Source organism: Mobula hypostoma, chromosome 22, assembly GCF_963921235.1.
Source record: "Mobula hypostoma chromosome 22, sMobHyp1.1, whole genome shotgun sequence".
Taxonomy (NCBI): Eukaryota; Metazoa; Chordata; class Chondrichthyes; order Myliobatiformes; family Myliobatidae; genus Mobula; species Mobula hypostoma.
Window position 1 is genome coordinate 24,224,477 of NC_086118.1, and position 72,089 is coordinate 24,296,565.

Genomic DNA, 72,089 nt, shown 5'->3' on the forward strand with positions numbered 1-72,089 from the left:
TGTTTGAAAGCCAAGTAAAACCCACACCATGATGTATCTCATTGCCTCCTGGAATAAAGAAGAACATAGAACATTTCAGGCCCTTCTGCCCACAATGTTGTGCTGACCAAGATCAATATGACCCTTTCTTCCCACATGGCCCACATTTTTCTTTCATTCAAGTGATTCATGATGCATGATTATTTAATATAATTTCCAGTACACAAGTATAAAGGAGAACAAATTACTGTTACTCTGGATTTAACGCAGAACAAAAAAGAACATAGTAAGATAAAGAACAATATTTAAAAAATACAATAAATATGTAATGCCCTGATTAAGAATATGTTTTATTGTATTTCTATTGCTATGCTGTGAAGTATTTTTATTTCATCAGTTTTTCTGCAAATGCAGTGTGTCCTGTCAGTTAAACTTTATTAACGTGTGTTTTGGCTTCGGCTAAATGTAACATGCAACTTACCCAATTTAGAAGTTTTGTGTCAGCCAGTCGGGTTTGTTCTGGTAACATGTTGCAACACTCTGCCCATTGGGGTGTGATGGAAGATTTGGGAGGGCTGGGTAGGATTAGATTTCTACAGGACAGTAGTCTGGCTTGGGGTCTTTTGTGAGGAGGTACGGAGAAGAGCACAAGGGAAGATGCTTGGATGATCCCACCTGAAGGGGACACCCTCTTTGAAACCATTCATCTGTTTGGTGCAGATGAATAGTTTCAAAGAGTACGTGCCAAAACTTCTGAGTTAGCCAGTTTGTTTGTGACGTTCTTTGAGGGAAGTTCAATCTGTGGCAGTGATTGGAGTTCAGCACTGTGAGTAAAGTGAAACACCTAACTACTACAGAAAGGAGCTCCAACGTTTACGTGCACACTTAGACTGATTTAACTGCAATGGGACCTTTTTTTCATTTTCTGTTAATTGTTTGTTAAAGTTGAAGTATTGGAAAATATACTTCCACTGTAATTGTATGTCAGTGTACGATCTGTTATTTCCTGGTGAATGATAACTTTGCATGGGGCAGTAGTTACACAGAATTCACCACAATTTTTGTTCTCTCATCGGAAATTTTCAATGTTCCTGTTTGGTTGAACCTGAATCATACCGACCCTAGACGTGTGTTGCTTATTAAGGGTGGCCTTCTCACTGCTGAGTCACGTGGCTATTAGCAGAGTTGGCCAATGAGCCAAGTTTGTTATGAGTTATGCTGAGAGGGTTATATTTGTGGGGGCCCGTCCAGGATCGAATGCTGTATAACGATTGATTAAGCAGTTTATTTGTGTGTTTAAGCTTTTGTTTTGTGGAAAATGAAGTGTGTCATAATTAAGATATTTTATTATGGATGCCACAGAGATTAAGGTCTGGTGGGTATGGAGAGGGTATCCTCACGTAATACTTGTGTTCCAAGTGGGGTTGCCATCCAAATTCCTGATGAACTTCTACTTAGAGTTCTGAGTTCTATATTGAGGAAAGCTATACTGATTGATTGGCTTTTTGATGAATGACATTCTGTTAGCCCAGACTGCCAGTGACATGACTGAAGACACACTACTGGATAGGATAGGGGCACCTGGAGAGGTGAGGCCATGGCCAGTCCGTATCTTTAGAGAAGGGGGAAATGTAGCTGAGTGAGAAGATTTTAAAGACAAGATGTTCTCTTTTCTGCAAAGTGAGTGAAAGGAGGTGTCTGATGTAAAAGGTCTAATGGGTCCTTCAGCGGATGATTTAAATTCTGAGCTGGTTTCAGCTAGCACATCACAGGTTGGTAAATGCCAAAGTGTACCCATGGAGAGCTAAAGTTATCACAGGCTGAGAATGTTCTCTCGAGTCAACCCCACACCGGATGGGGAAGAAGAAAAGGAGGCTTCGGCCAAACAGACATCTCAGTTGCTGGCTGAATGACAGTGTTCAGATAATATGAAAAAATAGAGACTGGTAGAGCATTTAAAGGGTCTAGCTGCTGATAGAGTGAGGGCTTTAAGGCAGAAAACCTGTTGGTATTGTCAGTTAACAACATGCAAACTCCAGAAAATGCTTTTGGTACGATGGACAGCCCAACCAATCTTATAATGAAGTTTAAGCACACATTCCAGGAGGAAGGAGAGAAGCTTTCTGCCTACCTTTTCAGGTTAGATAAACAGCTGCATTGCTTGTGCTGTAAAAGAACCGGTCAGCTGGCTGAGATAAATCGGCTAGGGGTGGGGCGAGTTATAAGGGCCACACTGTCACATGATGTGATTGCTCTATGCTCAAATGACCACAAGATGTGCCTCCCTCCCTCTTTTACTGAGCAGCTTAGAAAAGTAAGAGAGGAGGAGAATATGATGGAGGAGTGGTAGGTTTCTAACAGTCGGGTAATGCCCCGTTGCTGAAGTGACCCCTGATGCCTCACAAGTAGGGGTTTTGCAAAATAAAGTGAAAAACCTACAAGCTGAGGTTTCTCAGTTGACATCGGCTCGTGCTGCAACAAAATATGACTCGTCCGCTAGGAAACCCAACCCACCTGTAGGACTTACTAAGGAGAGGAATGCTTCTGAAAAGGGTCTTTTGACTGGGGAAGCGACCTGTATCTTCTCTTACTCTGTGGAGCGGATAGACATTTCAAGCGGGAGTGTGAAGGACAGGAAAACCTTTGGAAAGTATCCCAGCGGTTGCTTAAACAAAAAAGGAAACTTTGGAGAAAACCAGTAAGGGAACAACCTGGTGTCTCAGAGAGAACATGTTCCAAACAGTGTATCAAGGGAAATACTTGTGCAAAACACAATTCCTGAAGGTTTAGAGGGACCAAGCTCTGATGTATCCATATTGATTGATGGCATTTATGCTGGAGCCATACTTTTCACAGGTTCTCAAGTTACTTTACTCTAAAGATCCTCTTACAACTGGTATTTGATGCATTTACCATCGACGCAACTCATTGCCCTTGAGATTTGGGAGCTTTATGCTTATGATTACCTGTAAGGTGGTTACTTGCTATTGAAACTGGAGTTTTTGGAAGAAGGTGGAGTAGCTGAGATTATTGATTGGGGCACAACTGAGAGCTGCCTGACTGGCTGCATCACTGCCTGGTATGGGAACTGTACTTCCCTCAATCGCAGGACTCTGCAGAGAGTGGTGCAGACAGCCCATTGCATCTGTAGATGTGAACTTCCCATTATTCAGGATGGCGGGAGGAGAAGATGGTGGCGTGACGCAGCTCTCAGTGACACTCCAGTGGTGATGACTGTTATTTGTCAAGTAGGGTGCCATGCACAATCCTGATTTGATGGAGACGGACGTGAGAGCACGGAGGAACATCTGGTGAAAGTTCTGAAATGCTTGCTTCACTGTTGCTGCTACTGTGTGGTCCAGAATCTCCGGAGGAGAAAGCCCCGAGTCCTCAGCTTTGCTTGTTGCTTGGTGGCCGGGGCGGGGTCGAAGCGCTCAGCAGAGGATGGTGCTCAGAGAGGCTGTGTCGGAGGGGCTGGTTGGAGGCTCGAAGTTTTCGGATGGACTCAAGAGTCCGCTATGGTCAGGTGCTTCCAATAGTGTTGCATTGACAAGTTGGCGGTGCATGGAAGTTCATGACAGGGAGAGTTTCTCCCTTCTGCTGCCTGTGTGAGATGATGAGTCTATCAGGACTTTGAGACTTTTTTTACCGTGCCCATGGTCTGCTCTTTATCCTTATGGTATTGCTTTGCACTGTTGTAACTATATGTTATAATTATGTGGTTTTGTCAGTTTTAGTCTTGGTTTGTCCTGTGTTTCCTTGTGATATCATTCTGGAGGAACGTTGTATCATTTTTTAATGCATGCATTTCTAAATGACAATAAACGAGGACAGAGTGTCTTCATAATCTAATCTAACCTAATTTATAAAGACAGGTGTGTAAAAAGGGCCCAAAGGATCATTAAGGATCTGAGTCACCCCAACCACAAACTGTTCCAGCTGCTACTATCTGGAAAATGGTACTGCACCGTAAAAGCCAGAACCAACAGGCTCCGGGACAGCTTTTTCCACCAGGCCATCAGACTGATTAATTCATGCCGATACAATTGTATTTCTATGTTATATTGACTATGCTGTTGTACATGCTATTTATTAGAAATCACTTATAAATTGCACATTGCAGATTTAGACGGAGATGTAACATAAAGATTTTTACTCCTCATGTATATGAAGAATGTAAGTAATGTAGTCAATTCAACTAGTGTTGGTCTGCCCAAATCTGGTCAAAAGGTGAAGCTTCCATTCTTATGGGAACTCTGGATGCTAACAAGAAGAGTAAGAGGAACCACCATTGTGGATATTTGGCACACTGCTAAAACTGTACACAGAATAAAGCCACTGGGTACTCACCATACTATTTGATGTTCAAATGCAAAGCAAGATACCGAAAGATCTTTGCTTTGGAATTGCCAGCGAAGACTTGCTGCAGAAGAAGTATTTCAAGTATGTGTTTGGCAATGAGGAAAGAACTGCAAAGAGCTTATGAGCTAGCAGTGGTTTCTTCTACCAAGCCAAACCAAGGAAACAAGGGGAGATATGATCAAAAGATCAGGATCTCTCAACTGATGTCTGGAGACAGAGCTTTAATATGAAATTTGGGGATACAAGGGAAGCCTAGGTTGACCAACCACTGGGTTTTGATGCCTTACGTAGCGGAGAGTCAGATTCCTAATGTGCCAGTTTTCCGAATGAAGCCAGAGAATGGAAATGGTCCTGTTAAAATTCTCTATTGGAGTCATCTTTTTCCCCTAAGGCAGGAAGTACATGTTGACCCAGAGTCTGACACAGAACCTACATCTAGTAGAAGAGCTCTTTGCAAAGAAGGAGAACAGAAAGGCAAATAGCTGACAATAGCGTGATTTCAGCGGAAAAGATCCAACCATTGAATACTGTACAGACTCTACTGTGCTGTAAAATGAGGAAATGGGAGTGTGGTGTGCTTTACCTTATGCAAAATCCTTAAGAACTGGTGAAGAGATATCTGAATCTCCCAGTCCCGCCCCAGATATAGTGGGGACGACCACCTGTGAACAGTCAGACGTGATGATAGACAGTAAAAGGAAACAGGGCTCCATCACAATTGGAGATTAAACTGAGTTCATTCGGGGGTAGGGGGATCTGAGTCACCAGAAGGTATGAGTGATAGATGGGGAAGGCATCTCCCAGTAGACATGAACTGTCACAGGAGTGGCTGAGGCCGAGGAAGCTGAAGATGAGATAAGGAGGTCTCAGAGATTCTGGAAACTTCCAGATAGCCTGGCATATGATGCACCTTGGAAACAGAGTGTTGCATCAATCCCAATAGTCAGATATATTACTTCCATTCTCAAATGGATTGGGGGTCCTCAAATCACAAAATTCACTTGATTACTGTGTTACTAACAATCGTTTGATAAGTTCCAAAGGTTACAAAGTACTAAGGGTGGGAGGGCTCTTTGTTGGGGGGGAGAATGCAATGCCCTGGTTTAGAATAGGTTTTACTATATTTCTATTGCTATGCCATGAAATATTTTTATTTTAGCAGTTTTTCTGCAAATACAGTGTGTTCTGTTAGTTAAGTGTCATAAATTAGTATTCTGGCTTCAGCTAAAGATAAGGAGACAATTGCCCAATTTAGGAATGCTGTGTTAGCCAATCGGGTTTATTTTGGCAACGTGTTGCAACATTCTGCCTGGTGGGATGCGATGGAAGATTCGAGAGGGCTGGGTGGGATCAGATTTCTGCAGGACAGTAGTCTGGTTTGGGGTCTTTTGTGAGGCAGTGTGGAGAAGAGCACAAGGGAAGATGCTCGGAGGATCCCACCTGAAGGGGAGACCCTATTGCATGGAGTGTTTCTTTCAGACAAATGATTTCAAAGAGGAAGTGCCAATACATCTGGACATTCTTCGAAGGAAGTTCAACCTGTGGCGGGGATGTGAGTTCAGCGCCTTAAGTAACACAATACACCAACTACTACAGAAAAGAGCTCCAACACTTAGGTCATATTTAGACTGTTTTAACTCCTTTTCTTTACTCTTTCTGTTAACTGTTTGTTAAAGCTGAAATATTGGAAAATATTCTTCCACTGTAATCGCATGCCAGTGCACGATCTGTTACTTCCTGGCGATTGATAGCTTTGCATGGGAGAGTATTTACACAGCATCCACCACAATTTTTGTTCTCTCATCGGAACATTCCAATGTTCCTGTTTATCGAAGGGGGCCTTCTCACCGCTGAGTCACGCGCCTATTAGCAGAGTTGGCTGACAAGCCAAGTTTGTCACTACCCATGGTGAGAGGATTACAAATATAAATACATATGATAGCTTATATACATAAATTTATTGTATGTCCATAAAGTGATGCTAGAGCATCTGTACACAAGATGGCTGACAGGAAGTGGTAAAGTAGTGGTGTTGTGGGGAGTGGAACAGTGCAATAGTGGGTAGAGGTGTTGATCAGCCCTAACTGCTTGGTGGTCCTGGCATAGACACTATGTAGCCTCCTCCCTGATGGGAGAGGGACAAACAGTCCATGAGCAAGTGGGTGGGATCCTTCGTGATGTCACTGGCCCTTTCCCATCACCTTTATGTATATACTGAATGTACTTAGCGGCGGGTAGGCTGGTGCCAATGATGTCATGGGCCCTGGCGGCCTTGCACCTGCACTTGTTAAATGCCGTCTTATCCAGGATCGTTAAGCACTTCTGCTTTCTGTTTAATCTTGTCAAGTTTATTTAGACTGGCACGGGTTTTCCGCGCGCTGTGATTATTTAAAGCGGACTCCGAGTTAGTGCTTCTCGCGGGTTCCTTGTGTTTCACGACTGATTCACCTACGCTGCCTCCAGCTTGATGGGAGTGGGACAAGCACTCCATGAGCAGGGTGGGTGGGATCCTTCATCAAGCCAGTACCTTTCGTTGATGGTATATAGCTTTTACTTCCCATTGCAGAGCCTTCCTGTCTGCCAGAGTGCAGTTTCCGTACCATGGAGTGCTGCAGCATGTTTGGATGCTCTTTACTGCGCGTCTGCAGAAGGTCATTAGTATGGACATGCATAGTACAGCTCTCTTCAGTCTCCGTGAAATGTGATTATGTAGGATGCGTTCTGGGACTGTGAGAGGATGTGCAAGATGTGTTCTCCCAGGAGCTTGCAACTGCTGCGCAGCTGATATAAAGAAGGGTACGAATGGCTGAGAGTTGTCCCAAAGTCAATAACCATCACCTTTGTCTTGCTGTCATTGAGTAAGAGAGTATCTGCCACCAGGCCTCAAGCTTTTCCACTTCCTCTCTCGAGGCAAACTATCATCCCATCGACCAAATTGACAATGTGATTACCCAGATATTTGGTCGCGCAGTCACGTGTGAGCAGCGTATACAGCAAATGGCTCGTCATTCAGTACTGGGGGGGGGGGGCACCCATGTTGAGGATGGTGGGGAGGTTCTGTTGGTTAGGAAGTCCAATACCCAGTGGCACAGTGGTGTACTTGGACAGAGGAGTCGTAATTTGTTCACCAAGGGCTGTGGGACAATAGTATTGAATGCCATACTGAAATCCAGAAACTACATTCTGGCATAAGTGCCTCGTTTTCTAGGTGTGTTGGGGCCAGGTGCATGAAAGATACGATGGCATCTGTCATAGAGTGGTTCTGCCGATAATCATATTGGTGAGTGTCCAGTGTGGCGGGAGTGCCTATCTTAAGATGCCTCTAATGTAAATACCTATAGCTGCACCCCAGCAGTGTAAACATACGGAATGCCTCTCCCTCCCTCCACTCCAGAAAACCTTTCTCCTATCACCTTAAAATCATGTCCTCTCCTATTGACCATTTCTGCTTTGGAGAAAAAAGAAGAAAGTAGAAAACAGCCAAAGAATATTGTTGATACTTTTCTTTTGAGTTCTCCCAGGGAAGCAAGAATGCATCCAGAGTGGCAACAAATAATAACAGTTCTTAGAGTAAGCTGAGTGTAGAATTAATTGTTTTCCTTAACATTCTGGGTCAATAACTGCAGTCATAAAGCACCAAAAGAAATGATAAACAAGAGAAAATCTGCAGAGGCTAGAAATCTAAGCAACACACACAAAATGCTGGAGGAACTCAGCAGGCCTGGTAGCATCTACGGAAAAGAGTAGAGTCAACGTTTCAGGCCGAGACCCTTCAGCAGGATGGGCTGTGCAATTGGAAGGTGGATTCGAGCAGAATAATGCAATTATACATACATTTCTGAACACCTTAGTGCCCATCAGAAAATTCACCTCATTCTTTGGTTATACTTTTATATTATATAGCATTTTTTCTGGTGTAATGCAACATTGTAGAAGTTGCTTACAGTGAGATTTTGATTCAATTCATCTGTGAGTGATCATTTTTATTTATTCAAAGAATAGTTGGAGCTTACCTACCTATTTTCTCTCAAGATCCATCCTACTGCATGTACCAATACTCAAACGGGATTCTTAGTTATTATTGAAATCTGCACCTTCCTATGACTTCAGATATAATCTCACTTGTAAACCTTGACTGCTTCGAATGTGGATCTCAGAGTTACAGTCATTACCAATTTCCTAGCCTCACAATCATGGATGTTTTTGCATCTCTGCTGTCATTTAGTGCTTATTATTACATTATGGAGTACATCCAGATTTCATAATCATAGACAAGAATACTTCATCCTACTTCTCCTACAGGCAGAACGAGTAGGACCCTTTGCCTCCACTGTAGGTTTCCCCAAAGTGGAAATCATATGCTGTAGTCAGGACCTTACAGAAGCCCCCATGGCAATTTCTTGCCTGGAAAAGTTAACTGTAGTCCAGCAGGATCTCAAGACCACCATGCCTGTTATATAAACTACCCTTCACCAATCTGCCCAGTTTCCTCTGGGTATTTCTTTTCCATTCTCCTCCCAATCTTTACAATATCAGTTTAAAGAGTATCAACTTCCTCTAGGAGTTGGTAGACCTCTGTTGGTTTATCGCATTAATCCACAAATACAGAAAGAATCTCAAGTCACTGCGATGCGGATCAAAGATGACCTGGAATTTACAGGATTCCCTGTGAATGCGGAGCAGCATATATCAGCCAGTCGGGACGCACGGTGGAAACCCGCATCAAGGAGGACAGGAGGCGTATAGGTTTGGGTTACCCAGAGAAATCAGTGGTAGCAGAACGTGGCATTCACAATGGCCATAGGATTGACTTTGACGGCACAAAACTACTGTGCCATGCCAATGGTTTTTGGGACCACCTGGTAAAAGAAGTCATTAAAATAAAACTAGATCAAAAGAGTTCTAACAAAGACAAAGGTCTCGCTCTCAGTAGGAACTGGAATTTGATTGTAAACAAGGTGGGAGAGTGGAAACTTGATTGGATGAGGACTAACCAATCAGGAGGGACAGATTATAGAGGTTTAAATACCACTGGTTGAGACATGCCAGGCGTCATTCCTGAAGAAGATGGCAGAGTTTGTCATCAAAATATCAGTTATATTCAATACCTGCACCCAGTTTGAAGCCCGAGAAGAGGTTATTAGTCATATATGCTGGAAAAGCATTAAATCCTTTTACAAATTATAACTTCTTATTGTATCAATTAATGTCACTCCTGTTTTTTTGTTCACAGATCTCAAGGTGCTGCTGTAGGTTATAACGGGCTAGGTAAATTCTAAACCCAGTGATAGGGATTCTGTGATTTATCAGCCACACATTGTGCCTTCAACTCTAGGCTATTGGGCTGAGGAATGGTATGATCATCGATTTGCTTAGAGTCCACTTTGATAAATAGATTACAGGACGCCATGAGGAAAGTGCTTCAATAGCTGCTTGTTCGTTGTGGCTTCTGAGGTTTTACATGAATGACAGCACAAGTACAGATCTGTACTCAATGGACACAACTAGAGCTACTTCTTACTAATCACACTACTCGCTATTTTTAAAGCACCAAGGAAGCAAATAATCGCTCTGAGAGAGTCTTCTGATGAGAAGGACCTGCACTATTGAGAAAAATAGTTTGTCAGAAACTATCTCAGCTGAGTCATAACTTAACTGAATGATTTGTTATTCCTAAACAACCGTCTTGATACTAGAGCTTGAGTTTTGTAAGTTTTGAGAAAACTAGAAGTAAACATTGATCTAATTTTTTATTTAGAGATACAGTAACAGGACTCCTTGGCAAATGAGCCATTGCTGCTTAATTACATCCATGTAACCAATTAACCTACTAATGCCTGTGCCTTTGGACAGTGGGTGAAAATGGGAGCCCCAAGGAGAAACCCACACAGTCAGGGGGAACAGAATTGACTCTTGTGAGATTATACATATTCTCAAGGAAAGAGATAGCTACATAAAATAGTGTGGTACATATTTATCAAAATAATTCTTCCCTCCTCCTACTGTTCAAAAACATTCCACATTCAGAGGAGTGGGTTCTAACCCTGTCCTGGGTTCAACTCCCATTTCAAAAATCTGAACACAAAACAACTTCGGTGGGCCCTCTTATGCAATATCGAAGTTACACTGAAGCCTCATCTGCTAACTGAATGTTCACACGGCATTATTTTGGAGGTGTTGTCCTCAGTGCACTACCCAATACTGTATTTACCCCTCAGGCAACATCCTGAAAGCAGATTATATATGGGTTATCTAGTCATGCTTATGTCGTTGATGTTGGAGGCTGCCCTGTTAAAATTGGTTGATGGATTTCTAACATTGCAATAATATCTACACTTCAATATTTGTTATTGAGGTTTAATATTTTATCCACATGATCAGAGATCCTTTTATCATCTGGAAAATTGAAGAGGTATAGTAGAGTTTTGCTCTGTACACAGTATGTTCCAAAACTGAGGAAGGACTTCCTTTGCTTGCTTCTCCGTCCTGTCTTTCAACCTTCAATTAGTCATCACCTTGTAATTAACAGGCTTTCCTTTGATCTCTTTTGTACATACTAATGTTTTGTTTGATTTGGTATCTCCCTTGCTTATCATTTAAAATGTTGCATTAATAGATTCTTAAAACATTGCAATTGTGTTCTCCAGTGACTCAATGCCCAAGCATTTCTAACTCAACACCCTTTGAAGTTAAAACAACCGGAATTCTGCAGATGCTGGAAATTCAGGCAACACACATCAAAGTTGCTGGTGAACACAGCAGGCCAGGCAGCATCTCTAGGAAGAGGTACAGTCGACGTTTCAGGCCGAGACCCTTCATCAGGACTAACTGAAGGAAGGGTTAGTAAGAGATTTGAAAATGGGAGGGGGAGGGGGAGATCCAAAATGATAGGAGAAGACAGGAGGGGGAGGGATGGAGCCGAGAGCTGGACAGGTGATTGGCAAAAGGGATACGAGAGGATCATGGGACAGGAGGTCCGGGGAGAAAGACAAGGGGAGGGGACCCAGAGGATGGGCAAGGGGTATATTAGAGGGACAGAGGGAGAAAAAGGAGAGTGAGAGAAAGAATGTGTGTATAAAAATAAATAACGGATGGGGTACGAGAGGGAGGTGGGGCATTAGCGGAAGTTAGAGAAGTCGATGTTCATGCCATCAGGTTGGAGGCTACCCAGACGGAATATAAGGTGTTCTTCCTCCAACCTGAGTGTGGCTTCATCTTTACAGTAGAGGAGGCCGTGGATAGACATGTCAGAATGGGAATGGGATGTGGAATTAAAATGTGTGGCCACTGGGAGATCCTGCTTTCTCTGGCGAACAGAGTGTAGGTGTTCAGCAAAGCGGTCTCCCAGTCTGCGTCAGGTCTCGCCAATATATAGAAGGTCACATCGGGAGCACCGGACGCAGTATATCACCCCAGCCGACTCACAGGTGAAGTGATGCCTCACCTGGAAGGACTGTCTGGGGCCCTGAATGGTGGTAAGGGAGGAACTGTAAGGGCATGTGTAGCACTTGTTCCGCTTACAAGGATAAGTGCCAGGAGGGAGATCAGCGGGGAGGGATGGGGGGGACGAATGGACGAGGGAGTCGCGTAGGGAGTGATCCTTGCGGAAAGCAGAGAGAGTGGGGGAGGGAAAGATGTGCTTAGTGGTGGGATCCCGTTGGAGGTGGAGGAAGTTATGGAGAATAATATGTTGGACCCGGAGGCTGGTAGGGTGGTAGGTGAGGACCAGGGGAACCCTATTCCTAGTTGGGTGACGGGAGGATGGAGTGAGAGCAGATGTACGTGAAATGGGGCAAGGAGTTTGTACATTTTTCCCATGCGCGCGTGGGTTTCCTCCAGGTGCTCCGGTTTCCTCCTACAGTCCAAAGGTGTATCGGGTGGAAGGTTAATTGGTCATTGTCTAATATAGCTCTGTGCTTGGTAAACAGTTTACTGCAATAAATATGACAGATCTTCACTGGAAACTCAGAATCAAAGACTCCTATAGTCTGAATCGCATTGGAAACAGATGATAGTATGTTGTTTCTTGGTTGAAAACATTTTTCCACTGGGTGGGCTAGAGAATCCTTATTACTTTATGGGCAGACAAAAGATTTCCTGCTTCTGATCTTTCCAAATGAAACCATAAGGCTTCAGAACAAGGAACTGTTCTAACTCTGTTTTTCAGTTGCAGACTCGTTCAAGCATTGGACTTTTCTCTTGAGATATTCCGTCCACCCTAGTTTTCTTATGCTCATGGTGCTGGAGTGCAGGTACGTGGTTGCCAGCCATTCACCAGTATCTTTCCTGGGTGGTTAGTGCATTAGTGTTCATCTAGATAGAGGGCTTTTATTTCCTAAGAATTTTTTTGGGGTGCATCTCAGAGCATGTGACATTGCTCTTGATTTTTGCCACTTGATTTAGTGTTGACTTCAAAATGTTTCTATTTCCTAATGTCCTTTACCTTCTTACAAACGTAAAGAATAACAAGTCACTTCAGCCTGCACTGAGTCAATTTCATAAATTTTAATACGCATTTCTCTATAAAAGAACAAACTGAAAAATTGCTGGAGTCTTTAACCATCAGCCACAGGAAATGGAATTTACGCAGATGAAGGTACATTTCATGGGTGTCGCAAGTGCTAATTGTAAGATCATAGGGACAGAACGAGAATATTCAGTCCATTGATTCAGCTCTGCCATTCCATTATAGCTTATTTATTATCACTTTTAAGCCCAGTCTCCTGGCTTCTCCATTGATGTTGTTACGAGAATACACATAAAATTAAGATGTTTGCTGGCCTGGGCTAGCATCAGTGGCATCAGCAGTTGGTCTGCCACCTGCCCTCAGGGGAAGGAGAGATAAGGAACAATGGAGCAGCGTCTGGAGATGTGTAATGAAGGGACGTGGGAGAGAGAGAGCTGTCTGGAGCGGCTCCCCCCCTTTGAACCCTGAACTGTTTGAAGTGATGGACAGGCGATACCCCAGCAGGGGGATAAAAAGGGACAGGTTCGCTAAGACAGACACACGCCACCCGAGGTAACGAGACCCTGGAAGCGGTGCGCCTCTCACGAGTGGGTGAGAAGTACCAGACAACGACCAGGGTGGAAAGGTACGATCAGCGGGAACCCGGTGTGTGTCCGCCCTTGCCTGGGTGCCGGGTTCACTGCAGAGGATCGACCGCATCTGGAGGAGGGGTCACAGTCGGTGACCTCAGGTGACATCACCAAGGACCCGCCCAAAAAGTTACTTGTGAGCAATCTCGCCGGTCTGTGAGTGAAGCAGTGTTCTGAATGATCAGTTATTCCTGTTCTATCTCTCTCTTCCCCCCACGTTGTCCATCGCCATGGCAACGATTACTGCAAACTGAACTTTGAGTCACTTTGAAATTTGGTCATTTACCCCTAGACAACGATAGAGCTTGATTGATGCTGTTATCTTAATTCTGTGCACATGTGTGTTTATCATCGCTGAACTGTTGCATTTATTATCCTTTCGATTACTGTGTTGCTTGTTTCTTTAATAAAACTTTCTTAGTTCTAGTACTCCAGACTCCAACTAAGTGATCCATTTCTGCTGATTTGGCAACCCAGTTACGGGGTACGTAACAATGTTCATTGATAGCAGGCGGCAGTATAGTGTGGTGGTTCGCACAATGCTTTACAGTTCCAGTGACCTGGGTTCGATTCCCGCTGCTTCTGGCAAGGAGTTTGTACATTTTTCCCATGAGCGCGTGGGTTTCCTCCAGGTGCTCCGGTTTCCTCCTACAGTCCAAAGGTGCATCGGGTGGAAGGTTAATTGGTCATTGTAAATTGTCTCGTGATTACGCTAGGACTAATTCTGGGGTTTGCTGGGCAGCACAGCTAGAAGGGCCGAAAGGGCCTTTTCCACATTGCATGCCAATAAATAAATAACCAATGATGGCCCCCACAGCCATCTGTGGCAGTGAGTTCCACAGATTCACTATCCTCTAGCTAAAGAACTTACACCTCATCTCTGTTCCAAAGAGAAGTCCTTTCACTCTGAGGTTGTGCCTTCTGGTCCTAGACACCCCTTCCTCCCTGTAGGAAACATCCTCTTCACATTCACTCTATCTACACCTTTCAATCTTTGACATGTTTCAATGAGATACCAATGCATTCTTTTAAACTCCAGTGAGTACAGGCCAGAGCCATCGAACACTCCTCAGATGTTAACCTTTGCATTCTTGGGATCATTCTTGTGAACATCCTCTGGACCCCTTCAATGCCAGCACATCCTTTCATAGATAAGGGGCGCCCAAAACTGCTCATAATACTCCACGTGCAGTCTGACAAATGCCTTATAAATCCTCAGCATCAAAGCCTTGCTTTTCTGTTCCCGTCTTCTCGAAATGAATGCCAACATTTCATTTGTCTTCCTGAGAGGACTGGAGATTGAATTCTTGGATATATTCAAGACTGGAATAAACAGTAGTTTATTGGGAATCAAACATTTCAGTGAACAGGCAAGGAAGTGGAACTGAGGCCAAGATTAACCTGGGTGTAGTTTTATTCAATGGCGAAGCAGGCTCAAGGGGCCATTTAGCCAAATCCGGTTCATATTTTTTTTAAAGTTCTTACAATCTCATGACAGAACTAATACAGTTTTGTATAAAACTTTCTGAGCTAACTTAAAACCCTAGAAGAAAAAGTTGACTGTCTTAACATGGTTCACAAGGACAGTACAGTGACACACCTGGTGAATCTCCTTCCTCATAGCTCCCGCATCAACGGTTTGGTCGCAACCTCTGCTGCTATCAGTGCCAGGAGATAACATGTCCCCCCTTATGGATTTCCTCCAGCTATTCCAGTTTCCTACAAGATCTCAAAAATGTGTGGGTTAGTAAGTTAAATGGCTACTGTAAATTGCCCTTTGTGTTTAGCTGAGTGATTGAATCTGGTGGAGTTAATCTTGGGAGGAATTGATTATAATGGTAGGAGTTCATGAGTTACATTAGGATAGGTGTAAAAGTGGGTGCTCGATGGCTAACTTTGACTTGATGGGCTAAAATCCCTGTTTCCATGCTATATATATATGTCCAAGACCGGACAAGCTACAGAAGGTTGTGAACACGGCGCAGTACATCACACAAACTAATCTTCCATCCTTGGACTCACTTTACACCGCACGCAGTCTAAGCAGTGCTGCCAGGATAATCAAGGACACCACCCACCCAGCCAACACACTTTTCGTCCCTCTTCCCTCCGGGAGAAGGCTCAGGAGCTTGAAGACTCATATGGCCAGATTTGGAAACAGCTTCTTTCTAGCTGTGATAAGACTGCTGAACGGATCCTGATCCAGATCTGGGCCGTACCCTCCAAATATCCGGACCTCCCTCTCGGTTTTTTTGCACTACCTTACTTTCCATTTTTCTACTTTCTATTTATGATTTATAATTTAAATTTTTAATATTTACTATCAATTTGTAATCCAGGGAGCGGGAAGCGCAGAATCAAACATCGCTGTGATGATTTACGTTCTAGTATCAATTGATTGGCAACAATAAAGTATAAAGTATATATGGTGAAAGTATATATCTCTTTATGATTTTATGATGCTCGGGATCAATTGAAACTCCGTGATATTACTCTTCAAAGCCTTTAATATCAGTATTCAGCTCTATGTACAGACAAAACGACATGACTGAAAAATGAAATTGTGTTTTTTTTTGAAACATGCCAAATTTACAATATTTTATTTCAGATTTTATTGCAGAAGCAAAGAAATCCTTCAGCCTCAAGCATTAGTTGCAGATGCCTGCTTCCGATCTTTTTGTTATTTCTTTGTGGAGGTCTGTCATTTTGGGCAGTTAACATGTTTGTCTGTGGCATACATGTACTATTCTGCACAGAAGAGTTACTGTCGTAGTCGCAGTCTCTGCTCAGAAGTTCCGGCCAATTTTTGGCCGGTTCATTGCGATGCAGTCTACTGAAGAGTGTATACTGCATGTGTTCTGATAGGGAAGGTGTGTCTCAGCTGTCTGTTACATTTATGTCGTTTGAGTAGACTTCCTTCCACATAATTGTCTACATATGAAGCATTACACCCCATTGATACTCCTACAATACAAAACCAAATAGTCTCACGTAATGTCTTTGGATTATAATACATTGATTTATATTTATTTCAGTAAATAAATGTCATGCAGTGGGATATCACAAAATATAGATGCCTTGCAAGAGAATGGACATTTTCTATTCTACAGTTACAGAACTTTTTTTTTCCAGGCATCTTGTGTGCTGCATGTATCAGGCATATCGTACAGCAATGTTTGTTTTCTAATTATTCAAGGTGGACCTCTCCCTATCACTCTTTGCAGTGTTTCCTTTACTGAGTGCCTTCAGGCTTCCACCATCTGTGGAATCATAGTCCAGTTTAAGGCACTGCTTTCAACTGAAAACTAAACCAAAAGGTGAGGAAGGAGTTTAGGGATTTTCCACATTTAAAGATAATTTGACTTCAGCGTTGAACAAAAGTTTAAATTGAGAGACAGAGGCTGAGAGAAACAAATTTTTGAGTGACGTTTTGCAAGCTTCTGGAACGACCAGCAGAAGGTAGATATTATGTCATTGGGAGTTAGAGAGTGGGAATATGGTTGCAGTGGTTGGAAATTCTGCAAATACACTTGATGTGGAGCTCCTATTTAATTTTAATGGCAGTACCTTGATTTTTCCCTCCATTCTTTGATTAGCTGCCATCCTGAATAGGAGTTGTGAGACTTGTGCTGTTGGACCACATCTGGGAAGCAGGGAAGCAGCAGGAGAAGATTATGGATGAACTAGAAAAAAGTCTATCATGAGACATGGTAAAATGGAAGTTCATGGATTACTCTAATGGTTGGGGGCACAGTTTGGATTGTAGAAAGGTTTGGGACTGAAGCCAATGCTAGGATGGAAACAGGTTTACTCAAGGGATTGAAAGAAAGCATTACCACACATCCTGACCTTCAAATTATGATGCAAAGGTACTTAACTGTTGCATTTAGCTCCGACCTCCACACTGAGTTTCCTGAGCTCATGAAGCTCCTCAAACTTGTCCTGGAGTCATTAGCTTCGGAGTTAAGTAAAATTCATATGTACAATGTACGATATGTAAAATTCATACCATGGCTCTCGACTGCGACTTCTTTGAGCTCATCTGCAGGAACAGCTTAATTTCTATCATTTTTCCTTTTCAAGGTGGATGGGGTTCTGTTGAAGATCCTGACCTAGACTTACATTCAAACTTTCGTTCATTGTGTTGATGGAACCCACATCTGGGGCTCACGGATCGGCTGCTTTTCGATATCGCAGGTACGCGGTCTAGAAGACGAGCGCGCCTTCAGGGTTCTGAAGCTCTGCGACCCTGTGCACAAGCTGATTCTATGCTGGTGCCAACAACTGAAGCATCGCGGGAGAAAATGGAACATGGGGAAAAGTGGATCAGCTGTCGGGGGCTCTGTACTCGGATCGCACTCTCTTTATCTCATTGGTGGGGGAGAGTTTGCTGAACTCGGAAAAAAAGCCAGCAATTTGTCTCTGTTGGTCTCCTCACTCGCTGTAAGAGGGTGACACCTCTCTGAGCCTTTATTAGGGAGAGAGAGAGAGCCTGTGGTATGTTGAATTGTCCGGAGATTGATTAGTTTCTGTTGCACTGCTGATCATGGTCTATCTTGGGGTCTTTGCTAATGCTTGTTTGGTGGGTGGATGGTGCTGATGCTTTATTTGCTGGGTTGATACTTGTGCATGGGAGGCAGGAGTGGGGGACTTTGAGGTTCTAAAGTTTTTACAGTCACTCATTCATTGAGGAACTCTCCTGTTTCTGTGGGTGTCTGTGAAGAACAAGATACATTCTCTGATTTTAAGTGGAACTATTGAACATTACTGTATAATACTTCACAGGTGCTGCACCACTGCAAAACAGTGAGGATTACATTTTGCTCATTTGTACTTTATGTGAGACAAAATTATTATTTTTTAAATTACTGTATCTGTGCTAAATATATGAAACTCTGTACTTACAGCAGTCAATGGACTGGGAGTTCTCACACAACACAATGACACACAGCTGATAGAGCTGCTGCCTCACACCTCCAGGAACCTGGGTTCAACCCTGACCTCTGGTGCTGTCCGCGTGAAGTTTGCATGTTCGCACTGTGACCGCCAGTGGTTTCGTCCAGTGGCTCAGGTTGCCCACCAGACCCAGCCTTCACATTCCAAATATGTGCATGCTATAGATTTATGGCCACCATCAGTGTAGGGCTGTGATAGAATCTGTGGGGAATTGTTAGAGATGTGAGGAACATAAAATCGGCTTTGGTATTGGATTAGTGGCAATAAGTGCTTGATGACTAACACAGACCTAATTGACTGAAGACTCTGTTACCTTGTAATGTGACTCTATTTATATATACATGTTGGGGGTTCATAGAGGGATTTAGATAGGGTCAATGTGTATAGTCCATTTTCCAGGATTGGCGAGAGGAGGATAGATTTAATAGGAGGTTCAGGGGCGACATTTTACCCCAGAGGGTGATCAGAATGAGCTGCCACAGGAAGTGGTTGAGAAAGGTATATGAGCTAATCACAGGTGAACAGCTTAGATGGGAACCTTGGTTGGCCTGGAGCAATTGGACTTGAAGGGCTTATTTCTGTGCTATATGATTCTACGAGCAACACACATCAAAGTTGCTGGTGAACGCAGCAGGCCAGGCAGCATCTCTAGGAAGAAGTACAGTCGACGTTTCAGGCCGAGACCCTTCGTCAGGACTAACTGAAGAAAGAGTGAGTAAGGGATTTGAAAGTTGGAGGGGGAGGGGGAGATCCAAAATGGTAGGAGAAGACAGGAGGGGGAGGGATGGAGCCAAGAGCTGGACAGGTGATTGGCAAAAGGGGTATGAGAGGATCATGGGACAGGAGGCCCAGGGAGAAGGAAAAGGGGGAGGGGGGGGAAAGTCCAGAGGATAGGCAAGGGGTATAGTCAGAGGGACAAAGGGAGAAAAAGGGGCTTCCCTTCCTCCACCATCAACTCTGCTCTCAAACGCATCTCCCCCATTTCACGCACATCTGATCTCACTCCATCCTCCCGCCACCCCACTAGGAATAGGGTTCCCCTGGTCCTCACCTACCACCCCACCAGCCTTCGGGTCCAACATATTATTCTCCATAACTTCCGCCACCTCCAACGGGATCCCACCACTAAGCACATCTTTCCCTCCCCCCCCCACTTTCCGCAAGGATCGCTCCCTACGTGAGTCCCTTGTCCATTCGTCCCCCCCATCCCTCTCCACTGATCTCCCTCCTGGCACTTATCCTTGTAAGCAGAACAAGTGCTACACATGCCCTTACACTTCCTCCCTTACCACCATTCAGGACACCAGACAGTCCTTCCAGGTGAGGCGACACTTCACCTGTGAGTCGGCTGGGATTATATACTGCGTCCGGTGCTCCCGATGTGGCCTTCTATATATTGGCAAGACCTGATGCAGACCGGGAGATCGCTTTGCTGAACACCTATGCTCTGTCCGCCAGAGAAAGCAGGATCTCCCAGTGGCCACACATTTTAATTCCACATCCCATTCCCATTCTGACATGTCTATCCACGGCCTCCTCTACTGTAAAGATGAAGCCACACTCAGGTTAGAGGAACAACACCTTATATTCTATCTGGGTAGCCTCCAACCTGATGGCATGAACATTGACTTCTCTAACTTCCGCTAATGGCCCACCTCCCCCTCGTACTCCATCCATTATTTATATACACACATTCTTTCTCTCTCTCTCCTTTTTCTCCCTCTGTCCCTCTGACTATACCCCTTGCCCATCCTCTGGGCTTCCCCCCCCCCTTTTCCTTCTCCCTGGGCATCCTGTCCCATGATCCTCTCATACCCCTTTTGCCAATCAACTGTCCAGCTGTTGGCTCCATCCCTCCCCCTCCTGTCTTCTCCTGTCATTTTGGATCTCCCCCTCCCTCTCCCACTTTTAAATCTCTTACTAGCTCTTTCTTCAGTTAGTCCTGACGAAGGGTCTCGGCCCGAAACGTCGACTGTACCTCTTCCTAGAGATGCTGCCTGGCCTGCTGCGTTCACCAGCAACTTTGATCTGTGTTGCCTGAATTTCCAGCATCTGCAGAATTCCTTGTGTTTGATTCTACGAGTCTGACTTTATGACATGCATTTAAATTACTGCAGACTGGACTCTTACTACCTTCTAAAGGATGTGGGGAAATGGAATGGCGTGCAAGGCATTGTGTGCCTAAATGCTGCAAATTCCAAATTCCATGCTTCACCACATTTTAGAAGCAAGTGATAAGCACAGACTTACTTGCATGCTCCTCCTTCATGGTGAGTGCTCTTAAAGTGATTGGGAATCATCACTTCATATTAGGCCTGAATTATAATCTCTAAACCAGGGACAGGAGTCACCAATGGGGCAAACTTCAAGCAATGCAGAAACAAGGTAGTGTTTGGGACCTCCCCTCCTCTTGAGCCCAGGGAAACCCAATCCATTGGTGAGGATTCAATGGATAGCTTCAGTTGTAGACCCCTGCCCATTTCTCTAATAAGAATGGCTTTAGCAGGTTCAAGAGGCTCTTTATTCTCTTGCAAAGCCCTGCTCGAAGAGACTTTCAGCTCTATGAATGCTCTAATGTTTCAGCAGTTGCGTTTTGTAAGTATTTTATCAGTTTCAGATAATCAGCAATTTAAACTTATATATCTCACATTCCCAGGATCTGAAGTTCTTTTACCCTCCAAATCCCTCTGTTGGAAATTAAAGAATAAAGAAAATTAACATTCATTCTCTTCTAACTGGATATTCCATTGATCTAATGTCTTTATAGAACATAGAATAGTACAGCACAGTACAGGCCCTTCAGCCCACAATGTTGTGCCAACCCTCAAACCCTGCCTCCCATATAAGCCCCACCTTAAATTCCTCCATATACCTGTCTAGTAGTCTCTTAAACTTCACTAGTGTATCTGCCTCCACCACTGACTCAGGCAGTGCATTCCACGCACCAACCACTCTCTGAGTAAAAAACCTTCCTATATTATCCCCCTTGAACTTCCCACCCCTTACCTTAAAGCCATGTCCTCTTGTATTGAGCAGTGGTGCCCTGGGGAAGAGGCGCTGGCTATCCACTCTATCTATTCCTCTTATCATCTTGTATACCTCTATCATGTCTCCTCTCATCCTCCTTCTCTCCAAAGAGTAAAGCCCTAGCTCCCTTAATCTCTGATCATAATGCATACTTTCTAAACCAGGCAGCATCCTGGTAAATCTCCTCTGTACCCTTTCCAATGCTTCCACATCCTTCCTATAGAGAGGTGACCAGAACTGGACACAATACTCCAAGTGTGGCCTAACCAGAGTTTTATAGAGCTGCATCATTACATCGCGACTCTTAAACTCTATCCCTTGACTTATGAAAGCTAACACCCCATAAGCTTTCTTAACTACCCTATCCACCTGTGAGGCAACTTTCAGGGATCTGTGGACATGTACCCCGAGATCCCTCTGCTCTTCCACACTACCAAGTATCCTGCCATTTACTTTGTACTCTGCCTTGGAGTTTGTCCTTCCAAAGTGTACCACCTCACACTTCTCCGGGTTGAACTCCATCTGCCACTTCTCAGCCCACTTCTGCATCCTATCAATGTCTCTTTAATAGTTTCTTTTACCCTGCTTAATAATCTCCTCAGTCATTTACTCTCCTCTGTCCTCCAAATTATAACAAACCTCTATTTGAGCACCCTCCAGACTTAAGCTTGTCTATCCCAACTTTCCTCATTTCTGGTCAGTTATTAAGCATTGCATTTTGGATTTAGGAATTTAAAAACGTTTAAATCCTGTAACAAGACCAGCAACAACAATATCTTCAAGATAATGAGCCAATGAGTGCTTATTTCCCTCTACAGATGCTGCCTGACCTGTTGAGTTCCTCCAGAATCTTGTACATGTTGCACTAGCTCTCCCATCTCCTTTGTATACTCTGCCTCATTGACTGAGATCCAGTCAACTACAGAGGTGCCATCTGAGAACTTGTAGATGGAGTTACAACAGATTTTGGCCACACAGTCATGAGTGTATAAGGAGTCAATTGTTGAGAATAATCATAGCCACAAATTTTGCCATCTATCCTTATTGATTGTGAAATAGATGCTAGGATATCGCTGTCATATGATAGCAGTCTTTTGCTTCATTCTCTAAAACATTCTCTAATTTGGTGTACTTACCATCCCAAAGCACTTCACAGAATGTATTCAGACAACAAAGAATGTTAAGCTACAGAAGGGAATCATTAGAGAACATATGGAAAGGTGATTATGAGGAAGATATTAAGGAAGAGAAGGAGATGGACCTTTGATGAAGGAACTCAGGAGTATAAACATAGACAGTTAAGAGATCTAATTGCCAATAATGACAGACTATACACACAATGGCCACTTTATTACGTATCTCCTTGACCTAATAAAAGTGTCACTGAGTATGTGTCCATGGTGTTCTGCTGCTGTAGCCCTTCCAGTTCAAGGTATGAAGTGTCGTGTATTCAGAAATGCTCTTCTGCACACTGTTGTTGTAAACCATGAGTTACTGTCACCTTCCTTTCTTTTTCAATCTTTTTATTAGTTTCATAAAATATAAACATAACATAATAGTAATACAAAGTTATTGGGAATACATTGTTATAATTAACATGAGTAATTATAAAACCTTAAAATACTTAATTGACGAAACTCCCAATCATATAGGATACCAATGAATAATACAGAACAAAGAGAAATATCTAGACAAAAATCGTGAAAAAGGAAAAAAAATATAATAACCCTCCCCCCAAAAAACTAATCTAAACAGAATTAATCAACTAAACTGAAAAAAAAAAGACCTGGGCTGTTTTAACATCGTAAAAAATGGGAGAAATGAAAAATCGTAGTGTCGACGACTCCGTTCCTCTCAACCAACATTACAGAGAAGTAAAATAAGTTTGGAAATGGTCAAATTACGTCATATGAAAATGCTGTCACCTTTCTGTCAGCTTGAACTAGTCTGGCCATTCTTCTCTGACCTCTCTCACTAACAAGGCATCTTTCCCCACAGACCTGCTGCTAACTAGATGTTTTTTTGTTTCTCAAACATTCTCTGCAAACTCCAGAGACTGGTGTGCATAAAAATCCCAGGAGATCAGCAGCTTCTGAGATACTCAAACTACCCATCTAGCACCAACAATCATTCCACAGTCAAAGTCACTTAGATCACATTTCTTCCCCATTCTGATGCTTGGTCTGAACAACAACTGAACCTCAAGACCACAGCCGCATGCTTTTATGCATTGAGTTGCTACCACATGATTGGCTGATTACATATTTCTATTAATGAGCAGGTGTACAGGTGAACCTAATAAAGTGGCCTCTGAGAGTTCACTAAAGGCCAGAAATGGAGAAAAGGAGGAGTGGAATAGATTTTAATACAACTTGATGTCACAAAGACAGCGGGGGTTAAAGCCCATTAATGAATTTAAACTACAAGAGGAACAGGCTGACTGGAATAGTACAGTCCTGATGAAGGGACTAGGCCCGAAAAGTTTATTCCCCCCAATATTTACTGTCTTACTTACTGAGTTCCTCCAGCATTTTTGTGTGTGTTGCTCAAGACTTCAAGCATCTGCAATGTTTCTTGTGTTTATTGTATTGGAATTATAGTCTGTAGCTGATCCAGCTAAGAATGGAAGTCGAGTAAATATGGAATTTAATCAGAGAAATGCCCATCAACAATTAACTTATACATAATTTTATAAGTGTCTGTGCCCTAAATGAATGAAAAAAACACTCAGATCAGAGAGTTGAACCAGTAAAGTTGGAAGTTAAGAATTTCTATCGTAATGAAACTAAATATGCTGGAAAAACTCAGCATTAGTGCAAAGAAAAATGGTCATCATTTCAGGCCTGGGATCCTTCATCAGACTTTGCCTGTGCTGCTGAGTTTTTCTAGCTTTTTCTGTCTTTGTCCAGCTATCTAGCACCTGTAGATTTTTTAAAAATTGATTAACATTGTAGATGCCTAATTACAATTTCACAGGATTTAATCAATTCTAACCCAACTCAGAAATGTCAAAATAAAATCTGGTGCAGTTTGTGATGTATAAATTTCATTTTTATATGAGGCGTCAACCATATAAATCATTGCCTGGTGCTATACAATAGAAGCTTTACTACTAGTGTTTACCTCAGCAACATCAGCTCAGTATAGTTAACACCGAAAATTACAGGCAATAGTGACGAATTGCTTTCAGAATCCATCATGAATGTTTTATTTTGTATTTGATACAAGTTGCAAGATAAACACTGTAACAACCTTAACATTGTTAATGTTTTTTCATCAAATCTATAATGAGAATGCAGTCACTTTAGGAAGCCAACTTGTTTTGAACACTAGCAAACAATTGACATCAGTCACAGTGTAAAACAGGGGAAGATGGTTTTCACAGCATAGTTTTTTGATTATTATAAGCTTCTGCAAGGACAGAGAATCAAAAGGAGGCCATTCAATTGTTAAAAAAGAGACCAATTTCAAAATTCTTCCTTTCAAGTATATATCCAACACTTCTGTGAAAACTACAACGGGTATCTATATTAAAGCAATGATTATTTGTTTAAGGGGTTGGTATGCTTTGCGTAAAAATCAAAGGTGATCAGCAACTTGTGTGAAATAATCCAGGTGAGCTGATTACATTGTACCAATATTCCTTTAAAAGATTTAATCTATGAGATATGGAGCACCCATAAAGAAAACAATTCAGTGTTGATGTTGAATTTTAGTTTCTATTTTGTCAAAAGATCATTACTCAGTGATATCTGCAATTGTGAGTTACACCGCTTTGAAACTCAGTAAGGACCTACTGCAAGTTCCCACACCAGGGCAGCAGTCTAAATATGATTATAAGCCATTGTACTCACGATGATGCATAGTAAATTTCATTCAGTGTAAAATAAAGTAAGTACTGATTCAATCTTCATGTGTATCCAACCAGTCTTGGAGTACTTGGAAAATTCTTACGCATTCCCATGCATTTTTCCTGATCAATAAAAAGTGAGTTTGCTTTTACAGAAAGATCATATTCTAAGGTCGATTTTGTTTGTACCAACATTTGTAGAGTATCTTCAGCATCTTTTAACCTCCGCTGCAAGGTCTGGATGGTCGTATCGAGCTCCCGAACTTCATTAACAAGACTATGATAAAAGATAAAGAAAATAATGATGACAAAATTGCCTCTAATATTAATTTGAAATTTCAAAAATTGGATATTGTAGTGAAAGTATTTCTTTCTTTCCAACATTTTCTATATTATTTGTCAGTTGCTTATCATTGCTATGACATCTGTTATTTACGTTTGTATTTCTTGTCCTGATTGAAGTGCACTGTGAATACTATTTCATTTTTATTCACAGTTTTGTCATCCTTCCAATTATTGTGCATGAATAGTACTCCCATTTCAATCATGAACTTCAGTTGTGACTATAAAACGCTGGAAAAATCTTCATAATTTTTGCAAGAAGAAATATTCCATAACCATATAGATGAAAATAAGTGAAGAAATCTTATACGAAATGAATCACATTTCAAGGTCAGCTCAGTTACTGCAAGCAAGAAGATCCATTCTATTTATCACCAACAATGTATTTCATTGAAACCTCTTTCAACTTTTATGGTCACAGAAATGTAAACTAATATGAACAGACAGAGCTAAAATCAATGCAGGCTTGTTGACCTGTAATATCAAAACCTGTTTTTCTCTCTCTAAAGATGCTGAATATTTATTACACTTTCTGTTATACTTCAGATTTCTTGCATTTGCGATTTCTCTAGTCCTTCAGCATTAACCTGGCTATAACTTTTATCACATACAGAGCACTTAAGATAAAAGACAGGTTGTCCTGAACAGGCAAGCAAAGAACAAAAGAAAGCAAGACTCTGGATAATAAATATTGAAATGGATTTTCAATGTTAGAAAAAGAAAAAGGTTAGAAAAAGAACTTTATCACAAGTGGTCAGTTTTCAGTTTATCATCACTGAAAGCTTTTCATAGAAAAAAAAAGTTCTTTTCTGTTGCACACTAAGTCAATGCTTTAACTTAATTCTATCAAAATTTATTTCAAGTAAAATAATAAAAGTTATGGGCTGTTCAGTATATTTAAGAGTTATCTTGTCGTAGTTCTGAGTGCATCGATATGTAAAATTTAGCATGTTTTTTGGATTCTGATAAACCTCATTTGCTCTCCATCCAGATGAAGCCAAATACCATGCATGTTCATTGCACGGTTTAAAGTTACAGAATATACTAACAACAGTAGAGATTTCATGGTCTGAGGAACTCATAAGGTATGCTCTCATATTTACTATCCTTTGTGTCCTTCATTTATTACTTGTCTGTTGGTCAAAGTGGAAAATAAAAGCACAAAGTAATTCTCAAATAATAATATCAGAGAGTATTTTAATGTTTACAACATTTTATGTCATAAAAAATATTTTCAGATATTAAAGGCGAAGCTGAAGATGCCTTACCCCAATGAATTTAATGAACTATTTGAAGGTATTCTTTTCCTTTCCTTATGTCCCATGCTGTATATTTTCACCTCCAGACAGTGTTTGGAAGATAGCTGTCTAAACAGGGAACTAGTTTCACTAAACAAGGGAGTCTCTCAGCGTTGTCATTAAGGATCATTTGCATGCCAAGTAGAAATATTTCTTTTAAAGTTCAGTCAGGCTTCAGTCTTTTGTGGACATGCCATGTATGAAATATTTTGAAAAACTGCCAGGTTGCTGTGTTCATAGCAACAGTTTCTATGTTTGTTACAGCTACATTGCAGTTGTATCACCTTCATACCATTTCCACGTTTTTACAATAAACACTTCACAATGGACTCAGTAACAAACCGATGTCTCAAGATTACACAATGGGGCCAAAGCCAGGCTGCTTAAAACCATGGGAGGAAGCTGCCAGGTGGCGCGGAAGCTCAGGATTTATGTAGTTATTAGGGAGCAATTTACCAATGATTAGACACCTATAAGTACATTTTAATAGATGAGTCAGAGAAGGAATTCTGATGTCACTAATGAAGGGTGAACAGCACTTTGACTCAAAGTAAATCCCTTTGTGGTGTACCACAAATGCCTTGTAACAATAATTCTGATAGGTGTTTTGAACAGATCAACAAAGCAACCCCAGCATCTTGCTGGAAAATGTACTATTCAGTATGGCATGAAACAATGAGAGGGAGAAAGGTCTAATATTTGATTCTCTGTCCATGGTCTAAGATTAGTTTTGCCAAATAAGCATTGAAACATACAGTGAAATGTGTTGCTTGCATCAAATTCAATCAGCAAGTATTGCACTGGGCAGCTTGCAATGGTTTCCACATTCCCTTTGCCAACATAGCATGCCGACAATTCACTAAACCTAACCATACATCTTTGGAATGTGGGGGGAAATGGGGCTGCCAGAGGAAACTATGCAGGAGAACATGAACGCTTGTCACAGATAGCAGCAGGATTTGAACCCCGATCTTACAGCTGCTGCTGTAAAGTGTTGTGCTAACCGTTCCACTAAGGTATCGCCTCACTAACAAGAGATCTCTACCAGGATGGCAGTATGGGTTCCATATTTGTCTAGACACTATGAAGGAAGAGGAAGCAATCAAATTAGAGCTCTTGCTTGATATTGCACTGCACTTAATACAAATCTTTAAAGTAAGAACTTTGAGAGGCAATCAAACTCGAAATCAAAGAGCTTGCTGATATTTATTGCATAAACTCACACAAGAACTACTATCACCTAGGTAAACAGCTAAGTAAGATAAGAAATAAAGAGAATGAGAGAGTGGATTTCAGGAAAGTTACTTTCTAGTTGCCGAGCTTTATAAGTCAGTTTATAAATGGCCACGTTGATTTTTACTTGAATGACCTGTTTAAGTAAACGTCAACAACAGGAATTCTGCAGATGCTGGAAATTCAAGCAACACACATCAAAGTTGCTGGTGAACGCAGCAGGCCAAGCAGCATCTATAGGAAGAGGCGCAGTCGACGTTTCAGGCTGAGACCCTTCGTCAGGACTAACTGAAGGAAGAGCGAGTAAGGGATTTGAAAGCTGGAGGGGGAGGGGGAGATGCAAAATGATAGGAGAAGACAGGAGGGGGAGGGATAGAGCCGAGAGCTGGACAGGTGATAGGCAGAAGGGGATACGAGAGGATCATGGGACAGGAGGTCCGGGAAGAAAGACGGGGGGGGGTGACCCAGAGGATGGGCAAGAGGTATATTCAGAGGGACAGAGGGAGAAAAAGGAGAGTGAGAGAAAGAATGTGTGCATAAAAATGAGTAACAGATGGGGTACGAGGGGGAGGTGGGGCCTAGCGGAAGTTAGAGAAGTCAATGTTCATGCCATCAGGTTGGAGGCTACCCAGACGGAATATAAGGTGTTGTTCCTCCAACCTGAGTGTGGCTTCATCTTTACAGTAGAGGAGGCCGTGGATAGACATGTCAGAATGGGAATGGGATGTGGAATTAAAATGTGTGGCCACTGGGAGATCCTGCTTTCTCTGGCGGACAGAGCGTAGATGTTCAGCAAAGCGGTCTCCCAGTCTGCGTCGGGTCTCACCAATATATAAAAGGCCACATCGGGAGCACCGGACGCAGTATATCACCCCAGTCGACTCACAGGTGAAGTGATGCCTCACCTGGAAGGACTGTTTGGGGCCCTGAATGGTGGTAAGGGAGGAAGTGTAAGGGCATGTGTAGCACTTGTTCCGCTTACACGGATAAGTGCCAGGAGGGAGATCAGTGGGGAGGGATGGGGGGGACGAATGGACAAGGGAGTTGTGTAGGGAGCGATCCCTGCGGAATGCAGAGAGAGGGGGGGAGGGAAAGATGTGCTTAGTGGTGGGATCCCGTTGGAGGTGGCGGAAGTTACGGAGAATAATATGTTGGACCCGGAGGCTGGTGGGGTGGTAGGTGAGGACCAGGGGAACCCTATTCCTAGTGGGGTGGTGGGAGGATGGAGTGAGAGCAGATGTACGTGAAATGGGGGAGATGCGTTTAAGAGCAGAGTTGATAGTGGAGGAAGGGAAGCCCCTTTCTTTAAAAAATGAAGACATCTCCCTCGTCCTAGAATGAAAAGCCTCATCCTGAGAGCAGATGCGGCGGAGACGGAGGAATTGCGAGAAGTGGATGGCGTTTTTGCAAGAGACAGGGTGAGAAGAGGAATAGTCCAGATAGCTGTGAGAGTCAGTAGGCTTATAGTAGACATCAGTGGATAAGCTGTCTCCAGAGACAGAGACAGAAAGATCTAGAAAGGGGAGGGAGGTGTCGGAAATGGACCAGGTAAACTTGAGGGCAGGGTGAAAGTTGGAGGCAAAGTTAATAAAGTCAACGAGTTCTGCATGCGTGCAGGAAGCAGCGCCAATGCAGTCGTCGATGTAGCGAAGGAAAAGTGGGGGACAGATACCAGAATAGGCACGGAACATAGATTGTTCCACAAAGCCAACAAAAAGGCAGGCATAGCTAGGACCCATACGGGTGCCCATAGCTACACCTTTAGTTTGGAGGAAATGGGAGGAGCAAAAGGAGAAATTATTAAGAGTAAGGACTAATTCCGCTAGACGGAGCAGAGTGGTGGTAGAGGGGAACTGATTAGGTCTGGAATCCAAAAAGAAGCGTAGAGCTTTGAGACCTTCCTGATGGGGGATGGAAGTATATAAGGACTGGACATCCATGGTGAAAATAAAGCGGTGGGGGCCAGGGAACTTAAAATCATCGAAAAGTTTAAGAGCGTGAGAAGTGTCACGAACATAGGTCGGAAGGGATTGAACAAGGGGTGATCAGCAGTTTTCAGCGGCTTAGACGACAACATCAGGAAGAATTTGGAATGCAACCCAATTGCATCTCATGGTGATATTCTCTCTCTGAGGGATTAATTTTAAAGGTACAAGGAAAGTCTAGAAAGATAAGAATTGCATTTTAAACCTCTGTTCAATGAATGAACAGAACTGCAAAATATCAGATTATGTAGTATGCTATTACTGATTGACTCTTCCTCTCCTTAAGTTAATTACACTTCACACCCACACCGAACCAGTTGAGCAATAATAACTCTGAGCTGCTACAAAAGCATGCATAATAGGGTATGATCTGACTCATCTCTGAAATGTGTCTTTTATAATCAATGCACCATTAAGTAGTTTGAAGAATATTTAACTTGCTTGGTTAAAAAATGATGGACATCCTTTCCTTTGTAAATATGACTAAATTTCTGGAAGTCTAATTAGAATATTTCTACATTATTGATTGTGGGTGATTGTGCCAACATACTCAGTATGAAATTTGTAGCCGAGTCTGACAGCCACTGCTGCACAACTTGTGCTACCATAGGGTCTTCGCTCACTCCTTGCTTCACTGCTCCTGCTAGGCTCCTCGCCCAGCAGCCCTGCATGACAACTGGTAATAAAAGTGATCACACCCATTAGAATATCAGGCCCTAATGAGTTTGCACTCTGGCCAAAGAGGTGGTGTCACTGCCTGAAGGCAGTGTTGTCCAACTGATGATGCAATTCATCTCTCCTGATTGTACTATTAACGAATGACATTCGAAATCCTATTGAGGGTTACTAAAGGGAGATTTCTTCATGTGATCTATGTAAAGCATGCAAAAGTACCTTCAAACATAGACCTGTATTGAAGAACTATTCTATTCTACCCTTTTGAACTACGTAAGCCATTTTATTGTAAGGTGGGAGGAGAAGACGGCGGCGCGACGCAGCTCGCAGCGGCCACTCTGGTGAATGATATCTGTTATCTGTCAAGTAGGGTGCCATGCACAACCCTGATTTGATGGAGAAAGACGTGAGGGCACGGAGGAACATCTGTAAAACTTCTGAAATGCCTGCTTTGCTGCCACTGCTACTGTGTGATCCAGAATCTCCGGAGGGGAAGGCCCCGAGTCCTCAGCTTTGCTTGTTGTTCGGCGGCCGGGTTGGGGTCGAAGCGCTCGGCAGAGATGGTGCTCGGTGCTCGGTGTCGGAGGGCTGGTTGGAGGTTTGAAGTTTTCGGATGGACTCAGGGTCGGCTGCGGTCAGGTGCTTCCAATGCATCGGCAAGTTTGCAGCGCTTGGAGTTCATGGCAGGGAGAGTTTCTCCCTTCTACCATCTGTGTGAGATGATGGGACTATCAGGACTTGAGACATTTTTTTACCGTGCCCATGACTGCTCTTTATCAAATTACAGTATTACTTTGCACTGTTGTAACTATATGTTATAATTATGTAGTTTTGTCAGCTTTTGTCTTGGTTTATCCTGTGTTTCTGTGATATCTTTCTGGAAGAACACTGTATCATATTTTAATGCATGCATTTCTAAATGACAATAAACAAGGACTGACTGTCCTCATAATCTGAGTGTCCTCATAAATTGTTTTCTATTTATACGGCATAATTGATGTAAGTAAATTAATAATGACATCACCTAGGTAATGATATGGAGGTTTTCCTTTAGTAAATTAATAATGTAAGTGGGGGGGGGGAGAACGAGACAATGAACAGATCGAAGTTGCTTTATGGTTCTTGTAACTCAATTGCCTGTCAGAATTTTTTTATTCCAGTTTTAAAGGCTTATGAATGCGGCCAATACTTTTTACGGTGATGCAGAAAATCGCATGTTCTGTATGGCTAGAAAAGGTAATCACTAATCAATAAGGTTAATTTTTTTGAGGAGGTCATGTGATTAGTTCATGATGGTGAACCTTGCAACATCATTGGGCAGTGCCTCTGAAAAGTGTTTGAAATTTGATAGAATTATATGAAATTAGTAGCCGACAGACATAGTGGATTGAAAGTTAGTGTTATGCTTGTACATATGATGTAATTAAAAGGGACAAAGGCTGGTTACTTGCGCCTTAAAACCAGTCGCTATGGGCAGATGGGCCTCTTCAGTTGTTGTCGGCAGCTCGTGTAGGAGAAGGAAAACTGACCTCAAACCTTCGCTGCCTTGCAGCTATACCCATTCATAGGGAAGGGTTCAGGAGTAAACGCCAAGGGAAAATTCCCAAGCTGAAGTCCCTAAGGCAGCCCTACATTGAGTTCACTGCTGACTGTCATTTCCTGCAATGCTGCTGGTATCAAACTTGTATCGGTCTCTGCCATTCCTTTGGGTTCATCAGATGAGTGGAGAGGGGGAGCTTGCTACACGGGCAACAGCTTACTCTCCATATCGTACTGCCCAGGCTTGTGTATCTAGACAGCTAGGATGCAATATCCATGGTCAACTCTGACTGACAGAGGCCTGAGAATTAGTTATTAAAGGACTTGGATTTCAACAGTGGCTGGTTACCAACATCTCTCCATCAGATTTAGTGTTTGGACATTTTAAATGATTTATCTATGGGATATGCTTAATCTTCTACTCCAATACTCCTTATGATGGTCATTGTGAACTGCCTTTCTGAAATCTGTTATCTATTAATTTAATTAAAAGCATGTGCACTAACTGGTGAAGTTATCTATATCATGAGGGAGCCAATCATGGAAAGTTGGTCATTACAAGCAGATCTTGATGTATTAGGATAGTTACCTCATGTTTGGCAAATTGTGTTTAACTTAGAAAGGTGCAGTGTTGTTGTACGCTTGAGCAGATTAAATCTTGAATTTTCATGGACTCTGTGCGTAGAAGTGGTTGTTATAGTGTAAGAACCCAGAATGACCCAGGGCCATTACATATAAAGTTTTAGGTTGTACTTAGAGAACAATACACCATGCAATAATCACATCAGAGCTTTGTTAGACCTACACTTCTCCAAAGGGTATGGGACTAGACTTTGGCTGAGGCTTACAAAGTAAGATTTGTGTAGAACAACTATTCTAACAGAATTGATTAGCTTACAATAGCCCATTCACTTTTGACATCAGCACCTAGGTCAAAGTTGGGTGCATCCATGACCATTTTGGTTGTAAACATTTCGTGGTGCACGAGGCTTGAAGCATAAATGTAATGTCTTTGTTTTGATGCTGCACCGGTGCACTGGGAAAGCACTGTATGCAAATGAAATCATTATGTGTGCATTTGTTCTCTACAAGCATGATTTGCAGCAAGAAGTTCCCGGTTAAATTTCCAGAGAAATTCAGACACTCTGTAATCATATTCTGGTCCAGGAGTTATCAATTTTCATAAACACCACATATTTTAGGCATTTTTCTCTCACCAATGAAAAACAGAAATGTAGAACGAGAAACACAAGAGACTACAGATGCTGGAATCTGCAGCAACAAACAATCTACAGGACTATCAGCATCTGCGGAAGGAAAGGAATTATCAACATCACAGGTCAAAACCCTTTATCAGGACTGAGAGTGGAGAGGAGGGATGGCCAGGTTAAGTGAGGGAGGGAGAGTGGTGAGGCAGGAGCCTGAGCTGATTGGTGATCTGTAAGTTGACATGAGGGTGAGGAAGGGAGGAGTGCAGTTAGAAATGGGTACTGCTTGCAAGATGAATTCCAAATAACTATTTCATCTTAGAAAACTTTGCCATGGTTGCTATTGGAAGGATAGTAGTCGAATTTGATACTGAGACTGGAAGTTCAATACCAAATTCTATAGCTTCTGGTAACCAACTTTTTCTGCCTATATCCAGACTGGTGATTTCTGTTATGTTTTCTGTCTGCAATATTAGCTCAATTTTCTCTCTCCACAGCCCTGCAACATACAACTTTTATATTCCTTCTTGCTGTTCTCATTCCCTCATGCTTTATCTGCTGGCTTTTGTCTATCCTCTCTGCCCCCAGTAAGCCGAGAAATGTAATAACCCCATCATCACTTTCCACTCCAGGTGATATACAAAAATTTAAGGTCACTGTCCCCATTGTCCAGATAATCATTATGACTTAACACCATGGCAATTCTATCAGAGATGTTCTTAAAAGTAACTTGATATATATCTTCCCCAGTTCCAGCGAAGGGTCCTTGACTTGAAACACCAACTCTGTTTCTCTTTCCACAGATGCTAACTTGATAAGCATTTCCAGCATCTGCAGATTTCCTCGTGCCCAGCATTTTCTGTTCACTTCAGATTTCCCATGTCTATGGTGCTGTAACAGTGTTACGCTAACTGCTACACCACTGTTCTACCCAGATTTTCACTGGACTTACAGTAATTCTGGCTGAGATTGAAATCAAGGGGAAGCAGTCCTGTATTGGAACATGGGGCTAATATGACCTTTTGGTATCTGAGATAAATGTTGGATTCCCTTCGGTCTGATCCTTATAAAACACTGGTTAGGTCTCAGAAGCAGTGTGATCAGTTCTCAGCGCCACTATTTAGAAGGGTTTACGAACCCTCATAACAGGTAGAAATTTATTGAAATGAACCTTGATTAGACAGCTATGCGTAGAGATGGGAACAGCTGTAATATGAGAACATGAAAGGTAAAGAGGAGGTATGATAGTGACGTTTAAATCATAAAAAATGTTAGCATTAAAAACATATTAAACAAGAAAAAAATTAATGCTAATATCTGAAAATTTATCCCAGGACAAAGATTCAAGGACATTTTCCAAAAAAAAAGTGACAAGAGGAGTTGGACTTGTGATATGATGTACAAGGTTTTCGGCAGTGGTGAGAAGTGATTGAAGAGCAACAGTCAAAGAAAATCGGACAATCCTTGAAGGCAGAGCAATTAACAGGGCCACAGGAGCAGAGCAAGGGTGCAGGACTAACTTAACAGCTCTAATAAGCCCCTCTTCAGTGTTGTAACATTTTTTCATTCCAATTGGTCCTCGTAAAATAAATGTCTGTGAAAATGTCCGTGTGAGAAGTGGCGCACCACACAGTCTCTCTTGCTCAGCGACTTGTAAAAAGCCATGAAAAAGACATCATCACGGACGTACGCACAGACACGCAGTCGCACATGCACCGACGCGTACGCACGCAGACGCACAGACTCGCACACACGCAGGCACACGCCAAAAAAAAACAATTCATCTTTTTACGAAATAAAAATTCCTCAAAAAGATTACACGGCTTTGTGCCGTGGTGTTTATATGGGTTATGTTGTGTAAGGCTTCCTGAGTACAGGTCAAGCTGAATGGATCTGTAGGCATCTGTCTGTGTTTAATATTTGTCAGTTTGTATCCTTGGTAGTTATATTGCCAATGAGAGGAAAAGAGACTTTGTGGGGTAACAGATTCCTTTCAAGAAAAAGCATTATTTTATTCACTGTGTTTGCTCTTCAGCTCACATGTATACTGCACGTTGAAACGTTCTTTCTTCACTTACTGAATTTGAACTGGATCTCGGCAGAGCTCCACATTTGGTCTCCGTGTACGTTCCTCGAGACGAGTTTGAGCTACCTTCAGAGGTCCTTCCTTACCTCTGATTGCTCGTTTGATGCTCTCAATGGTCAGTTCAGTTTGGAAGATCTCTTGAAGAGTCTATAAAGCCAGAGCAAACATACAGGAGAGAAATCGTTTATGTGATCCTTCATCATTTGCTGGGACTAGCTGCTTTTACATTGCATCAGGAGAACATGTATTCAGAAACCATAGCACCTGGCTTATTGATTTTATCAGCAGTAAAACACAACAAAATCACAACAGTAGTTTTTTCATCTCTAGGAAAAACTACCGTTTTTGTCTGCAATTTAGCTTTCACAATATTTTCGAGAAATAATCTCCAGCTAACCTTGGGGCTACATTGTTCTATATTTGCATCTGCTCATACTTTAGATAGGCAATCTACAGGTCAATATAATGGGTGATTACATTCTTTTTTCTCTACATATATACCATCTCCTTTCTAAATTTGTGAGGTTATCAAAGCGCAAAGTTGTTGCAGGGTTAATGTTAGAGTAATAGGTCAATACCCACGTATATACTGGTCACAGTGGGTAAATAATCTGTAGCTATTTTTAACAAATATGTAATACAGCCATCTCTACTGCAGTAAAATAACTTTCATTGGAAAAACATATGCAGGCCAGTTCCAAATGTCGTGTTTCCCATACTTTCAATGTTCAGTTAGTACTATTAAACATTATTGGGACAACTTCCACAGACTAAAAGATGATGAGAGAGACAAAATAATACTTCTCTTTAATGTTCCTTCATGCTTTATAATCTCAGGAATTTACTTTGCAATGCTTTAACTTTGTTTGCAGGAGTTGCTCCTCATTGCATTCCATTATTTTTTCTTAAAAACTTTCTGCGTCTGTACCAGCGTTGGTAATAATGTCTCCCAGTTCATCTTTGAGTTGAAACTTTTCAGGACCAAGCTATCTCATGTCAATTGATTTAATTTTATTTACAAACAATTTTTATAAATACTATCTTGAGAACTAGATTCTCAATATCTCCCCTAGATACTTGGAGATATAAATTGCCACATTGCACAGTGTGGTATTGAAAGGTTCCATTCCAAATATGATCTGAGAGCCAAGGCTGTTGTCAAGACTAACAAGACTCCTAGAAGCACAAACATGCTTAATAAAAAGGATGCAATGCTGTGACAAACTCTATAAGCAAAGTTAAAAGGTGAACAAACATGAGACTTCATGCAGAGATAAATAAGTTAAAATCATGAAGGTACAACATTTGAAACCTGTTAAAAATTAAACAAAATTGTTAACAAAAAATAGGTTTACCATTGTGAAATGTTTAATACTTGAGGAAGCGAATCTAAATACTGAGCGTAATTGAAATAAATAATAAATCTATTTTTCTCCCAGCAGCAGAATCAGTTTATCCTGTTACAGGTTCAGAGAGAAGACATCTCAGCTGAGAACTAGGATGTCTGTGGTAATACGTAGTGCCCTGTTTTACTGTACAAGTAATCTAGTACCTTAGCACAATGGCAGCTGGCAGCTGGCAGCCAGAGGGTGGAATTTGGCAACACCAGTTTATGACCTTCCTAGTTCTGGAAACTGTGACATCTACAGGGATGTCCAGGTAATTCCCTATACAGGACACAGGGCACATGATTGAGATGTTTTGCAATGTCAGACATCTGATACTAAAGTACATTGTCATTATCATGGAATCCCAATAAAACTAAAAGTCAGTAGAAATCCATTTATTGGAGTCTTAATTTGTTCAAATGAAAAATAACTGCAGTTTTCTTCTTACGATATAGACTGAAATAATTTTGGCATACTATATCTACATTGGCTCACAGATCAATCCTACTCCCCTAAGCTAATCATGTTAGCCACCAGACAGAATTCCACAAATACCTCAGGCCAACGTTCTAAGGTCAGCAACGTTTAGCTGCTACATCATTGACAATTCCTCCATCCAATGTCAGAAGTCGGTTGTTAGTTGAAAACTGGGCAGTATTCACAACTTCTCAAATGAGGAAGTAGCCCCTATCTGCATTCAGATTTAGACAGATAAGCAAAGTGATACTGTTGCCAGGGTGCAATCATCTACTGTGACAGAGAATCTAACCACGCTTACTCAAATTATTATTGTTGAATCCCTACAGCCCATAACTTGCGGGTCACCACTGACCATAAACGTAACTAAAACAGCCACATAAGTACTATGCTATAAAAGCTGTTCAGAGCCTACTAATTATGCATGACTCAACTCCAAAACCTTCACAGTTAAGTTCTCTGATATGCACCATTGCCTTCGATAATTGAGGCTCCTAAAAAATTTAAAGAAGGTCAGATCATCCCTCGATTGGCAGCTCATCTACCACAATTATCATTCATTCAAGACACTGCTGCACTCTGAGGATGCAAGGCCTACCATCTACAATATAGCAGATTCTAAGTACTTTCGAACATAACCTGCCAAAACTAAACTTTTCCTCTTAGATGCAATTACAACGAAACCACGGCAGTTCTGCTACTTTCTTAGGAGTTTGCGGAGATTTGTCATCACATCTAAAACTTTGACAAACTGCTACAAATCTGTGGTGGAGACTAAATTGACTGGCTGCATTACAGCCTGGTATGGAAACACCAATGTTCTTGAATGGAAAATCCGACAAAAAGTAGTGGGTACTTTATCAGTCCATTGCAGTAAAAGCATTCCCCACCACTGAGCACATCTGCATGAAATGCTGTCGCAGGAAAGTAGCATCCATCATCAGGGATTCTCACCACCCAAGGTATTCTCACTTCCTTCTGCTGCCATCAGGATGAAGTTACAGGAGCCTCAGATCTCACATCATCAGGTTCAGGAACAGTTATTACTCCTCAACCATCAGGCTCTTGAACCAAAGGGGATAACTTCACTTAAACTCACTTGCCCCATCAATGAAATGTTCCCACAACCAATGGACTCATTTTCAAGAACATTTTGTCTCATGTTCTCAATATTTATTACTTATTTACTTATTACTACTTTTCTCTTTTTTATATTTACATAGTTTGTTGTCTTCTGCACTCTGGTCGAACGCCCAAATTGGCCTGGTCTTTCATTGATTCTGTTATGGTTATTATTCTATAGATTTATTGAGCTTGTCCACAAGGAAATGAATCTCAGGGTTGTACATGATGACATATATGCCATCATGATCATTATGTGCCGTGTCCTATGATCATAATTATTCTTGACAAATTTTCCAGAAGTAGTAGTTTGCCATTGCCTTCTTCTGAGCAGGTCTTTACAAGACAGGTGACCCCAGCCATTTTCAATACTCTTCAGAGATTGTCTGGTGTCAGTGGTCGCATAACCAGGACATGATATGCACCAGCTGCTCATCCGACCTTCCTCCGCCTGCTCCCGTGGTCCATGAGACCCTGACTGGGGGACCAAGCAGGTGGTACATGTTGCCCAAGGGTGACCTTCAGTCTTGTAGAGCGAAGCAGCATCTTACACCTCCTTTGGTAGAAACGTATCCCCATCCTGCTCCCACATGTACTTCGATAATAAATTTACTTTGAACTTTTTGAACAATAGATACAGGCAGCAGAACTCATGTGAGTTACCCTCCCAATCAGATGACACCCTGATGTGTAAATACTACCATTCCTTGATTTATGAAAGGGATATGTTCTCAGAAAACAGAATCAGGTTTATTATCACTGGCACATGTGGTGAAATTTGTTGTTTTGCAGCAGTACATTGCAATACAATAAATATATACAGTGGATTCTGGTTAATTGGTCTATCAGTTAATCAGGGCAGCTGCTTATTTGGGACAGCTCTAAAAGAACGAAAACTAATCAAGAAAACAGCGGGATTCCCTTCGTTTATTTGGGACGCTATGCCGCTTTATTGGGACAGGAGACTGGTGCCAGCTTTTAACTATCGTCAATCTTGTGAACTTGGGTGGTCAGTAGGCACTACGTTATGCTTAGAAGGAATAGCTTTTAAATAGCATCAGTTGTGAATGTTTATGCTTAAATAGCAGTGCTTTTTGTCAATAATGGCATGAAAAAAGGAATAAGGCAATTCATACCTGTTTTGCTCAGCACAGTTTCAAGCATTCAGGCTTGAAGATGTCAGAAATGGTCGGGAGTGAAAATAAAATGACTTCACTACTTCAACAAGTTAAGAATTTTGAAGATATTCCAGGATGGACACAACAAGCCGCTCACCAGAGGAGCTACCCATCCCTGGACATGGCAGCGTACATTGTATGAATTCCTCCGTCAATAACTATTAGGAACTACACACAGTTTTCTAGTACTAAAGCAGCAATAGCAATATTCTAATTTATTTTGTATTTCATTTAAATACATAATGTGTTACTCAGTTAAACAGTAGTTTGTCTTTTTTATACCTTCCTAACTATTTCCATGAAACTTCGGCTAACTGGGGCAGCCGCTTAATTGGGCCAAAATGTACTGGTTCTGATGTGTCCTAATTAACCAATTAATCCACTGTGTTTAATTTTATTTTTATATATATATATAATTATATACGAGGTGCAAAAAGAGAGGGGAGTAGTGAATTGTCTATTCAGAAATTTGATGGTGGAGGTTGAGTGTGTATCCTCAGGCTCCTGTACCTTTCTCTTGATGAACAATGAAAAGAGGGTATATGCCCAGCGTGATAAGGGTCCTTAATGATGGATGCCACCTTTCTGAGGCATCGCCTTTCGTAGGTGTCCTCGGTGCTGGGGAGACTCATGCCTATGATGGAGCTGGCTGAGTTTGCAACCTTCAGCAGCTTTTTCTGATCCTGTGCAGTGGCCTCTCCATACCAGATGGTAATCTAACCAGTTAGAATGGTCTTCACAGTACCTCTGTAAAAAATTGTGAGTGTCATTGGTGACATACCAATTTTCCTCAAACTCCTATGGCTGCCGCCATGCCTTCTTTATAATTGCATCAATATTTTGAGCCCAGCATAGATCCTCGGAGATATTGGCACCCAGGAACACAAACTTTTCATGAAACTCAAATAAAAGCCACCCATTACACTTCAGCTAGTAAATGTCTAAAGACTTTTTGTTTCACAAAAGTAATGATATATTTATATAAGCAAATATTAACCTGTCATAAGGAATGGACCCAAGTGCAAGACACAGACACTGAAGTATTAGGGATAGGACTGGGATACAGGCTGAGGGCAAGGACATGGACACAAAAACCGGGAACCCGGAACAGGGCTGGACAAGAGAGCTAGGAGCCCGGGCTTGGACTCCGAGCCAGAGACTGGACAAGGACCCAGTACCTGGGTCTTGCCTCTGGCTCGGACCCCAGAACTAGGCAAGGACGAGGCTTGGCAGGCAGGCAGACAAGGCTGGAGTCTTCAGGCTTGAGGCTAGAGGCGAGGCTTGGCAAGAGGCAAGAGGCTGGAGACGAGGCTTGGCAGGCAGGCAGGACGAGGCTGGAGTCTTCAGGCTTGAGGCTAGAGGCTAGAGACAAGGCTTGGTAGGAGGCTTGAGGCTAGGCAGGAGGCTGGAGTCTTCAGGCTTGAGGCTAGGCAGGCTCCACCTGGGCAGGGTGCGGTTCTCCTGCGCAGGGCAGGGTTCTCCACCCGATGGAGGCAAGGGACAGGAAGGGACAGAACCAACTGCAGGTAATGGTAAGATGGCCTGGCTTACCTGACGGAGGCAAGGGACTGGAAGGGAGCTAGGTATGGGGTGGCTCCAGGACAAGACAGCAAGACAAGGCAAGGCTTCAGGCAATGCAAGGCAAGACAGAACTTCAGGCAAGGCGAGAGTTACCGGCAAGACAAGGCAGGGCTTCAGGCTTGCAAGGCGAAACGAGAACTTCAGGCGAGGCGAGAGTTACCAGCAAGACAAGGCAGGGCTTCAGGCCAGGAACAGAAGGCAGGGGAAGGGATACAAGGAGTAAGGACAAGAACAATCCAGCAGCCACACCCTGGTCTCTGAAGGTATTTATGCAGCCAGCCCCAACGAGCATCAGCTGCCTCAATTAGAGCTCAACAAGAACAGAAACAGGGTAGACAGGAAAACCTGGAGCAAGGGTCGATGGACTAGACCGTGAACCGGAATAGAGACTTCACGGACCTGACCATGACATAACCACATAATTGCCCATATACTCTTTAGGACATAATGCAAAAATGCTTTTACAAATCTTAACTTTACTCCATGAAATTGAATAATTAGTGACTGTTATCAGAATTATTAACCCAAAGCATCAGTTTACCTTAGCAAGATGTATCTGCAACTTATTTTTGGCATCACTGGTCTCTGAGATGCGGTTTGTCAGTGATACATTTAGAGCATTGAACTGGTTCCACATCTCACTGGCTGTTGAATTTAGGAGATTTTCTATATCATCCCGAACTTTAGCAGAAGAGACCCGTTCACTCTGTGATCGCAAAATGTTATTATCTGTGAATTTGGCCCAAGACTCTGGAACTGAAATTCTGTTTGAAATAAAAACACATTAAAATGACTGCAAGTAGATTCTACCTATTGATCTTTATTGGTTACTAGAAACTCACCAATCACTTAGAACACCAATCTTTGTCAATTCTTTGTATTTTGCTTCCAAAGATTTTTTCCATCTTACTGTATAATCTTTGCTGTTATCATAGGTGAACAGCTTACTATCGTTGGATTCCTAATATTACATATTTTGAAGAAATTTTAAGATAATTTTTTAAATCTCATTGTTAAATTATTATGATAATGAATTAAGATGCATTAGATTTTGCATTAAGAGCTGAACATGACTCACTGCTATTATGCAGTAAATCAGATAAAAATATTGATAGAAGCACAGGAACCAAGGAGCTGCTTATCAAATTTCCCCGCTCCTTCCCTTCCTTTTCCAGTCAATTTGATTGAATTCTCCCTATTCTTTCACACTAATGTTCTCTTTGAGATATTTGTCCATGGTCAGTTACAAAGAGATGTTATGGTTACAAGAATACAAGTGAATATTCTTTCTGCTAGTCATCATAAAATGTATGCATTTTGGTGCTTAGGTGCCACAAATGTACAGTCATGCAAAAATTCGTAGTTAAGTTTATCCAAAAAAGAAAATGGAATTTATTTAGTAAAGAAGGTAACAACTCAGTAACTCAAAATTATTGCTTTATCTTACGTAGCATCTACACGATCCAGCCCTCTGTAGTAACCGATGCCATCAGATGTGTTTCGTAGTTGGTGACACTTTCCATCAATTCTGTAAGCTACGTTTTTATCATTGATATCCTGCTCCAGCTCATGCTGGGCATTTCTATTCGATCTGCAAAAATGAGCAACCTTGTTGTTTCAGTAAAAATTGAAATTGGGAAAAATTTTACCAAAGCAAAATACCACCGATGCTGAACTCTGTAATAAAACAGTAAAATTCAGCATGTAATAGTAGCATGTAACATTCGCCAGGTCAAAAATGGCGTTAATGATTCAAGATGATGACATTTTATCAGTATGATCCATTTAACTCCAATAGATTTCAGTGAAAGTAAGCATCAGGTGCTTTCTACAGTCGGAAATGGATCCACAGCTGCCTTATGCACAATTTTAGCCTACCTCAGTTTACAGTCATAAAAGATGCAAGATTTCCTACTTTTCTATGAAAATTAAAAAAAAAACTTGGAAGTATTGGAAATAAAAGTAGAAATTCCAGAAGGACTCAACAGGTGAGATGGAGTTAACCTTCCAAAACAAGTTATATTTGACAATCTGCCTGGACTTGGTGCCTGTGGGCCATGACCATCCGCATTTCTCCGGGAGGGGTGCAAACTGCTAAATCCTTCAGCCCATGCAGTGCAGCTGTGAGGCCAGTGTTCAGTAAACCTCAGGCAGTGTGCTGCTGAGCATCTCTTCTGCCAAAGCTGAAGAATTCTCTAATGATTTATAAAATGTTGCAGATAAATTTGCCACAACTTAAACAAACTGTCAAAAGTTATTTAAAACAACTTTTAACATACGAAGAAATGGTTAGAAATAAAACAAAAGCTCTTCAACTCAAACTCCAGATTTGGACTTCACCCAAACCAGTGGGGACTCTGTTCCCATACCAGATCAGAAGATCAACCTTTTCCCAACAAAAGTAAGCCCCTAGAAATTGTTACTTAATTCATCACCCCTTGAAGGCAATTACTGGTGTTCATCAGCCCACAGCTAAGTCTTAGTCTTAAGTAGACATGACCAATTGACTTCAAAAGTGCTAGCCATAGTCAACATGTTCAATCTGCTATTACAGCAGAAGATCTGTCAGCAGAACAAAAAAAATGACTGAGCTAAAATGTTTCTGTCTGTATAGATGGGGCCTTACGTACTGAATATTTTCATCAGTCTCTGATTTTGCTTTATGCATGTCCACAAATTTGAATACAATAGCAAACTGCAGACATTGGATATTGTGTTTTGATGGTGACACTTGGACAAAAATAATAAAATATAATATGACATATCTGCATAAACTAATTTGTATGATAGTACAATAGGCATATTGATTATGACCAATCTCAACTTCAGACAGCTTCTCTAATCTGACAATTTTTGATTTCATATATCTGGAGTCAGCCAACAGGCACCAGATTACTCTTGATACAGATGGTTGTTGTCTCTGTTACGGAAAAAAAAACTGTAGCGAGTCTTAATGTTAATCCTTTTATTGCCTCTTAGGTACTCTCTCATCTTGTACAATTTCCCCATAAATCAGACTAGATAGACATTAAATTTATCATTCACAGAGGAAAATTCACTTTTACCCAATTGATTTCAAATGATCATAAACCTCAGCCTCTTGGGGAAATCTATAATTTTATTAAAGATTTATAATTTTAATTAGGCCATCAGATCATACTTGTCTGATACATAATTGTAGTTATCAGGCTGAAAGGATTCTTATGTTGAAATTAGGCTTCCATGTTTTACAAAAGGGGTTGTGGAAATAGATAAAATATTGAAAAAACAACTGATTGACAATTCCTACTCCCCAACACTCAAAAGAACATTAAAATGACAAGAACTCCATAAGTATCCCACCATCATTTCATCCAAGTGGTAGACTTGTAGAATCATTCACTGAGTTAAACCTTACAATTCAGCCTGTATGTATCTACGGTCATTCAATTATTTTATCCGTTCCTTGGACATTATAATGGAGCTACTGGAAAATTCAATTTTAGTGACATAGGCTTCTGCACATAAATATCTTCATTGGACCACTGTATTAATATTTGAAAGGAATCATTGATGTAATGTAATCTATATAGAGCTATTTAAATTGTGGGAAGGCAGTTTTCAGTGAGTATTTAAACTCTATAACTTTACTGTAATTTCACAGTGGGCCTCAGAGATCTAATTAGTTATTAGTCCAAGATGATAGGGTAGAACCCTGGAATTTACTTGGTAAAATGGCTTCCCTAATATAACACTACTGCATTCACAACAACATTAAACTTTAGTGTTGGTAAACTTCACTGCCCAATCCTGTTAACCTAAGCATATAAAATATAAAAATGACATGTAGTGCACTTAACTCTATTCAGTATACAGAATTCAGTTTGACACTGGCTCTCTTTTTTCCATAACATTGCAGCTCTGAGATCATTCCTGAAAGTTTTTAATCAATAGTTTGGACTGTCATTTGAATTATTACTCTTACGCAAGTTGGGCAATTGCCCTGTCCAAGTGTTTTCTCATTCTTCCTTGACAGGACTTGATACAATCAACTTCCTGCAAAAAATAAAGCAAATATTATTCAAGGATCATACCAGAATATATCTGTAACAAATAAAGTCTAGAGTTCTTGAGAGTTACTAACCTTTAGCAATTGCCTCTCTACATCATCGTGAACGAGGTCTATACCCATCCTTTTCTCTCTTTGATATAGGCACTCCTGTGCCACCTGTTCCATTAATAATTTACGTATAAATCAAGAACAATGTGTAAAACAAGTGGATCAGAAGCAAGACATTATGTGGCAGTTGATTTTTTATCATGTTGAACCATTACAGATTCCATTTAATTTCATACAGATTATTCAATTTTAACACAACCATTCGAAAAATAATTCAAAAATCAGGAAAACCTGAAGAATGGATTTTTAAAAAATGACCACAAAGAAGTTTGATTATTTTTCTGAAGGCAAGACAGTCACAGAGCCCTGAGGTTGTACAACACAAAAAATGGGTCCTTTGACCACTATGTCCGGCTGAGAGTTCACCCATCTACGCAAACAATTTGCCCATATTAAGCTTGTGCCTTGCACAGTTAAAATGCCTGTCTGAACCTCTCGCTGAAATGTGGTGATTGTATGTGACTTCATCATCTCTTGCGTCCCCAAGTCCACATATTAGCCATGCTGTGTAAAAAATAATCCTCTCAAGTCCCTTATAAGATTTCTTCCTCTCATTTTAACATATGTCCCCTTGTTTGTAATACCCCTGCCATGGGAAGGGAAGATTATTTTAGCTGAATCCCACAAAGTGCAATTAAATGGAATGGCTTTGCCCTTTCCTCAAAGATGAGATTCTACTTTATCCTGTAGTGAAAGGAAAAGGAAAATCAAATAAACCTGTTCTCTTTACTGTGCTGCAAAATAGGACAGTGGAGTTTCATCTTTCAAGAGGGTGAACTCTCGCAAGCCATGAGGCCCTACATAGTAAGGCTCTGAAAACTTGTGCCAACCAACTGGCTTCAGTGTTCAAGGACATCTTCAATCTCTCACTGCTGCAATCGGTGGTTCCCAACTGCTTCAAAAGGGCGACAATCATACTGGTACCTAAGAAGAGCAGGGTGACCTGCTTCAATGACTATCGCCCAGTAGCATTCATATCTACTGTGATGAAGTGCTTTGAAGGGTTGGTCATGACTAGAATCAAGTCCTGCCTAAGCAAGGACCTGGGCCTGCTGCAATTTGCCTGTCACTACAATATGATGCAATCTCACTGGCTCTCCATTCACCCTTGGATCATCTGAACAACAGTAATACCTACTTCAGGCTGCTGTTTATTGATTATAGCCCAGTGTTCAAAACAATCACACCCTCAGTTCTAATTAACAAGCTCCAGAACCTGGACATCTGTACTCTCCTCCGCAAATGGATTTTTTCTTCTCCACTTGGAGACCACAGTTTGAGTGGATCAGAAATAACATCTCCTTCTCACTATCAACAGTGGCACACCTCGAAGATGTGTGATTTGCCCTCTGCTCTACTTTCTCTACACCCACGGCTGTGTGAGTAGGCACGGCTTAAGTGCCATCTATAAATCTGCCAATGACACAACTATTGTTGCCAAAGCTACAGATGGTGATGAGAAGGTACGCAGGAGCGAGATAGATCAACTGGTTGAATTGTTCAACAGCTTTGCACTCTACATTTGTAAGACCAAGGAATTGGTTGTGGACTTCAGAAACAGAGCGCTCACCAGTCCTCATCAAGAGATTAACAGTGGAAAGTTTGAGTAGTTGCAAATTCGTGGGTGCAACATCTCTGACAATCAATCCTGGGCCCAACTTATTGACACAATTACCAAGAAGACATGACATAGTTTATATTTCATTAGGAGTTTGAGGAGAATTGGTATGTCATCAAAGTCACTCGCAAATTTCTACAGATGTACCATGGAGAGCATTCTGAATGGTTGCATCACCATCTAGTGTGGAGGGGCCTCTGCACAGGATCAGAAAAATCTGCAGGAAGTTGTAAATTCAGCCAACTCTGTCATGGGCATTAGTCGCTCCCCTTCAAGGACACCTTCAAAAGGCAATCCCTCAAAAAGGTGGCATCCATCATTAAGGACCCCCATCACTCAGGACCTGCCCTCTTTTCATTGCTACTGTTAAGGAGGAGGTACAGGATCCTGAAGACACACACTCAACATTTCAGGAACAGCTTCTCCTCCTCTGCCATTAGACGTCTGAATGGACAATGGATCCATGAACACTACCTCACTATATTCTCCTCTCTTTTTGCACGACTTATTTAATTGTTTTTATATATACTTCTTATTGTAATTTATAGTATTTTTTATGCATGCAATGTACTGCTTCCGCAAAACAACTAATTTCATGAGATGTGCCTGTGATGTTAAACCTGATTCTGATTAAGTTGGGTTATTGGTTTTCGGACAAGTATCCTACTTCACAATTGATAAGCCTACAAGAGGTGTAGGTATGAGGGGAATGTGACAAGTCATTGTGTGGTGGTGATCCTGATTTCAAGGTAGACTGACTTCAAGGCAGGGGGTAGGAGGTTGTAACAACTACACCTGAGGGCCTTGCTTGCAATGAAAAAGTTTGAAGGTGGTCAGAGAGACCTAACTAAATGTACAGGATTGATCAAAGGTGAGGAAGTCTTGTCCAACAAGAGTAATTGTGAGGTTTAACGGTGCTTGTGGGTGAGAGCAGATGGTGATGGTGAAGGGGAAATATTGTTATGTTGCCCAATGGAGTTGGAGGTAGCTCCTCGCTTCTTGCTGGCCTTTAAGCAGTAATGTCAAAACATTCACCTCATGAAGCCAGTCCTTGTCTTTGACTTTTATCTGCCAAGTTTCTGAGGTCTGTGCCCCTTGGATACTTGTGGTTAAAGTAGACTGACTGTGAAAATGAATCCAGCTTATTTCCTTCAGGCAGAGTTCTTACTCGACCATTCATACCTCTCTGCTAAAACTGGTTTCCACTCAGGTTCAGCTCCTGTTCAGTTTTTACTTCTGACACAATCCCCACCCAAATAGCTATTAAGCCAATTAAATCAAGTGACTATTTTGTATGAATACTTATGAATTTTAATACGACCAAAAGAAGTGTCATAAATCAGTAACACGAAGCATTAAAGGTGAAATGCTTTGGATTTATCCCAATAACAACCAAGGCGAACCTCCTTCCCAACTGTATCAACAATCTTCAACACATTAGCATCATACTGTGAGAGATTAGACTGTGAGGAAATAATTGGAATGAAATGCATTTCAACTCTACTTTCCACTGATCAATAGACTTCTGTAGCTGAACAGGTAAAAATCAAGGAAAGTTATACCCGTTATTCTTTAAATAATTAAAATATCCTTAAAACAATTCTTTTTTGAATGCATGAACATCGACTTCTCTAACTTCCGCTAATGCCCCACCTCCCCCTCGTACCCCATCCGTTATTTATTTTTATACACACATTCTTTCTCTCACTCTCCTTTTTCTCCCTCTGTCCCTCTGACTATACCCCTTGCCCATCCTCTGGTTCCCCACCCCCCCTTGTCTTTCTCCCCTGACCTCCTGTCTCATGATCCTCTCATATCCCTTTTGCCAATCACCTGTCCAGCTCTTAGCTCCATCCCTCCCCCTCCTGTCTTCTCCTATCATTTTGGATCTCCCCCTCCCCCTCCCACTTTCAAATCTCTTACTCACTCTTCCTTCAGTTAGTCCTGACAAAGGGTCTCAGCCCAAAACGTAGACTGTACCTCTTCCTAGAGATGCTGCCTGGCCTGCTGCGTTCACCAGCAACTTTGATGTGTGTTGCTTGAATTTCCAGCATCTGCAGAATTCCTGTTGTTTACCTTTTTTGAATGCAGTTATTTTTTAGTCAGTGTACCTGACATTATCTATAAATATATCAGACATTGTATATTACTGAGCATTAAGAGATCAAAAAAATTAACTATCAGGGAGCATTTTACCTGTAGAGGACCTTCTGTTTCTATCAGGGCTCGTTCCAGTCGCTTCTTGGCCTGTATAAGAGCGTTAGTCTCTCCAATTATCTGCTCAGCCTCATGATCTAATTCAGATTTCCAAAACATAATGTCATTGACACGTTCTCCCAAATTTTTGTTGGTTTCAAACTGTGTTTTCTTTGTAACATTGTCCTTGTTCTGGAGCAGACGAGCAGTGTCAATCCTTAGTCTCTCTGCAATATGTCTGGTGGCCTCCGACTCCTTGTAATTGAACTGATTGAATTCATGCCAATCCTGGGGAGTGTACCTGGTAATTAGTGCTGTTCTGTTTGATGGTAAATGTGCACTTTTGGCTTCAACAGGTCCAGGGTCATTCACAGAAATAGAGCCTAGATTAGGAGCAATGCTCGCTACCTTATAGTAAGTACTAGGCCTCCAAGGCATCATTAAGCTGTGTTTATACCCATTAAAAGGATAGTGCCCCTTGTAACTTGATGCCATTGTTGAAATTGCTGGCAGAAAGTTAGCAGTAGCTGGCCTAGGACGAGTGTAAGTAGCGGTCATGCTGGTTCTAAAAGTTCAATGAAGCCTGTTCCAATGAAGTACACAAATTATTATTTCTTAAAACACATTTTAAAATTTTTTCTCAGGACAACACTGTATAACATGTGTATACATTATACAGGAAATGACTTGCCCTGTGTTTCCAGTACAGAATTACTTTGAAAGGGTAAAAGAAAGTTCATTGCAGCTAAGTTCATCTTCTTCAAATACAACAACAGATTTTTTAAAATATATATTTTCGCTGGATTATTACATTTTATTTAGATTCATGAATTTGTTGTTCTTCTTACCATTCCTAACCATCTACTCCCCTTTAAATTAAATGATACTTGTTGGAAGTAGCATTAATACCATCTGTAAGGTATTTAATATTTCAGCAATATTATAAATACATTGTTTGATTAAGCATTCTTTGCTGTTTATATAATTTTTTACAGTGATATGTAAAAATACATGATTGGTGCATGTCATTATGCCACCATATCATATATGCACGCTTCACTGATGTAAAGAACGAAGTAGACCCACTATTTCTGGTTCTGCATGTTTTTCTTTTGTTTGGTTTTATGTTTTGGCGTTATAAAACATAACATACCTCAAGAGTCCTAGTGCAGGTTTCCCTAAAGTTTAACTTGAAGGTGGAGTCAGTATCAAGGAAGACAAATGCAATGGAGGCATTCATTTTGAGAGGACTAGAATATAAAAGCAAAGGCTTAATGCTGAGGTTTTATCGGCACTGGTCCAACCACACTGCAGTACTGTGAGCAGTTTCGGGCCACGTAACTAAGGAAGGATGTGCTGACATTGGAGAAGGGCCAGAGGTTTACGCGAGAAAGATCACGAGGAATGAAACAGTTCGTGCATGAGGAGTATTTGATGGCTCTAGGCCTATAGTCGAATTGAGAAGAATTGAGATATCAAACCTCATTCTTTTCCTGCTGATACCGATAACCATACATCTCTGTTAAATACTTATCTGAGGACATTTGATATTTACAAGAATTTCACCTCAAAAACTGAGAACTAAAGAGGCCAGCAAGGTATTTGCTGAACTGCAGCAGAAAATATAGTGTGCAAATGCCAGCTGTACCTCTTCCTATAGATGCTGCCTGGCCTGCTGCGTTCACCAGCAACTATCATGTGTGTTGCTTGAAATTCCAGCATCTGCAGATTTCCTCGTGTTTGCGTGCGCAAGACTATTTTGTGAAGCAGTTAATTTTAACTAGTATTATAATTAGCTGCCATTATATTACTGCACCGTTAGATATCAAAGTTACTGGCTGACAGAGGAGGAGGAGGAGGAGGAGGAGGGAAGTGAGAGACTCTAAGGATCTTTTAATAATAAAATACTGTTTATTGTTGTAAATCAATGAATTTAAAATTTTAATTCCCTCTAAGCAGCTTTTAATTTCAGAGAACTTACATGGTTTAAATTAAGTCATTTGCTGCTGATTTACAATTGGTTGATGGTATTAATGCTACTCCTAGCAAGATAATATCTAACTTAAAATGTAAAAGATTATTGGGAATGGTTATAGAAATGGTGAAACCAACTGTGAATTCAAATAACAACCCAAGGAACCAAAGTTGTGAATAATAACCTAAATAAAATGTTATAATCTAAATAAAGCATTTTAAAAGTTCAGAATTATGTACCTTCCATCTAGCAATATCTGAGGTATTATTTCAATTGCATTTACAGAAGGTACTGGATAAATCATTAAGAGGGAAAATCAGCTATGTTATCCCCAGCAATCTTTACTTATGTGTTACCGATTAGACTAGTTAATGAGAATGGTGACTTTGGATTGATCTCAGTGCTCTTCCCTCTGGAGGGTCATGTAACTGCTGTTCATGGACTAATCATCAAGTAGAGAAAAAGTATAGTCTTTCTCTATTTGTTCTCTAGGCAGAAGAAGTTTGGATCACTATTTTACAAATTCAGTTTTCATAGATAGGCAATGTCAAGTATTGTGTTACTGTTGGTATCGAGTTACTGTTGTTAGAATGCAGGCACAGATGAAATGGCTGCATGGTCTCCAAACAGTAAACGTTTTGGCAAGTAATGCATTTAAAAATTCGGCCCTGCCATCTCTTGATTTCATATGTGATATCCAATCGCGAAATTCATGTGGAGAGTGAAAACAGTTAACCTTTCCAAAAGATGAGGATAAAGATGAAGCAACTTTTATCAGTTCAGATGGAAATCATCATGAGACATTTGCTCTGCTTCTCTGTATGCAGATCCTACCTGACTTGCTAAGTACTTTTATCATTTTCAGTAATTGTATTAAATTCCTATTATCTGTAGCATTTTGCTGCAGATTGTGAATTTTTTAAATATAAAAGCAGGCATGGGCCTCTATTCAGTGGGATTGTATGCCAGTACTTATATTCTGAATACTTACACAATTTAAAGTAAGTACTTTGGTATTGATTTAGACCATAAGACACAGGAGTATAGTAAGGCCATTTGGCCCATCGAGTCTGCTTTGCCATTCGTTCATAGCTGATTTATATTCTCCGTTAACTCTATTCTCCTCCCTTCTCCCTGTAATAATTAAGGCCCTTATCAATCTCCACTTTACATATGGCCAACAACTTATCTCCTCAGCCATCTGTGGTAATGAGTTCCCCAGGTTCACTACACTCTGGCTGAAGAAATCCCTTCTCGTCTCCGTTCTAAATGGATGAGAGTGTGCCTCAAGTACTCGACTAGACTCTCCCGCTATCAGGAGTTTGAAGAGATTTGGTTTGTCACCTAAAACACTTGAAAACTTCTATAGATGTACCATGGAAGCATTCTGACAGGCCTCATCACTGTCTGGTTTGGTGGGGGGGGGGGTGCGGCAGGGGTGTTACTGCACAGGACTGAAAGAAGCTACAGAAATTTGTAAAATTAACCAGCTCCATCTTGGGTACTAGTCTCCGTAATATCCAAAACATTTTCAAGAAGCGGTGCCTCAGAAAGTTGACTTCCATTATTAAAGACCCTCCTCAGCCAGGCCATGCCTTCTTTTCACTGTTACCATCAGGTAGGAGGTACAGAAGCCTGAGGGCACACACTCAGCGATTCAGGAACAGCTTCTTTCCCTCTGTCATAACATTACCAAATTGGCAATGAACCCATGATACTACTCACCTTTTAAAATATATATTATTTCTGTTTTTGCACTATTTTAAACCTATTCAATGTTCCTATATATACTTACTGCAATTGACTTGTTTATTTTTTTTCTTTCTATATTATCATGTATTGCATTGTACTGCTGCTACGTTAACTAATTTCACGACACATGCCGGTGATAATAAACCTGATTCTGATTCTTATCCCAGAACCATCTTTTTGTGACAGGGTACATATTCACCTGCAGCTCATTGGTATGATTTTCTAATTTGTAAGAATTGTACTTGAGGTTGGAAATTCTTTATATTCCTTGAAATAAATGTGTCCTATTTAAAATAAAATAGCTGTGTTAATCTGCTCTGTAGCTGAAAGTACTCTCGGGATAGAGGACTATTGACAGCTAAACTTCCTCAGAAAAAAAGACTAAAGAAGTGAAGAAAATTAGGCTTTGAATTTTAAGTTAATATAGTATACTCTCTCTAAAGAGAGTGGACTCATTGATACATATAACTATAAGCATTAAGGTCTTGTCTCAAGTTTAAGACTCTAGAACAGGTATATTCAATATCATCACAAGGATATTTGAAGATCAACATCCAAGACTTGGCATCCTGCTTTCCTATATGCTTTGAGACCAGGACTGCCTACAGAAGGCACTACAAAGCAATGGGAATATACTACCGACACTGTCTGCAACATTCCTAACATCTTGGGCTTGGCACATCACTTGCATGTTCAACACCAAATTCCTGAAACAAACACTATTCCAAAATGTCTTGGGAGGAAATTATCAGGTGAACCAAGAGAAAGATTCAAGGATATGTTCAGAGGTTGCTTGAAAAAGTGCAATACCCCTATTTGGCCTGAGATTATTCAAAGGAGAAGAGGCATTGAAAATGGTATTGAGAACCTCCTAGCCTTGCATCAGGGGCACAACTCAAGGGGGGGGGGTCATGTAAATAATGGAAGGAATAGATCAGATCTCCTCACAATTTACCAGTCACGTCATTCATCTCCTGCCCCCATCTGTGGAAAAGTCTCTGGTTCCTATAATAGCCTAATCTGTCACTTCAGAACCCTCAAAGTTGGAATGAATGAAAGCAAGTTATTCTGCATCCCATGGGACTGCCTGAGAAGTCTCTTCCTGACTGTTGCACATTCTTAACTTTAGTTCTTTCACATTTCTGCTGTGTCTTATTAATTGATGAAAATAACTGAGCAGTTTAATAGTTTTCATTCTACTATGCACCCCCGAAAAAAACAAAGAAATACTCTTCAAAGAATCGTTCACAAACTCTTAAAATGTTCCAGGTTAAAATGTACATCTACGATTTTAAAAATTAAATTGCACATAAAAAACTACTTTCTACTCATTATGAAAAGTTACGCTGTTATTCATCGTAACTAACTGGCCCTATTGAAAATTCCATTACATTATACCACCTTTTAACACAGAAAAGTATCATGATTATCTACCTTTAAAAGTATCTACTTTTAAAAACCTGGTTAATTTTCATGCATTTTCTGAACGTCAATTACTCAATTCTTCAAAAGATTGTGGATTTAACTTATGTACCAGCCCTTTTAAAACAAAATATTTTAATGCATTACAGAAATGCAAATTATCGATGAATTAGTTTCTAATTCTTTTCTTAGCAAGACACACTACAATTCAAAATATTATGTGTTTTACCGACCAGATAATAGGATTTTTTTCCCTCTGGTATGACAATGCCGTCTTCACTCTGTTAGAGGTGCAGCTTTGCTGAACTTTAACAATACTGTAGCTGCAAACCCGCAGCCGGAGTTGGATATGTTGATTGATTGACACTAGTGTCTGCGACCTGGCGACAGAATCTCGGGTTGGGTGCGCGTCAATTCGCTCTAATTAGCAAATGAGCGTGCGGCAGGGGCGGGACTTAGTCTACGGGTCAATCTGCGCTGTGTGTACGGAAACCCTGGAGCACCGTTGCTATGGACGCCGTGAGTTGGCAACGACCTCCCCGGGAGGACAGAGACCTGCAGATAGAATGGGCCATGAGGATGAAAGGAGACTTGCTGCCAGGTAAACAAGTCTACACGAGCTGGGAGAGAAATACCTAACAGTTAGCATGCATCAGTGTTTCCACTGATGAACCATAAACTTAATATTGAAATGCGTTAACATTCGAAGTGTCAAATTCAAACGAGTTCTTAACTTTCGTTCTACTGCAAAGTTTAACACACAAATCATTAATAGAAAGATCTATATTATTGCAACGTCTTTAGGACATCCCAACCCATTTTTATAGCTACTGGATATTTTTTGAAGTGTTGCTACTGCTGTGATGCAGAAAATGCAGCCGTTAAGTTGTTTACACTTCTACAATACAGAAACAGACCCTTTGCCCCTCATGTTCGAGCTGACGATCAATCAACTAACTAATCCCATTTAACGGCACTTGGTTCACACCCTTCAAAGCCTTGGCAGTTCTAGAGTTTATCTAGATATATTTTTTTGAATGTTGCAAAAGTATGTGCCTCCACCATCAACACAGGGACGGCATTCTAGATTCCATATGCCCTTCTGGTAGAAAAAGTTCTTTCTCAGATCCCTTCTAATTCCCTTACCCCTTACACCAAGTCTCTGCCCTGTATTTCTGATCTCGATAATTCAATATATCCCTGTCAGGGTCCCTTCGGTCTCCTCCACTCAGTGGAAAACAAACCCAGTCTATCCAGTCTTTCCTCAGTATAATAGTTGCCAGGAAATCCATTTTAGTGATGTTCATTGAGGGAAGAATATTGGTCTTAACTTCAAAGTGAGTAAACAGTCTTGTTACGTTTGCTCTTAGTTAAGACAAACAGTTTGGGTAAACACTAGAAAATTTTATTTACAGAAGCAGTTTTAGCTCCACACTGAGGGTGCAACCAGCTCACCAAGGTCATTTCCCGTTTTGAGGTGAACAGCCCACATTGCACACTAGGAACTGAAGTTCTTTATTATGCACAGACATAATAACACATCTTCTCCCTGAAAAGAAAAACAAACACAATACTATGTCCGTCCTCTTAAACCTGCTAGGAACAATAATCCTTTCCAACAAAGATTATCTTCAATTGTAATGAGTAAATACAGCCCATTATTCACCCAGTAACTTTCAATCAGTCCCCAAGGTTGTTTAATTATCTGTTTTGGTCTATTATTTGCTTCCACAGAAGCATTGTTTTCATCTGCTGTGTTAATATTAGTGTCTTTCTGAGAACTCTGATCAACATATTCTTTTTTTACATCGGCTGGCCCTTTTGGTGTGCTGACAGGTGACACGTCACAGCTATGGGTTAGAGCTTGTGGCTGTAAATCCATGTGATTCCTTCTCAGAGGTGTCCCTCACTCTGTCAGGATCTGGTAAGAATGTTGACCTACTTCCTCTTGCACATAGCCCTGCATGGACTATGTACCAAAATCGTGATCTTGGATTCACACTTGATCCTCAGGCCTTATATACTTCCATTTGTCCAGTCCTTATATACTTCCATCCCCCATCAGGAAGGTCTCAAAGCTCTACGCTTCTTTTTGGATTCCAGACCTAATCAGTTCCCCTCTACCACCACTCTGCTCCGTCTAGCGGAATTAGTCCTTACTCTTAATAATTTCTCCTTTTGCTCCTCCCATTTCCTCCAAACTAAAGGTGTAGCTATGGGCACCCGTATGGGTCCTAGCTATGCCTGCCTTTTTGTTGGCTTTGTGGAACAATCTATGTTCCGTGCCTATTCTGGTATCTGTCCCCCACTTTTCCTTCGCTACATCGACGACTGCATTGGCGCTGCTTCCTGCACGCATGCAGAACTCGTTGACTTTATTAACTTTGCCTCCAACTTTCACCCTGCCCTCAAGTTTACCTGGTCTATTTCCGACACCTCCCTCCCCTTTCTAGATCTTTCTGTCTCTGTCTCTGGAGACAGCTTATCCACTGATATCTACTATAAGCCTACTGACTCTCACAGCTATCTGGACTATTCCTCTTCTCACCCTGTCTCTTGCAAAAACGCCATCCCCTTCTCGCAATTCCTCCGTCTCCGCCGCATCTGCTCTCAGGATGAGGCTTTTCATTCTAGGACGAGGGAGATGTCTTCATTTTTTAAAGAAAGGGGCTTCCCTTCCTCCACTATCAACTCTGCTCTTAAACGCATCTCCTCCATTTCACGTACATCTGCTCTCACTCCATCCTCCCACCACCCCACTAGGAATAGGGTTCCCCTGGTCCTCACCTACCACCCCACCAGCCTCCGGGTCCAACATATTATTCTCCGTAACTTCCGCCACCTCCAACGGGATCCCACCACTAAGCACATCTTTCCCTCCACCCCTCTCTCTGCATTCCGCAGGGATCACTCCCTACACAACTCCCTTGTCCATTCGTCCCCCCCATCCCTCCCCACTGATCTCCCTCCTGGCACTTATCCGTGTAAGCGGAACAAGTGCTACACATGCCCTTACACTTCCTCCCTTACCACCATTCAGGGCCCCAAACAGTCCTTCCAGGTGAGGCATCACTTCACCCCTGAGTCGACTGGGGTGATATACTGCGTCCGGTGCTCCCGATGTGGCCTTTTATATATTGGTGAGACCCGACGCAGACTGGGAGACCGCTTTGCTGAACATCTACGCTCTGTCCGCCAGAGAAAGCAGGATCTCCCAGTGGCCACACATTTTAATTCCACATCCCATTCCCATTCTGACATGTCTATCCACGGCCTCCTCTACTGTAAAGATGAAGCCACACTCAGGTTGGAGGAACAACACCTTATATTCCGTCTGGGTAGCCTCCAACCTGATGGCATGAACATTGACTTCTCTAACTTCCGCTAGGCCCCACCTCCCCCTCGTACCCCAGCTGTTACTCATTTTTATGCACACATTCTTTCTCTCACTCTCCTTTTTCTCCCTCTGTCCCTCTGAATATACCTCTTGCCCATCCTCTGGGTCACCCCCCCCCCGTCTTTCTTCCCAGACCTCCTGTCCCATGATCCTCTCGTATCCCCTTTTGCCAATCACCTGTCCAGCTCTCGGCTCCATCCCTCCCCCTCCTGTCTTCTCCTGTCATTTTGCATCTCCCCCTCCCCCTCCAGCTTTCAAATCCCTTACTCACTCTTCCTTCAGTTAGTCCTGACGAAGGGTCTCGGCCTGAAACGTCGACTGCGCCTCTTCCTATAGATGCTGCTTGGCCTGCTGCGTTCACCAGCAACTTTGATGTATGTTGCTTGAATTTCCAGCATCTGCAGAATTCCTGTTGTTTGCGTTTAAACATATACAGCGTCCGTTTCATTCTGGAGACCACGCGTGCTCTCTTCTTTTAGCGAGTGTCTCCAGCCGCCCCGAGTAGTGGTCGAGGAGGTCGTGTCAAACCACCTCCGGGCCTGAGCCCACCCTGCATTTGAAATTGAAAAGCCGGCACGTGCGCCACCTGAACTGCTGCTTCCATAAAAGAAACCGCGTTAATATTTTTACTTCAAATACATTATTATGAACTTACAGCATTGCTTCTATAATGTTTCTTTGTGGGTTGAAACGGAGCTCTACACGATCATGCTGCACGCATGGCACCCACCTTCACACCTTCCCGAACCAGAAGCTACACATAAGATGCGGCGAAACCGGAGGTGACGTCATGACATGCCGCCATACACCATAGACAATGAATTTACCTTCGTTAAACTGTAACATAATTATCAACCTTTAACTTTAACTAGAAAATAGTTACAAACAAATCATTTAAAGCGTAGACCCAACAAAGTCAAATAAATGCCTTAAGGGCAACACACTCCCTGCCTGACCTTTGTAAGGTCACTATAAACATGGTATAGAACTTTAGTCTCTAGATCAGTCTTTAGGTAGAAGTGGAACAACATTTGTAACTGGTCTCAGGTTTCCTTTTCAGGGTTCGTTGTAAAGATGTGAACCGGTTGACTGCCTGCTCTTTGTTGTTTGGCAAGTGCTGGCATGGTTCTCTGAACGGCAGTGGTGCCACCCAGTTGACGCTTCATCTCCAAAAACCTTTGTGTCCATTATTTTTAAGAAGATGGCGTCTTCCACCGGTGGAGCAAGTTTGTTATCATGCTTAGTTTGAGCGAAGACTGACTGTCCCAGTGTCTTCTCAGTTACTTTACTATGCTCGTGCCTTTGTTGCACTTCCTTGATATACATGAAGCTTCTGCAAGGCTGAAAAATTTCTACTTTCTAGCATGTTAGTCTTAAGCGTGTTAACTGTCGGTTTGTGCACGTTGCCAAGGCAGTCCTCTCCTATCACCACCCAGCCCAGATCCAGACGTTGGGCGAAGGGGCATTGTCTGGTCTATTGACCTGCTGCCTGACTTTGTGCACCCTAAGAATGTCTCTTCCAAGTAGCAGGAGTATCTCTGCTTCCGGATCCAGTTCTGGGATGTGCTTGGCAATGTGGTGGAGATGGGGCTGGTGTAGCACTGAGCTTGGCATCGTAATCTCAGATCGGTTATCCATGATCTCATTGCACTCTAAGAGTGGAGGGAGACTGACGACGACTTTGCCATCCAGCGACTCGAGCTGGAAGCCTTCTGCCTTCCTGCCATATATTTCTGCGATGCCACAGCAAGTTCTGAGGTAGTATGGGAATGGATTATACTTTACGCTGAACAACTCGAAGAACTCTGGTCTCACTAGTGAGTGGTCGCTCTGGTCATCCAGAACTACATAGGCTTTGATGGCCTTGTCTTTGGCTCCCTTAGGGTATACCTTAGTGAGGCAGATCTTTGAGCATGAACGACTTGACTGACCTGGACTGCAAACTTCTGTGCAGCTCGAGCTGACAATAGTTGTATTGGAGTGATTCTCTCCCTCCCAGCCAGTCTCTTGTGGGAGTGGAGGAGCCTTGGCAGTTTGTGGTGACGGGCCGGGATGTATGACTCCATCGTGATTAGTTCTGTTACATTCCGAGCACTTTACGGGGAACATACACTCTTTAGCGAGGTGGGAGGTAGAGGAACAGCACTTAAAACATATTCTTTTTTCCTTGAGAAGGGCCTTTCTTTCGTCAAAGGGTTTGTTTCGAAAAATTCTGCATTTTTTTGAGGGGGTGAGGTTTGTTGTGCAATGGACAATTCTTGCTTGGGTCATCGTTGATTGCGGAGACTTCGGTTTTATGTACTGAGGCAGGTTTATTGATGACAAAATTGTTCAAAATGGGTTTGACTGGCTTGGTGTGAGTTGTGGTGTTGCCTTGATTTATGAAGCTAGGGTCGTTTCACCTCTTCGCCTCCTTGCACACAAACCTACTAAAATACTCAACGGGAGGGAATCGACCACCATTCTCTTCCTGGTACTCTGAGCCAATAGACACCCATCTTTCCTGCAGCCCAAATGAAAGTTTGTCCACAATTGGTCCAAAACTGCGTGAGGTGTCCAGATACAACAGGCCAGTTAAATAGCCATCTTCTTTAGCACCTTGAATCTCCATGAGTAAATCTCCTAGTTTTCGTAATTTAGTGTGGTCCTTGGCTGACACCCAAGGAAAATTGTCTATCAGTTGAAATAGCGCCTTCTCAATAATTTCGGGGGCCGCATAGCAGTCCCGAAGTCTCTCCCATGCTTTGTGTAAGGCTAGCTTGGGGTTGCTGACGTACACTGAGCGTATGCGTTTCCTGTTCACTTGATTCCTTTCCCAGCCATTTAGTCATAAGGTCCAACGCTTGGGTTGCTGTGAGCTGGACTCTGCCGGTGGCACTGGTGACTGAGGAGTACCACGCACAGTGATTCTCAGGCTTATCGTCAAACTGGTACAGTCCTGAATTGACGAGGTCTTGCCACGCTAAATACTGTGCTAAGGGTTCTGCTGCAGGTGGTGTGCTAGCTGGGGGAATATGTTGGGGGACATCTGACTGAGCGGGTTTGTTCATCATGGGAGTTGATGTTCTGATTTCAGCCTTTGTCTCTGATCTCGCCAGATCTGGTAAGTTTGGTGTCGGGAAGTATTCGTAATCAGCCCTTTCATGCTTGAGTTTGTGGCAAGGTTGCAACTGTGAGTTGTCTTCCCCAGGTGGATGCGATGCAACAAAGCTTCCCTGTGATTTCACATGAGATGGGACGCCAACGGGCAAGTATGAAGAGGGAGAATGAATGAATCTGCAGGTCAATTTGAGATTGGTCATATTCGCTAGTCCATCCCAATTTGGCCCTTTCTGACATAGATTTTCCTGCTTTGTCTAGAATGTGCATTTCTTCAGCGTTTTCCAACACGTGCTTCCACCGCGGCAGCATCAGCTTCTCGTTGTAGCGTCAGCACTTCTAACTCTGTGTCTATCCTTGCCTTTTCCAACTGGTTTTCCGTTTCTCTGGCAGCCTTTTCTATTTTCAGTTTTTGCTTCTTGGGTAGCGCATGACGCTCGCACCTTGGCGGCTTCTGCTTTAGCTCCTGCAAGGGCAGCCACACTTGTCGATGTCCTACTGCTCTTGGCGCTGAGTGCAAGCGACTTGATGCTTGATCGCGAAGCCATCGTACCACATGTCGAAACACCAAATGATCGCACCTTTTCACTGTAGTGTTCTCGTGCAGTGTGTTGAAACTCTGACTAAACGCCAAGTTAAACCAGAGCCAATGAAGACAGAGTCGTAGTAAGGTTAACCATTTACTGTTCACTCTTCCACATTAACATCATATGGTGAAAACTGTTGATAAAAAACACAAACATATACAGCGTCTGTTTCATTCTGGAGACCACGCGTGCTCTCTTCTTTTAGCGAGTGTCTCCAGCCTCCCCGTGTAGGGAGCGAGGGGGTCATGTCAAACCACTGCCAGGCTTGAGCCGACCCCGCATTTGAAATTGAAAAGCTGGCACGCACGCCACTCCGACTGCCACTTCCTTAACAGAAACCGCTTGAATATTTTTACTTCAAATACATTCTTATGAACTTACGGCGTTGCTTCTATAATGTTTCTTTGTGGGTAGAAATGGAGCTCTTCACCATCATGTTGCACGCATGGCACCCACCTTTACACCTTTCCGAACCGGAGGTTGCACATAAGATGCGGCGAAACCGGAGGTGACGTCATCACATGCCGCGATGTACCATACACAATGAATTTACCTTTGTTAAACTGTAATATAATTATCAACCTTTAACTTTAACTAGAAAGTCGTTACAAACAAATCATTTAAAGCGTAGACCCAGCAAAGTCAAATAAATGCCTTAAGGGCAACACAACTATTTATTTTTCTTTGCATTTCATTTTAGCCAATTTGACGCTGTGTGCTCCTTCAGGTGGCAGCAGGTTTTCATGCACTGGAAGGATAGTGCATATGCATCGACCGATCAGTACTTGGGCTGGTGAAAGGCCCTTCTGCAGTGGTGAACTTCTATAAATCATCACACTTTTGTGGAAATGCTCTTGCCCATCTTGCGCTTTCTGCCTGAGACGCTTCACTACCCTGGCTATTAGAGTTTGGGTGATCTGGGCTTGAAGCTGTATGTCAAAAGCCCAAATCATTGGCAAAGGACTCAAATTCACAGCTTTAAAATTGTGGACCATTGTCTGATACCACTTCACATGGAACTCCATGCCTCACAAACACAGCTTTCAGGAAGGTTATGACCGCTTTGCTGGATGTTGATTGCAGTATTGCAACCTCAGGTAACTGGAAAAGTAGTCTGTTACAACGTGATGACTCTTCCCATTACAATCAAACAAATCCACCTCAATTTTGAAGTACGATCTGTCTGGTACAGGGTGTGGTGTAAGCGGTTCTGCTTACTGCTTTGGTCCGTAGGTGAGGCATATTTCACATGAAGCAATGGTCTTGCTGATGTCCAGGTTCATTCTAGGCCAATACATCATTTCCCGAGCTCTATGTTTAATTTTTCCTCACCAAGATACCCTTCGTGTATCTTAAACCATAAGACCATAAGACAAAGGAGCAGAAGTCGGCCATTCGGCCCATCAAGTCTGCTCTGTCGTTTTATCATGAGCTGATCCATTCTCCCTTTAGTCCCACTCTCCTGCCTTCTCACCATAACCTTTGATGCCCTGGCTACTCAGATACCTATCAATCTCTGCCTTAAATACACCCAATGACTTGGTCTCCACTGCTGCCCGTGGCAACAAATTCCATAGATTCACCACCCTCTGGCTAAAAAATTTCTTCACATCTCTATTCTGAATGGGCGCCCTTCAATCCTTAAGTCATGCCCTCTCGTACTAGACTCACAACCATGGGAAACAACTTTCCCACATCCACTCTGTCCATGCCTTTCAACATTCAAAATGTTTATATGAGGTCCCCCCTCATTCTTCTAAACTCCAAGAAATACAATCCAAGAGCGGACAAACGTTCCTCAAATGTTAACCCTCTCATTCCCGGAATCATTCTAATGAAACCTCTCTGTACCCTCTCCAACGTCCGCACATCCTTTCTTAAATAAGGAGACCAAAACTGCCCACAGTACTCCAAGTGAGGTCTCACCAGCGCCTTATAGAGCCTCAACATCACATCCCTACTCCTATACTCTATTCCTCTAGAAATAAATGCTAACATTGCATTCGCCTTCTTCACCACTGACTCAACCTGGAGGTTAACCCTAAGGGTATCCTGCACAAGGACTCCCAATTTCTCTCCCCATTTAAATAATAGTCTGCCCATTTATTTCTTCTACCAAAGTGCATAACCATACACTTTCAACATTTTATTTCATTTCCCACTTCTTTGCCCATTCTCCCGATCTATCCAAGTCTCTCTGAAGACTCTCTGTTTCCTCAGCACTACTGGCCCCTCCACCTATTTTTGTATCATCAGCAAACTTAGCCACAAAGCCATCTATTCCATAATCCAAATTGTTGAGGTACAACGTAAAAAGAAGCGGCCCCAACACAGACCCCTGTGGAACACCACTGGTAACCGGCAGCCAACCAGAATAGGATCCATTTATTCCCACACTCTGTTTCCTGCCAATCAGCCAATGCCCTATCCACGTATGTAACTTTCCCGTAATTCCATGGGCTCTTATCTTGTTAAGTAGCCTCATGTGCGGCACCTTGTCAAAGGCCTTCTGAAAATCCAAATACACAACATCCACTGCATTTCCCTTCTCTAGCCTACTTGTAATTTCCTCAAGAAATTGCAATAGGTTTGTCAGGCAGGATTTTCCTTTAAGGAAACCATGCTGAGTTCTGCCTATCTTGTCATATGCCTCCAGGTACTCTGTAGCCTCATCCTTGACAATCGACTCCAACAACTTCCCAACCACTGATGTCAAGCTAACAGGTCTATAATTTACTTTTTGCTTCCTTGCCCCCTTCTTAAACAGCGGAGTGACATTTGCAATCTTCCAGTCCTCCGGAACCTTGCCAGAATCTATTGACTTTTGAAAATCATTGCTATAATGCTTCCGCAATCTCCACAGCTACTTCCTTCAGAACACAAGGGTGCATTCCATCTGGTCCGGAAGATTTATTTACCCTTAGACTATTCGGCTTCCTGAGTATTTTCTCTGTCGTAATTGTGACTGTGCACCCTTCTCTTCCCTGATACCCTTGAGTGTCCGGTATACTGCTGATGTCTTCCTCAGTGAAGACTGATGCAAAATACTCGTTCAGTTCTTCCGCCATCTCCTTATCTCCATTACAATTTCTCCAGCATCATTTTCTATCGGTCCTATATCTACTGTCACCTGTCTTTTACACTTTATATACTTGAAAAAGCTTTTCGTATCCTCTTTGATATTATTTGCTAGCTTCCTTTCATAGTTCATCTTTTCCCTCTTAATGACCTACCAAGTTTCCTTTTGTAAGCTTTTTAAAATTTCCCAATCATCTGTCTTCCCACTAATTTTTGCTTCCTTGTCTGCCCTCTCCTTTGCTTTAACTTTGGTTTTGACTTTTCTTGTCAGCCATGGTTGCATCCTTTTTCCATTTGAAAATTTCTTCTTTTTTGGAATATATCTGTCTTGCACCTTCCTCACTTCTCACATAAACTCCAGCCACTGCTGCTCTGCCATCCTTCCTGCTAGTGTCCCTTTCCAGTCAACTTTGGCCAGTTCCTCTCTCATGCCACTGTAATTTCCTTTACTCCTCTGATATACCGACACATCAGATTTTGGCTTCTCTTTTTCAAATTTCACAGTGAATTCAATCATGTTATGATCACTGTCTCCTTCGGGTTCCTTCACCTCAATCTCGCTAATCACCTCTGGTTCATTACACAATACCCAATCCAGTACAGCCGATCCCCTAGTGGGCTCAACAACAAGCTGTTCTAAAAAGCCATCTCGTAGACGTTCTACAAATTCTCTCTCTTGAGATCCAGTGCTGACCTAATTTTCCCAATCCGCTCGCATGTTACGATCTCCCACAATTATCATAACACTGTCCTTCTGACAAGCTTTTTCTATTTCCTTTTGTAAATTGTAGTCCACATCACTGCAGCTGTTTGGAGGCCTATAAATAACTGCCATCAGGGTCCTTTTACCCCTGCGATTTCTTAGCTCAACCCATAAAGTTTCTGCACCTTCCGATCCATGTTACCTGTTGCTAATGATTTAATATCATTTCTTACCAATAAAGCCATGCTTCCCCCTCTGACTACCCTCCTATCCTTCCGATACACCGTGTATCCTTGGACGTTCAGCTCCCAGAGACATGCATCCTTTAGCCACGTCTCAGTGATGGCCACAATATCATACCTGCCAATCTGTAATGGTACAACAAGATCATCCACTTTATTCCTTATGCTGTGTGCACTTAAGTATAACACCATAAGTCCAGTATTTGGTACTTTTTGCTTTGCTTGCACTGCAACTTTATTGCACTGTAACTCATCCCAATGGCTGCAAATTTTCCCCACCACCTGCCTGTCCTTCCTGACATCTTTACTGCTCACTATCTTAGATTTATTTCTGTTTTTCCCCTCCTCTGCTCTATCATTCCGGTTCCCATCCCCCTGCCAAATTAGTTTAAACCCTCTCTAACAGCTCTATTAAACGTTACCACCAGGATATCGGTCCCCTTAGGGTTCAGGTGTCACTCGTCCTTTTTGAACAGGCCATACTTCCCCCAGAAGAGATCCCAATGATCCAAGAATCTGAAGCCTTGCTCCCTGCACCAGTCTCTCAGCCACACATTCATCTGCCTGGTCCTACTATTCTTGCTCTCACTAGCATGTGGCACAGATAGCAATCCTGAGATTACTACCCTGGAGGTCCTGTTTCTCAGCTTCCTTCCTAACTCCCGGAAATCTCTCTTCAGGACCTCCTCCCTTTTCCTATCTTCTGGAACATTTCCCTCTGTAGCAACAACGGAATCACAAAGCCCCGTTCCCTTTGAAGACCATGTCGTCCACTACTGACAGTTCAGCTTTGCATGCCAATAATCCAGAATACACATTGGACAGTCATTCTTAGCTGCTGGTCATCCTTACTGTATTGTTTCTTTGAGTACTTTCATCGTTTCATCTGTCCCTACTGCTGTCCTAACCTTCTCTGTTCTATTGGGAGATACTTGAATGGAGGCAACAATCATGTCAACATAGGCCTGTATATCAGCATTAATTTCTTGGTTATTCTTCTCTTTCTTGTTGACTGCTCAAGACAACACATCAGCAGCAAACATATATTTTCCTGGTGTGTAAATCATCTTCACCTCATATTTCTGCAGCCTTATCAACATGCACTGTATCCTCATCCGGGCAGTCATTTAGTGGTTCGGAGATAATTGAGACCTAAGTCTGCCTCCTCTTCAAAAGTTTGCCCATAGACGTATTGATGGAAACTTTTACATGTATATGTGCTGGCAAGAAGTTCTTTCTCTAATTATGCATAGTTGGCTTCCATACTTGTTAAAGCCCTTGATACATAGGCCACAGGTTGCCATGTGTCATCATGCTGCTGTAGTAGTACTGCTCCAAGGCCAAACCAAGACACATCAGCCAAGATCCTGGTACACTTCTCCAGATCATAAAACTGTAGCACATCTCTTCAGTTAGGACTCTTTTCAGTCTCTGGAAATGCTCTTCTTGCTCGTGAGACCAAACCCACTCATTTCTCTGCTCAAGGAGTGACTTAAGTTGTGCTGACACAGTAGACAGTTGAGGAAGGAACTTAGCCAGGTAAGTCACCATCCCCAAGAAATGTTTCACCTTCTCCTTGTTTTGGAGCCTCTCCATGTTTTCAATGACTGACGTCTTTCTTGGGCCAGGTTTCAACCCCTCCTCCAAAATGACATCTTCTATGAAAGTTGGTATCTTAACACCAAACTCACATTTCTCTTTATTGAATCTCATATTGACATTCTGTGTCACATCAAACACCTGTCTCAGTCGTGCATCATGTTCATCCTTGGTGGATCCCCAGATGATTATGTCATCCATCATGGTCTCAGCACTAGGTATGTTCTCAAAGATCATGTGGATGGTTTTATGGTAGACTTTTGATGCGGACAGAATCCCATACGGTAGACAAAGCCAGTGATATCTTTTCTGTGGTGTGTTAAAAGTTCATAGTTTCGAACTTGCCTCATCAAGCGTCATCTGCCAAAACTCAGTCGATACATCAAGTTTGCTAAACCACACGGCACCTGCAAAATGGGACATGATCTCCTCCCATGCTGGCAGTTTAAAATGCTCTCTCTTGATGGTTTTATTGAGATTTCTTGGGTCTAGGCGTACCCTCATTGCTCCATTCTTCCGTTGCACAGTGGCTAGTGAACTCACCCAGTCTGTGGGTTCTTTAATTTTCTGTATGACATTTATCCATTCCACATGTGCTAGCTCTTCTTCAAGTTTGTCTCGAAGTGCAAAGGAACTTTCCTACATGCATGGACAACTGGAGCCACTGTCTCATTTGTACGAATTTTGTGTACACCAGGTAAGCATCTGAGTTCTTCAAAGACATCTGCATACTCTTCCATGAGTGAAGTGAGGTCATATTTGGACTGTGAACCCACTATGAAAACTCTTTTCACCAGATTGATCTTTTCACATGCACTCAGACCTAATATTGACTATTCTCTCTTTTCTACAACCAGTAGTTGCTGCCCCTTTTGCTTGAAAGTCACTATACAGCCTCCTTTCACTGGGAAGTTCTCACCAGTTTACCACTGGGTAAATCTCGCTCTTTACTTTGAGAGCTTTGTAATCAAACATGGAGAACAGATTCACCTGCCTCTGGTATCAAGCTTGAATGGAATTACTGTCTTATTCACAGTCACTGGAATAATCAGCACCAGCAATGGCAATCTGTAGAGAATCCACGAAGACTTCCTCCATTTCTTCAGCAACCGTGTGCACCTTACTCTTGGTAGCCCCAGCTTTGCAGCACTTTGCTGAATGATTCTTCTTTCCACATTTATTACAGGGCTTTCCATAAGCACGTCGCATCTTTGGGATGTGACTACCTCCACATTTGCCTCATTTGCTGTTGAACTGTGTGAGCCTTCCTCTTTGCTTTGCCGTTGATTTGGCAAACTCTGCGTGCTCTGCCCCTCTGTTTTCACTGCATGTTGTGTTGTGCCTGCCTTGTGCAGCATTTTAGCTTGTGTTCGCACGTTTCTGCTGCCCTACACATACCCACCTCGTTTTCCAGCGTCAAATCTTTTTCATGGAGTAATCTTTGTCTGAGTCCGTTTTCTGTGATTCCACAAACTATTTTATCTCTTACTAATGAGTGTCTCAAATCTTTGAACTCACAGGACTTCCTCAGTACGTGAAGCTCAGCTAATTATTTGTCAAAAGGAACACTTCGTTTCTGAAAAAGGATCTAATGCTTTCCTGGCATATATGAAGAATAAACTCTTCTCAGGCTTCAAACATAGAAATATAGAAACATAGAAAATAGGTGCAGGAGTAGGCCATTCGGCCCTTCGAGCCTGCACCGCCATTCAGTATGATCATGGCTGATCATCCAACTCAGAACCCTGCCCCAGCCTTCCCTCCATCCCCCCGATCCCTTTAGCCACAAGGGTCATATCTAACTCCCTCTTAAATATAGCCAATGAACTGGCCTCAATTGTTTCCTGTGGCAGAGAATTCCACAGATTCACCACTCTCTGTGTGAAGAAGTTTTTCCTAATTTCGGTCCTAAAATGCTTCCCCTTTATCCTCAAACTGTGACCCCTCGTTCTGGACTTCCCCAACATCGGGAACAATCGTCCTGCATCTAGCCTGTCCAATCCCTTTAGGATTTTATACGTTTCAATCAGATCCCCCCTCAATCTTCTAAATTCCAACAAGTATAAGCCTAGTCGATCCAGTCTTTCATCATATGAAACTCCTGCCATTCCAGGAATCAATCTGGTGAACCTACTTTGTACTCCCTCTATGGCAAGGATGTCTTTCCTCAGATTAGGGGACCAAAACTGCACACAATACTCCAGGTGTGGTCTCACCAAGGCCTTGTACAACTGCAGCAGTACCTCCCTGCTCCTGTACTCGAATCCTCTCGCTATAAATGCCAGCATACCATTCGCCTTTTTCACCGCCTGCTGTACCTGCATGCCCACTTTCAACAACTGGTGTATAATGACACCCAGGTCTCGTTGCACCTCCCCTTTTCCTAATCGGTCCCCATTCAGATAATAACCTGTTTTCCTATTTTTGCCACCAAAGTGGATAACTTCACATTTATCCACATTAAATTGCATCTGCCATGAATTTGCCCACTCACCTAACCTATCCAAGTCACCCTGCATCCTCTTAGCATCCTCCTGAAAGCTAACACTGCCACCCAGCTTCGTGTCATCCGCAAAGTTGGAGATACTGCATTTAATTCCCTCATCCAAGTCATTAATATATATTGTAAACAACTGGGGTCCCAGCACTGAGCCTTGCGGTACCCCACTAGTCACTGCCTGCCATTCTGAAAAGGTCCCGTTTATTCCCACTCTTTGCTTCCTGTCTGCCAACCAATTCTCTATCCACATCAATACCTTGCCCCCAATACCGTGTGCTTTAAGTTTGCACACTAATCTCCAGCCAAGTACAGGTATCAATTTTACCTGATGTTTTGATGACAAACTCTGCTGTCTTCATCGGGGATGATGCTTTGGCATGTCTAGTCCAATGGTATTTATGCCCTTATCATCCATCCCTCCTGATTGATTAGTCCTCATCCAATCAGGTTTCCGCTGTCCAATCTTGTTTATAATTGAATTACATTTCTCTGTTAGAGCAAGACCTTCATCTTTGTTAAAATTATTTTCCTCTAATTTTATCTGAATGGCTTCCTTTACTAGGCAGTCTCAAAAGCCATTGGCATGGCACAGTAGTTTTGTGCCATCGAAGTCAACCTTATGGCCTTTGAGAGTGCAAAGTTCTGCTACTGCTGCTTTCTCCGGGTAACCCAAACGGATGCACCTCTTGTGCTCCTTGATGTGGGTTTCCACTGTATTCACAGGGAATCTTGTAAATGCCAGCCATCCTGAGTCCCAGCTCATCTTTGACCTGCATAAACTGTGGTCTGAGTTTCCTTCTGGGTTTGTGGGGTATTAATCCGGTATTTCTTCAGGATCCTGGCAATCCTTCCAGAAACCGTGGAAATATAGGGAAGACAGAAGGTAGCGACAGTTTCTTCCTCAATGTTAGGTTTCCTGGTTTTACCGTCAGTCCTTTTAAGGGCACCATTGATTTTTTTCATCTTGTGGCCAATCTGAGGGAACGTCATGCACAATCATCTTATTTCCTCGTGAAGACTCTCTGAGCCCAAAATAGTTTTTGCACGGTTAATCAAAGTAGAAAGAACCGCCGTACTTTGGGAGGCGTGATGGTGGCTGTTATTGTTGAGGCATAAGTCCGTGTGAGTGGGTTTCCGATAGACGCCATATCCGAGGCTACCATCCAGTTTCCGTCGTATTAGAATGTCCAAGAATGGGAGGCAACATTCTTCTCCTTCTCCATCTCCATCATAAATTGAATGTTTGGATGTATGCTGGTCTGATGGTTGTGGAACTGTTGGATTGCCTGGAGTCCATGAGGGACACTACGAAGGTATCACCGAAATATATGAAGAAGCAGTTGGCGCATAAGTGCGATGAACTCAGAGCCCTCATTGTCAAAGTCTTCATGTTGAAATTAGCAATAGCCAGTAACTGCATAGGTCCGGAGGACTTATTAGGTTATCCATGATGGAAATTCCTTGCCTCTCACCTGAATTTTTTGGTGAAATTCAGGACACAACGTGCTCTCTTGCCTCGCTGGCTGACTAACATCACTTGCTGCTAGCACCTTCCGTACTCCTGCAGTTTCTTTCTCCGTCACTAGCATTTTTTCTCAGTAACGCACAGCACCCATGTACTCTTCATGTTTAGACCTCAAACCAACTTCTAACACCATCTTTGCTCTTAGTAGAGACAAAAAGTGTTGGTAAAAGCTTGAACATTTTGTTTACAGTAATGGTTTTAGTTCTGCCCTGAGCGTATGCAACCAACCCACCAATGTCGTTTCCCATTCGAGGTTGAACTGCCTGCATTGCCCACTGAAAAATGAAGTTCTTTATTATGTACACACATAAGAACACAAGTCAGATTCGTAATTTAATGGAATTCGGCAAATCTTGGTTTGTTCACTTTTGAAATAATGTCATGGAATTGTTTGTATCCACTATAGGGGCAGCAAGGTCTCAGATTGTTGTCCTACCTGAAAGGTCACAACTCCAGTGGTGCAACATTTCCTCAGTATTACACCAGTATGTCAACCTATTTTTATGTAAAAGCATTTGGATTTGGGCTTGAGCTGACAACTTTTTCCTTTTAGGGACAATTGTAATTTCATGAGGCATAGATGCCATCTATGTGCAATTTTTAAATAGCAGAATGGATGTGGATCTTATGAAAAAGCTCAGCAAAAATCTTGCCAAATCATGGATACTTTGGAGATACCCATTTGGTATATATCTGGAGATATCTATTAGTAAAAGATGTATTAATAGCAATTTTCTGCCTTTAAGAATGGATTTAATGTTTTTGAATATGAGAGAAATATGAGAGTTTACCATTCTTATCCTTCCAGTGGGAAAACCCAGCTTGCAAAGAAGGCATCTTATGCTTCAGCTCAGA

The 72,089-nt window shown here is 42.1% G+C and overlaps 1 protein-coding gene across 2 annotated transcripts; it reads right to left on the reverse strand.

Moving 5' to 3' along the window:
* Positions 1-23,155: 23,155 nt before the first annotated feature.
* tekt3 (tektin 3) lies at positions 23,156-54,853 on the reverse strand. Of its 2 annotated transcripts, none has more exons than XM_063030769.1 (8): positions 54,738-54,853; positions 49,356-49,938; positions 45,506-45,589; positions 45,347-45,417; positions 42,830-42,973; positions 41,924-42,146; positions 35,629-35,783; positions 23,156-25,547 (listed from the first exon to the last, which is right to left on the reverse strand). In XM_063030769.1, exons 2-8 carry the CDS (start codon positions 49,911-49,913, stop codon positions 25,331-25,333), a joined length of 1,452 nt encoding a protein of 483 aa, XP_062886839.1. In that variant the 5' UTR covers positions 49,914-49,938; positions 54,738-54,853; the 3' UTR covers positions 23,156-25,330. The 2 variants fall into 2 exon arrangements, with proteins under 2 accessions (XP_062886839.1, XP_062886838.1); XM_063030768.1 differs by lacking the exon at positions 54,738-54,853 and adding an exon at positions 51,004-51,108.
* Between the last annotated feature and the right edge of the window lie 17,236 nt (positions 54,854-72,089).

Excerpts from the sequence above, each read along its gene's own strand:
- tekt3 (XM_063030769.1), bottom strand. The coding sequence starts at position 49,913 with ATGACCGCTACTTACACTCGTCCTAGGCCAGCTACTGCTAACTTTCTG. Across the intron at positions 45,590-49,355 it reads AAACAGAAGGTCCTCTACAG|GTGGCACAGGAGTGCCTATA; the intron begins GTAAAATGCTCC and ends TTAATGGAACAG. Across the intron at positions 25,548-35,628 it reads CGAGATCCAGTTCAAATTCA|TCTTGTTAATGAAGTTCGGG; the intron begins GTAAGTGAAGAA and ends CTTTTATCATAG.